Here is a 60,948-nt window from a genome sequence, read left to right as displayed (position 1 = left end):
CTTTTTTGTTTAAATAATTCCCAGGTGTCAAATGAAAGATTTTGAAGGAAATGTATGATTTTAGTCCATAAAATTGTAGTCGTACGATGCTTGCAGCATTTGAGCTTTAAGTCACCCCAGAGTTTAACTATCATTTTGGAACAAACGCGGATGCTGTAAGTTGAAGTACACTGTTGAAATAATTTTCTCACTGCACTTAATGGTTGTGGGAATATAATTATTTTACTAAAAATCTTCAGCTCTAAGGTACAAGACAAAAGGCTAATTGCTTTGCTAGCCATGTGACAAAATTTGAAATTCAATGCTGTACAGATCTTTACTCTTCAATGGTAAAAGTCCACATTTAAAAATATTAAAAACTGTCCTTCGCAATTTAGACTCAAACATGTTGACTTGAATTCAGTTTCAAATGCAACTGAAATAGAAATTGTACAACAAATGCCAACATATTTCTCAAAAATAGCTATACCAAAATTAAGTTGCAAACAGATTCAATCTTGGGAGACAAAAAACAGATTCTGCAACAAAATGTGGTATTTCCCCCCTGAATTTTATTGACCAATGCACAAATCTCAGAGCTGCAATACTGATGCTTGTAGTTTTTTCTTCCACACCAAAATTCTAAGTGGAATTACTGTGAAAGGTCTGACAATTAACCAGACTGCTGCATGCAGGAGCTCCATTCAAGATCTGCTGCTTCATCGATGTGTGAAGAATCCCTGTGGATGATTGTATTTGAAAGGCTTGATTCGATTAGGACCTCTAAAGGGGGAAGAAGGAGTCAAAACATGAGGGTTTCAGAGTGCTTGAAGTAAAATGGATAAATTAAATGTAATTCAACACTTGCACATTTCATTGTTTCTCCCTCTTTCATAGAATCCTTACAGTGCAGGAAGCCATTCAGCCCATTGAGCCCACACCGACAATAATCCCACCCAGGCACTATCGCTGTAACCCCAAGTATTTACAATGCTAATCCCCCTGACACTAAGGAGCAATTTAGCATGGTCAATCAATCTGACCCACACACCTTTGGAGCGGGTTCACTAATGATGAAATGTTTTTGGTATTTCTAAGGGCTTTTCTTCTACCTGCACCCCGCCCCCCCACCTCCCCCCCAATCCACCTCATCAGTCTTTTTTTCTGAAGGTCCATGGCCTACAATTATCTGCTATCTCATTCCGGTGGCCACATTCTTTCTAATGTGATCTTAGAACATGGGTTGGCAGATTATTCAATTGTGGAGAACATCATGTTCCCATGTACTTTGCAGCACAGGTTAATGATTACTGATGAGGAATGGAAACATCCTATACATTTCCCTTCTGAGCTCCGGGTGGGGGCTAAGAATAATGTCTTAAATCCTAAATGTTTCTCCAGCTGAGATTAGCAAAACTTGACTGGAAGTCAAATCTAGGGCTTTCAGCAGGTAACATAGTGGTTACATCACTGGACTAGTGATCCAGAGACAAGTTCAAATCCCACCACATCAGCCAGAGAATTTAAATTCAATTAACTTAAAATTAAATCATCTGGAATGAAAAAGCTAACATCTGCAATGGCGACCACAAAACTACTGGCATGTCATGAAAAACCCATTTGGTTCACTAATGTCATTTAGGGAAGGAAATGTATTTTTCTTACCCAGTGTAGCCTCTATGTAACTCCAGACCTACAGTAATGTGGTTGATTCCTAACTGTCCTCTAAAATGGTCCAGCAAGCCACTCGGCTGTATTCAAGAAAATGATTCACCATGACCTTCTCGAGGACAATTAGGGGTGGACAATAAATCCCGAAATGAATAAAATGTCTAAACTGTTTGGCATCACAGATGAAAGGTTTATCCAATAAGCAAACAGTTTAGTTTTTCCTGAGAGCTCAGGTTTGATACTGCCCATTTTGCAAAAATGCACTGCAGCACATTAATTAGCTATGACATGACTAAAATAAATATGCTACTGCAAAACACACTTACACATTATTCCGCACTAAATCTAACAAATACAATCAAAAATTCTGACCTGCGATTTACTTTGCAAGTCACTACAATGCTAACTTATTTTTGCATCGCAATTAATCAATCTTTAATGGATTTACACAGTGATTTGATAAGCCATACAGACTAGGTAGCACCCAGATTTAATCCTCAGTCTGTGTTGTGTGTGTTAATCGCAGCTTGGGTAACAGTTACGTTACTGTGCACTCAGCGACTCTGGATTAACGAGACAAAAATCAGCTAAGTTTCCTATTATTCAGTGACCATGCTTGGTGCATGTACATGTAGGCACAGGTGAGGACAAGAATGAACTTGGCTGTGTGCATCCAGTTTTTAAACAGACTGTCAATTTGGGCTCACACATATTACCACTTGGGTGTGGTAAACAGGGACTGATGGGCACCTGTGCTATTATTCTTGAAGTGAGAGTCATATCTTTTATAACAGGAGCAGAGAAATTTAATGCAGGTTGTTAAAAATATGATGTCTGATACTGACATGCAAGTAGGATATCTGAGGAGGATTTTTTTTACATAAGGTACTTAAAACAAAAATTACCTAACAAGGCGCAGGCACATCTTCTCTTGTGGGAATTCCTTGGGTCCTTCCACACTGTTATCATGAGTCTCTGTTTCCAGATACACATCCAGACACATGCATAAACGTTGAATCTGATTTGTTAGCAGCTGATGCCCTGGTTTGGGGCCTAGCAATTCCTTGAAACATACGTTAATTTCACTTTCTATAGCCTGGAAGAAACAATCCACACAAGTAGTCAAAATAGATACAATCAGAGCCACCCAGTACAAGTTTTAGAGAGTGGTCATGAATATATGTTAGGAACATTTCACACTGGGCAAGCCACAATTGCTTTAATTCATCGCATTCGGTGAACCTTCTTAGATAAGTAAGTTTGATTATTAGTCACAAGTAAGGCTTACATTAACACTGCAATGAAGTTACTGTGAAATTCTTAGATGTGGTTACGTTACAAGAGGCTAATTCTGATGAAAATCTACACCCAGAATATTTTTTCCCATTCAAGTCCTTTTTGTTTTACTACTGCGACTAGCTGGCCCCACCATCACTGAGATATTCTGTTTACTACGTTTTCTCAGGAAGAAGTCTCACAACACCAGGTTAAAGTCCAACAGGTTTATTTGGTAGCAAAAGCCACTAGCTTTCGTAGCACTGCCCCTTCGTCAGGTGAGTGGGAGTTCTATTCATAAACAGGGCATATAAAGACACTACTACGTTTTCTGCCAGCAATGCTCCTTGAACTGTATTAATGGCTCATTAACAAAAGGCACACCTTAACTGTGGAGGAATCCTCCAATCCTCCCCCCACCCCTCCAATCCCACAGAAAAACAGTGGTGACCTTTTTTTTGCTCTAGTTATTCGACAACAGCAGAGCAGCTTCAGAAATGTGCAGCTGCCGCAAATGTTTAGTGTTGATGCTGAATTTTAGCATCAGGAAAACGTCCTGTCTGCAGAATCCACTCAAAGCTGCAGCAACATTTCTGTATCAAAATTTTAAAACTGCATAGTTTTATGTTTCTTCCTTCTTGACCCCCGCCAATATTTATTGAGATTTCAAACATTTGAATAGAAAGAGTTTGTTTTGAGAACAGCAAGAAGGATAAACAGATACACTCATATGTATAAAACACAATGGGAAATCTGCGGTATTGTTCATCAACAATATTGAAACCATGCTGTTTGCAAACTCAGGGGGTGATCTTACCCAAAAAATTCTAAGTGCCAAGCGAACATGAAAATGGAAGAGAATGGTGCCATTTTCTCCGGCGAGTTAAAAATGGAATCTTACCTCACCACCCCCCCCCCCCCCCGCAACCCCGACTTTGTTAGAATGGTACTAAATTGATTATATAAATACCATATATGTAAAACAGTTAATTCTAATTTAAGTGCACAGCAATAATGGAACAAGTCAAATAATTTCAGGAAAGCTGTGCGGGGGGGAAAAAAGACCAAAAGTAAAGAAAATGTGCATTCCGATTTTTGTATGGTACAGTATTCAGATATCACAGGAACTCCATACAGTGTGCGCTATTAAGATTTTGACAGCCTGCTAATCACAAAATAACAGTTAGCAGTTTAACACTTTACCTTCAGATTATCATCATTACGGCTTGATTTCTCTCCCTTCCAATTTAAACAGATGCTGAAGATAGGGGGTATGGTAGAATAACCAGGATTCAACACAATCGCCACATGGAGCTTAGCTAAGTGTAAACAATGAACGTTTAAATTAAGTAAACACAGAAGATGTTCTAATCAAAGGCAATTTCACTCTCCACTACAACTTGCAGTCTGTTACTCTTGCACTTTACAGTGCTAGTGTCACATTTATCATCTGTTACAATTTACGGTTCTTAATAGAACCATTTTGCTCCCTCAATATTTTAACAGTGGTTCTTGTATTGGCTCATGCTACTTAACAGAAGCTGATATTATAGTCTTAATAAAGGTGAGTAACCCAAGTATTAGTGTGTATGCAGTTTGCAGCAATTTTGCAGCAAGTAGTTTTGCTACATGCTGCCAAATATTTTAAGAGTTGTTAGATATTTAACACAGGGTGTAATTTACCTTGGCTAAACCAGGATAGGTATTTACACTAAATAATGATAGGAAGTACAAACAGTGGCAATATATTTCAAATTGTCACAATAAAAAATATCTGCATTGTCTCATTTTTTGTAAGAAACAGTACTAAAGGAATAAGTTTCCGATGTTGCACTCAGTAAAATCCTGCTTTCAGGGCAAAAGTGAAACGGATTAAATGATAAATTATTTGGGGGTTATGGAGTCACTGAGGGTGCATGTTAGCTTCGATTAGGGTCACACTTTGTAAAGACAACTGAAATTTCATTCGCTCCAAAGTTATTTGTTTGATTAACCTTTTATTTATTTTCTTATGGGATGTGGGGATCACTGGCTAGATCAGCATTTATTACCCATCCCTAATTGCCCTCGAGGTGGTGGTGGGGCGCTGCAGTCCATATGATGCAGTGCTGCTAGGAAGCAAATTACTTTGCTGTGGTTTGATACAACTGAGTGACTGGCTAGGCCAGTTCAGAGGGCATTTAAAAGTCAACCACACTCCTGTGTGGGTCCGTAGTCACGTGTAGGCCAGATCTGGTGAGGATGGCAAATTTCCATCCTTAATGGACATTCATGAATGAGATGGGTTTTTACGACCATCAACAAGGGTTTCATGATTATTATTACTGAGACTTGCTTTTAATTCCAGATTTAACTTTTGAATTTAAGGTCAGCCTTGGTGGGATTTGAATCCATGCCCCCAGATCATTACCTCTGGATTACTAGTCCAGTGACATTACTACTACACCACCGCCTTCCCTTAGACCCGTAAAGTTAAACTTCTCTGATTTATTTTTGACCCAAAAAAGTGTTCATTTGCTTTTATTAAACTAAATTAGATGTAGTGACACAGTTCAATGTACGTCTGGTTTCCTTGATAACCATTAAGCAATTGCGAGGTTATTGCAAAGTGACATGGTCACCAAAATATACCCGTGAACAGATTATTTTGAGATTCCAAAACAGAATTACTGAAAATTACCAAATTAAACCAGATAATTCAAATTGTATCCATAGTTTAAAAGCTTGTATTTTTTGGGCCAGACCCTAACTGAAAGCAATACCAAATCTTGAGGTTTCTAGGAAAACACAAACTTAAAGAAACTAAGGTTGGTTGAAACCAGAGAAAAGGTACAGAGCCATCTGAGTTCAGGTTACTCAGTGGTGCAGGGCAGGCAGAACAAAATGAAGGCTGAACCCTTCATTTGGCAACAAACAAGATCAAAGCAGTTGCAGCTATTTCTGACACAATGTTATTGAATGACCTGACCTGGCATACAGTGCACAGGGTGGACCCACACCATCAAGACTGCCTTGAGCAGAGTCGAGGAGGTTTTAGACAAATGTGCCATTTGGATGACTAACGTGCCTGTGGAACTCAGATTACGTGGGAGCTGCTACTTGATGAGAATTGGTGGCCAAAACCTTGAACAAAAGGAGCTGGAATTCTACCCAAGAAAGTTCAAAGCCTTGAAGACTGTGTGGCTGAAATTAGTGCCGTATATAGTAAGTGGACTGTCTAGTAAATCCAAAACAGAATTACAGATACAACAGATCTTTGTTGTATCTATTAATGTGCAATTTATAGTCTATATTGACTGTAACTCATTCACTAATTCATGCTTAATTTTTGCTGATTCTGGTTGATTGTTAAAGATATAAAATGTGAAATCTTGTCCATTAGTTTTCTTGTTGGGATAGTTAGGTAAATTTGGTTCCTTTGGTTTGTTGATCTCCCTGGGGATCGCAAAATATGTAAAACTTTACTGCAGAAATGCTAATTGTATATTTGGTCAAAAATGTAAAAGGCAGTTGTCACAATACAGGTTCATATCCTCAGTTGCAGGCATTTTAATGGAACTTGGCTCCTACCTGTTCCTCGTTCTATAAAAGCAGAAAAGAAGAGGTCAGTCTCTTGAGCCATGCCTGCTTCTATGACATGTTTGGTGAAAGGCAGAGCCTAAGAGGGAAATCAAGAATTTAATTCTTTAGCTTCTAACCTCAGGAACAGATTCAATGCACAGTACTTAATATGCAACATGACTTTTTTGACTGAACAGTAATAAAATAATTATATAAGGATTACAGCACAGAAACCAACAATTTGGTCTGAGCCGATGTTTATACTCCATTTGAGCCTCCACCCATCTTACTTCATCTCACTCTAGATTCTGAAATCAAAGCAATACTTAACCGATTATGCAAGGAACCCCAGTAAAACCGGGGGGAGAAACGTTTTACTGGCTGAAGTCATATCTAAAACAAAGGAAGATAGGTGTGAGACTACTCATCTCAGCCCCAAGGATTTCACTACAGGAGTTCACCAAGGCTTTGTGCTAGGCCCAATCATCTTCAGCTGCTTCCTTAATGACTTTCCCTCCATCACAAGGTCAAAAGTGGGTATGTTTGCCGATGACTGGACAGTGTTCATTTCCATTCACAATTCCTCAGATAATGACGCAAGCTGTTCCTGGGTGCAGCAAGCTCTGGACAACACCCAAACTTGGGCCAAAAGGTGACAAGTAACCTTCATGCCACACAAGTGCCATGCATAGACCATCTCCAACAAAAGTGTAACCACCTCCCCATGACATTCAACAGCATTACCATTGCTAAATCCTCCACCTGCAACATCCTGGGGATCACCATTGACCAGAAATCTAATTGGACCAGCTAGAAAATACAATTGCTGCAAGGACGGTTATTGTGTAGTGAGCGACTTTCCATCATCTGCAAGGCACAAGTCCAGAGCCTAGATGAATGCAGCATTATTAATATTCAAGAAGCTTGACACCATTCAGGTGAAAACAGCTGAGCAGTTCAATTGACACCTCATCCATTACTTTAAACATTCACTCCCTCCTTCACTGGTGCACTTTGGCTGCAATATGTACCATCTATCTATAAGATGCCCTGCAGCAACACACTAAGGCTTCTTCAGCAGCACCTTCCAAACCTGTGGCCTTCATTGCCCAGAAGGACAAAGGCAACCAGCACATGGGAACACCACCACCTCCAAGATCCTCCCCAGTCACACACTATCCTGACTTGGAAATGCATTCCTGTATCTTTACCTTGGTAGGCTCAAAATCCTACCCCTCCCTACCTAACAACACTGTGGGTGTACCTACACCACATATCGATTCAGGAAGGCGGCTCATCATCACTTTTGCAAGGGCAATAAGGGATGGGCAACAAATACCAGCATTGTCAGTATGCCAAGAATGAATTAATAAAAACACTGGAGCAAAGAAGCTTCTTCTGCATTTCACATTGGATGTAATAATGACTATCGCTTTAAATGGAGAGTTTCCCTCTTTTTGCCTGTCTCTTCTGATTCTCCCAGTGTCCTCTTCTGTTTATTTCTTGGTATTCTTCACTGATTATTTCTCTGATCCAATCTTCCCTCAATAACAAGTAGGTTCCGCCATTTGATTACATCATGACTGATTTGTATCTTAACTCCATCTATTGCCTTAGTTCCATAACATCTAATGTCCTTACCTACAATTAGCCTCTAATTTAGATTGGCACATGCCAAACTTCACACTTTTTTTAAATAAGACGTAGGCCAGGATGAACGGAGTTCTTGCTGAACTACAGAATAATGCACTGTCTGCTACATGTCATACTGATTCAGTCCTTAGGTCATATTTGGGGATTTCTGGCTGTTTCTTGATGGAAGTGCCTTGGCATTCTTTATTAATAATGTAGAACAACATGGATGTGAGAACACAGATGGACTGCAAGTTAAAAATTAATGCTTTGAAGATTACCAGTCTTCTTCATCCATTAAACCAGTCCCTTCCTTGGCCTTCAAACTCTATATTAACCACTAATGAAAATGAAGAATAAGAATTTTGTTCCTCGACCTCTGCATATGTCACCCTTGGGTCAACTGATCGGAGGTACGGTACTCAATTGCCAGCTGTCAAAAATAACATGGAAGGCAATGTGACAGGTCACACTGAAGTATGAACATTGTAACTGTAACTTTGAAGGAACAGCATTGCACTTGATGGTAATACTAATCAGTTAAGTCTCAAGCCAAAGAACACTCATTCTCACAGTTATATCAACAAGGGAAAGCCATCAGAAAAACTGTAAGGTTATCAAGAGGAGGAGATGGCAGAATTACTGTCAGTAAAAAACGTACACATACCACATAGTCTTCATATGAAATGGCACACCATTTGATCAATCTAGATATGATCTTCACTGGGAAAAGATGCTGACATTCACTGGATATTGGAACAATACTGTGTTCTGTAAAATAATAATAATTAATCAGCAGCTGGAAATCCAAAATAGGAAAATCTTGCCTCTGAATCACAATACACTTATCAATGAAATGAAATAAAACCAGGACAGTATTGAGCCATATTAAAAGCTTCCAGCTTTCTTTTAAATCTGCAATTAGCATCAACTTAGTTGACTTTTAGGTATTTGGATTCCAGTAGGAAAACAATATCAATGCTTTTCATATTCATTAATCGTAACATTCAAACTTGAAGCACAAGGGAACAAAAGATTTTCAAATCTTTTACAGCATCTTTATAGCACTGAGCCAGTCAATTTGGAACTGTAGTAAATGATTTGAACATCAGTTCTAGCTGCTTTTTGCTCCTTTGCAATTTGTATTTCCACTAAACCAGTTCATAGCAAAAGTTCTCAAGTGGACAGGGGATGTATAAATGTAACATGATACACATCTATCCAGATTGGTTCTTTACATTCTCAATTTAACAGTAAATCAAAAATATAGTTACTATCCAGGAAAATCAGAGGAAGTCCAGAGAAATCAGCAGTAGGAAACCAAATGTGAACACAGGCTTCCGCTAGCAAAAACATTTGTGATAACAAAAACATGTGTGATAACAAGAAAAAGCATTGTATATTGGTGAAAACCACGTTACTGTGGTGAAGTGCTGAACAGAAGCAACAGACTAATACAAATCAAAAACACAACTAACCAAGAAATAACGGAGAAAAGAATGTCCTGGGGTTCACATGTCTCTTGCAGGTTATCCCAGAATGGCAATGCCAGAGGCCAGTGAGCAGGACACCCTCTCAGAATGCAGGATATGTGCAATCAGAAAACCAGGAAAAAACAGAAATTACTACCCTCACAAAAATCAGGGAGAAAACTGCACAATCACAACTGTTCCCAGTTTCTGTTGTGGCATCACGCTCTCCCAATCAGTACGAAGACCTCATTTTAGTTCTTAATCCCTAGGAGCTTGGAAAAGGAAACAGTTCATTGATGCTCACCAAGTGAAGCAAACTGCTTCTGCAGAGCCAGTCGGGACTGCAACCTCACACGCAGCAGTTTTATTGTAGTTTCCATGTGACTGGCACTCAAAGAATTGTCAGCCATCACAAATTTCTGTTGGAAGGGCAGAGAAAAAAAACACAAAGACTCAATGTAGAATAATCTTGGAACCTCTTCCAAAGACACAATTTTGCAGAATAATTTCCAAAATCCTCTGACAAAGGCGAGTTACAACTGAAGCATAATTTCTTCCCCTCTATATCTAAATCCCCTGGAGATAAATGCCAGGACCATTTTTGATTACTTTTTGTCCTTTCATTTTTGGCACTAGCTTTTAATGCTTTGTATGTGTAGACATCAAAATCTCTTTGCTCCTCCTGTCTCACTCAATTATGAAAATATTATGATTTGCCCATCTCAGATCCAAACCTCACATTTAACTTTAACTGCTGTAGTTTTGCACTTACTTAGTCTGGCCATATCCCTTTCTGACCTCCTGCTCCCACTTGCGCAACGCGCTGTGCCTCCTAACTGGGTGTAATCTGCAAACCTGGAAATACAACTCTCTCTTCCTTCTTGCAATCGATTGATATATATGGTGAAAAACTGAGGTCTCAATTCAGATCCCTGGGGAACACCCACCAGACACATCCCTCTAGTCAGGGTACATTTCTTTTATCCCAACAATATTTCTCACCTCCCTGAGTATACATAAATGAATTACTTTAACAAAATCAAAAGCAAAAACAGAAAATGCTGGAAAATCTCAGCAGCTCTGACAGCATCCATGGAGAGAGAATAGAGCCAACGTTTCAAGTCTGGACGACCCTTTGTCACAGCTGAAGACAAAGAAAATAGGATAAGATTTACTATAAGAGTGAGGGTGGGGGCGGTATGTGTAATTGACCATGACGTCAAATAAATGGTGGTGTTAAAGGCTAGAATGGTGCTATTAGTGTCCATTAAGAGATTGGAATGTGTAAATGGCAGAACAAAGGCGCAGAGTGTCAAGGGACAACCTGAGGAATGTGGCAGACAGCCCTAGAGGAGTGGGGAGGGGGAAACAAGATGGGAAGTGAGATTTGGAAGTTGGACAAATGAAAGGACGGAAGCATTTAAAAATAAAAATATATAATGAGAATATAAAGTAATAAAAATGGATTAATAAGATTCAACAAAATCATTTGCTGGATAAGGAAAGGAAATTTTACTACATACAAAACAATTTCTGTACTGTTGAATTTGCTATTCTTAGTGCCCCAAATCAAATGGTTGTTGCACTGTACCTGGTAGCAGAGATGGTGGCTCAATGTTTGATTGTTACCTAATGCAGCTGTTCAACATCTTATTGGCTATGACTAAAGTTGTCTTAATATAAAATTGCTCGATGGCAGACAGAACACAGGTTGTTTACTGTTTCTTAAATGAATCCACAGAAGGAAATTTTTTCACAATAGTTCCATTGTTCGATATGACATGGTCTTTCTGCTTGGAGTCTCTTTCCTTCCACACTTTAAAACCCTCTACCATGATTCAACCTAACCCGAGTTAAATGTTGGTATGTTGCTCACCATTTTAATGGACACTTCTCTAAACTGCAAGGACTCACCTGTGGCTGATCTTTTGGAAAATGCAGTCCTCCAAGCTTCTGAACCCAAACATAGGGGTGTCCCAGCTCACCAATATAGTCACCGAAAGTTAAGATTCTAGAGAAAATATTTTAAAATTAATACATAGAGTTTTCATATTAGCATGTTTGGACTCTAAATTTCTGTTCTTAGGCCAGATTTGGCTTGCCAAAAATCTAAGTTTCAAGAACTAGAATCAAACAGTCTTTTCACCTCTGGAATCTGACTTTATTCAAGTGCAGACTGGTTCGATGAATGTCTCGCTCTGCTAGCTGAACAATTCACAAACCAGACAGATGAGGAAAGACCATTCAATTTATTTTTTGCTCATGTGCTTAGAAAAATCAGTGAATGAATCCTGCCATCGCATCACAAACGCAATCACCAAGCAAAGTCATTCGTAACAAAAAACTTCAATATTTGTCCGACGAATTTGTGACATGAAATTGTTAAGATCCTGGCCAAGAACCCCAAATTTCTGGTATGGTCCTGTTAGGGACCAGTAACATTTTGTTTAAAGTAGACAAAGTTGGAGATCCCAGGTACTTGCTCAGGTAATAAAGCCACAAGATCCCACAGTTTTTGAACCAACAAAAAATAAACATTATTATACAAAGTCAGAAAGGTAAAATAATTTACATTTATCTTATACTTTAAAATTTAGAATGAATATGAGATACATGCGAATTAACAGGCAAACTGTTGTTAAGCACAATAAATGGCAGATGTGACCAAGACAAATCCCATGGATTTCTCTATAATCCACCAACATGTCAGTGATCACTGTGATTAAACAATTTTGTTAAAACTCTGTCTCCTTATTGAGGGATTGCATGCCTTCATCTTTGAAGATCTAGCCTCCGAACTCCCTCCAGAAGTCGCTCTGACATGGACCACCTCAACGACTGCTCCCTCCCAGGGTTTCAATCTTATCTCCCAAGACTTTGTTCCTCTGGATTCCCGAGTCTGCACTCCAGCACCAACTCAATGACACAACCCTAGTTCTTTAGCCATGCCAAGTAGGACACCACTGCTCCAAAGAGTTACCTTATTCCAAAGGGTTGGTTTTGCCCAATGGGCTGCAGCATGAAGTCATCGACCATCTGCTGCCCTTTCAGATATCCAGGGCTTTGCCCAAGCCCTCTCTACCCGGAGCACGTCAGCCAGGCTCCTCTGAGCTAACAGCAGCACTTCAGCTGCATGGAACTTCTTCCCCTGCTCCTGACTCTCTGACTAAAACCGACTGACCGTTGAACTGAATTGGGTGACTTATTGGGCCCGATTTTACTATTTTCATTCTAAGTTCTGAATCTGGGTGCAATTCAGATCCGACTTGGAAATCTGCTTTCAGGCGCTCCCATATACACTCAGCCTGAATAAAAAAATCGCCAGTCCCATTCGCACTGAGAGTGGGGCTTAGCGTGCCCGAAACGATCGAAGTTCTGAGCTGCGCATACGCAGTTAGAAAAAAGTTTGAAAAAGTTTGCCCGTGTCAAGGCGGCTCGGGAGCGAAAAGCGGGAGCAATGACCCCCACAGACATCACTGTCCCCCTTATCCACCCACCCCCCTGCCACTACCCAGACTGATCGTGACCCCCTTCCCCCCACTGATTGCCCAGAGTGGCAGCGCACCCCCCTTGCCCCCCCACCAGAGATCCATCTGCCCCCCCCCCCCCCCCCCCCCAGCGAGCGATCGAGCCACCCCCCCTTCCCAGAGATACATCTTACCCGCCTCCCTACTCCCCGCACCCCCCTCCCGCCGAAGAGAACAATCTGGCCTCACCCCCTCCCCCACCCTGACAATGATCTGGCCTCACTCCCCCCTCCTCCCACCCACCCCCCAGAGAATGATCTGGCCTCACTCGCCCTCCCCCTGCCAGAGGAACATCTGACCCACCTCCTCCCTCCCCATCCCTTCACCAGAGAATGATCTGGCCCGCCTCTCCCCCCTCCCCCCCCCCAAACTAGACAACGATCGCCCCCCCACCCCCCAACTAGACAACGATCGCGCCCTCCCGCAACTAGACAACGATCGGCCCTCCAACCACCCCAACTAGAGAATGATCAGCCCTGCCCCCCCCAACCAGACAACGATCGGCCCTCCGTCCCCCAACCAGACAACAATCGGCCCTCTCCCCCCCTGCCCCCCCCCAACCAGACAACGATCAGCCCTTCTGCTACCCCCCCCCAACCAGACAACGATCTGGCCCCACCCCTCCCAACTAGAGAATGATCTGGCGCACCCCCCCACCACCGATCTGAGTCAGGGAGCCGTTGGAAGCGCTGAACTCGCCTCTTCAGCAGCTGGAGCGCCCGATTCAGACTTTCATTCAGCAGGTTCATTTTGGCGCAATTCTGGATCGGCGAACGTGATGGTAAAGGGGGAAATGCTGATAAAGTTGGACGGGCAGTTCATTAATTCAATTTAAATGCATGCAAATGCATTTAAATCACCGTTACGCCCGTTTCGGGCGCGAGTTGGATCGTGGCCATTCCCGGGTCTCAGTAAAGTGGCCATCTGCGCGGACGCGGATCGCGTTAATGGCCTCACACCCGACTTTACCACATTTTCGCGCCCATGCAATGGTAAAATAGAGCCCATTAGGTCCCGTCATTGTCACTATGCAGGATAAAATACACCAAGCATTAGAGCATAAAACTAAGCAAAATACTGTGGATGTTCAAATCTGAAACAAGAACAACGAATACTGGAAAAACTCAGCTGGTCTGGCAGCATCTGTAAGGTGAGAAAATAGAATTAACATTTCACGTTTGTTTGACTCTTCATCAGAACTAAAGAGTGGGGGAATGTGTTGGATATTAAACAGTCGCCGGGAGAAATTGCAACAAGATGTAGAAACCTAAAGACCAAAAGAACAAGTGGGAGGGTGGGGAAAGTGAGAGGAGGGAGAGGGAAGGGAGGGTTTTTGCACAGACGATAAACGCATGGGATATTTTAAAAAAAGGGTTTAAGATGAAGGAGAAAGGTCATGGTCTAAAGTTGTTGAACTTAATGTTGATTCCTGAGGGCTGTAATGTGCCTAATCACAAGATCAGATGCTGCTCTTCCAGCTTGCATTGGGCTTCACTGGAGCATAGCAGCAGGCCAAGGATGGACATGTGGGCATGAGAGCAAGTTGCTGAGTTAAAATGGCACGCAACACGAAGGACGGGGTCATGTTTGCAGACTGAGCGAAGTGCTCTGCAAAGTGGTCACCCTGTCAACGCGGAGGAGACCGCGTTGCGAGCAGTGAATTCAGTAAGTAACAGTATTGGAACATCTTGTGCCCCGAATGCTTTTTACAAAGCACACAGGGACAGAATAAAAATCGAGTTCATGACAAGATGCTGTTTAATTGATATACTGAGGCTTATCGGAGTAAAATGTAATGGAAGGAAACTCACCCAACTTTATCAAACTGATAGTGATTAGCAGGATTTGGAGTCTTCTTGCCGTGGTCTCCAGGGTACAGACAACTCAGTAGTGAGGCTGGAGACAATAGATCGCTGCATTTGCAAAAGATTTTTAAAAATAAAAACAATGGAGCTATCACAAAAATGAGAAAAATGAACAGTAATTAATACATTTATCTAATATATATCTATATTATTTCAACTGGGACTTAGATCCAAGGCAAGCTAGGTAGTCCCATTTATTGTAAAAGCCTCTTAAAATTAAAATCAGAGGAATGGTCATTATTGCTTCACATTTTATGAATTGTGCAACCTGTCTTGCAAATGCTGAAACCCAAACTTGTCTAATGATCAATCAGTGACTATCTTCCTCAGGGGGACGGTAATTGGAGTCTCTTCAGGGTTGAGCTAGCTCCAAGGTAACATGCATGACAAAACTGGAGCCGATTTGATCCCGTGTGACAGACTCAGTGATTGGGGTGAAAAGTTTCCCCTTGTTTATGCCTGTAATATTAACGCAATAAGGACAGAATTGACAGAATCAGCACAAAAAGGATCGTGATTTATATACTTATCATTGTGGTTTCCATGATATTTACACTGGTTCAAGATTCAATTCACTCAGGCCAGACCGCACCCACAATACAAAATTGACTGATTCTGTTGGTTAGTGAAGGCTCTTTAAATTACGCTAATTCTCTTCGGATGCATTAATGTCTTTGAAGGTTTTTATCCCCCCAGATAAAAAATATTAAATTTACAAAGGAAATAACAAGCGTACTCCAATTAATGTGGTACAATAATTGACTCAATCTATTTTTAAAAGTAAGGCAATTTCCTATGATATTAAATCAGGTTGATCACAAATTTGGGACTGGATACATATTAAACTGCTTATTTGTCACGATAAATATTCTTTCAACAGCATTAATAAAATTGGGCCAGGTTAACAACCTTGAAAAAATAAATGTATACTTTTTAACGGTAAGAGAAAGAAGTTATGATTTATTATGCTACCCGATTGTGCTGGATCAGAGAATATTTTATGGTTATGCAAATAACTTTTCTTGAAGAAAATGTGAACTGCAACTGAACCAGCAGAATGTCCAGCGCATTTAGGTGCACTTTCCTGATTGCTCACCAAATGGAAACTCTACTGCCTGATGTTAAGGCAGGCTGGATTGTAGAGGATTGCTAATTATAGACCAGCTAAACGTTACTCATGGATGAACTGTAGTCTCTGGGAACAGGGAGAAAGGAAGACCCTCGGGGAAGGATGTACCATCTGTGTCTAACTGAGGGTAAAAAGATTGAATCAATTTGAAAGGAAAAGCACACAATTCCGCAAAGTTGAACGGCAGGTTAGAAGGTTGGACAGAATATTTAAACAAAAAACAAAGAATAGCTAAAGATGTAAGAATGGAAAGAGAAATTAGAATACAAGATGAAGCTAGCTAGAAAGAGAAAAAAAGGGATAAATAGGTGGGGATAGAGCTTGGGTGGGATGCTCTGTTGGAGAGTCGGGACAGACTCAATGGGCTGAATGGCTTCTTTCTGCACTGTAGGGATTCTATGACTGACTGGTGGATCAGGCATGAGGGGCAGAATGGTCAACTCCTGCTCCTAATTCATACATGTGTACGAAGTTCTACCATTTAGCTCCAAATATTTATGACAATGCTGTAACCAGAGGACTTAATGCAACATATGAATAATATTTAGGTTTCACTCCCTTCAGACCTTACCCTGCACTGATAGCTATGGACATTTCAGTCGCTGTGGTCACTTTAGTCTTGACAGTCATTATATTGAGGTTCATCAAATAGTAGAAATAAAGGTGAAGGACACTGCCATCTGCCAAAAGAGAAGGATAACCGTAAATTAGGAACAAACAATAAATCTGATTAATGCTGACTTAAACATACACATGGTGAAAACAGGGATGCTTTAGAAAAACATTTAAGAACACAAGCACAGTTATAATATTCCCATCTGAAAGTGTCCAATATCACAAATTGTTCAGAATAATGGTGTGTTTTCCTGTGGTGGAGGTGGTTTGTCATTGGCGGGATCTTACGTTCTTGCCAAGAACCGTGGCATTTTGTATGGCTTGCCCACTCCACCGCAGGGGAAGCCGCTGCGGGGTATCGCCTTCAGGGGGACAGAAGACCTCGCCAGCGGGAAGTGTCGGAAAATCCTACCCTAGATGTTATATTGAAGATTTTGATTCTTGCAACAGGCATATGTTAAGATGCTAAACTATAAATCATTACAAATTCCACGAATAACGCAAAACGTACAAAGATTTTCTAAAGAATGTTTGATTTGTAATATACTGTACTAATTTCAATATGCCAAAGGAATAAAAAAAAGATGATAGCTAATGCTAGAGTTCTTTTTAAATTTTGCACATGGGTATCGACCCAGTAAAATAAAACTTTAATGCAGTTTTACCCTAACAAACACAGACGACAGTTACACACTGAAACCAACACACACTTCTGTCTGAAGATTGTAGCACACTAGAAAGCTATGGAGATAATATATTAAAGTGAAAACAGCAGTTTTTATTTTACACAACATTTTCCCTTTGGTGCTTGCACAACTGGTTTCCACAACTTTAGATAACATGAAGGGAATGTAGATCCTGCAGTTTGTAATTCTGTATTTGATGATGAGGGTAGGGATGTGGGGTGGGGTTTGGGGGAGCGGGGGGGGGGGGGGGGGGAGGAGGGGGGTCCAATTCTAACCTTTGTATTTCAGGTCTAAAGTTACAGACAGAGGGTGCCGTTTTAACATTTCTCTGCGTTTATCATCTTGCTGTAGGCCAAGAGTTGGACGGCGACGTTTCTGGAAAACAGATCAATAGTTTAGCCAATGTTTGACCACCAGGTCATTTAAGAAATATAACTATTAGCTGCAATTATGGAATTTGTTCACTTGTTGCAGGAACAACTCAAGACTTAAATGTCATAAAACCACAACAAAATGTATAACTAGGCAAACAAAAGTAACAAATCATATTTTAATACATCTCCTGTACATATTTTTGGTTACACCATATGAACCTTTATCCATATTGCTGAGAGTAAGGTGCAGTTTACAGTTCGCTGAGAGAAGGTAGCCAAAGTAAATGATAATTAGATAGGCCTCCAATGTAAACGCAGTGAAACAATAACCTCGTCATTAACTTTGTGGCATCTGGGTGGAACTCTAGTTTGGATTTTGAGGGAATAGAAGCTGGAAGATTGCCTAATTCGAAACTAGTGGGAGAATCTACAGTGGTCCTCCACAGAATTTTGTGCCAAAGAAAGCAACAAGCAGGTTAGCTTGGGAGTGTTTGATGTAAGCAGAACGAGTCAACACTGGGTAAATGAAAGCTTTACCTTTGAGAATAACTGAAGCTGAGGACAATTAAAGAGAGCTTTCAGTGGATGGTGGGATACTTATGGGTGATACCCCTAGAAATAAATATCTTTTAAGATGGATATGCCTTATAAGAGAATTCTTGGGAAAAGTAAGTAGTTTAACCGGAATGCATAAAATATTTAGCAGCAAGCTATAGTGCTAACCATATTTGCTTTTTTAATGTATAAAAGTTTGTTTTGTTTTAAAGAATGAAATTTTGTGGTGTACATTGGTTAAAAGGAAGTATTCAGACTTCTTTTTAAACGTGAATGCTCCATTGTAACAATGATCACATTGCTGTTTGTGCTGTGCACATATTGTCTGCTGCCTTTTCTACTTTACGACAATGACAACACTTCAAAAAGTACTTCATTAACTGTAAAGCACTTTGGCAGTTGAGTAAACTTTCATCTAAAATGTAACTTTCATTGAATTAATTATAAAACCCACACTCAACTATGTGGCTAGAATCTCTGTTTACTTTTAAGAAAGTGTGGCAAAATACATTTGGGTACATGTACTGCATCTTAGCAGAGTATTTCTGATCACATAGCAAATTTGTACCTTTAAAGTTCCAATTCCTAATTAAAAATAAGGTTACCCCTTGAAACACCTCTCTTTTTTCTTCATGATGCTAATCAACTTATTTTATATTTCCAGCAATTTTGGTTTAGTCATTGCTGGTCAGTGCAGCAGGGTTTTAGATTTTGTTTAAGAATGTGACCAGACATCTCCTGAACGGGTCGAATTCAGCTAAAATGGCAGTTACTTACAGTTGTTGCCTGCTCTTCCTCTGCATCGGAGTCACTTTCATCATCTGCAGAAAAAGGCAAAGAAACTAAGAACCAAGGGAAAAGTGGCTTTATGGTTGCATAGTCCCGATTAGCTGAAATGATGTACATAGGGCGGAATGTTACTGGTTCACCCCGCCCATCGATGGGCAGAGTGAGCCGGAAAAATCGCAGGAGAGCCGAGAAATCAGGATCGCGCTCGGTTTCTCGGTTCTCGCCGGAACTGGATTTCCGGTGAGGTCAGCCCCTCGCTCATTTCCGGCAAGAGGCTGAATAAATTATTTAAATTTATTAAAAGGTTGATTTCCATGCCATCAGGAGGCCCGGCGGTCAGTTGTCTGGGCTCACTTGCCTTTATGGCCTCGCCGGGCGAGGTTCTCTCCGGGGAGAGAAACACCTGCTCCCCATAAATGGGGAACAGTCATGTTAGCCTTGCCGGTAGAATCAGAGGCCTTTGAGGCACCCCGGAGACGCCGAGGGCAAAGTAGGGGGGGGGGGGGGATGCCCCTTGGGCAGTGCCAGCCTGGCAGCACAGTGGTTAGCACTGCTGCCATACAGCACCAGGGACCCGGGTTCAATTCTGGCCTTGGGTGACTGTCTATGTGGAGTTTGCATGTTCTCCCTGTGTCCGGTGGGTTTCCTCCGGGTGCCTTCCAAATGCCAAAGGGCTGTGGGTTAGGTTGATTGGCCATGCTAAATTGCGTCTTAGTATCAGGGGGACGAGCAAAGTAATGCACAATAGCTCCCTCTGCTGTTGGAATTGTGCACATGCAGCCACAGAGGTCTGCACATTCGCAATAGCTCACATTCCTGCTGGCTGGCGAATTAAGCCCCACCCACTTACTGCGGTAGTTAGAGACAGTCTAGGCCATTTTTTCGTGCACAAGATTGGGCTTAAAAACTCGCCCAAAAAACGGATCTGCAACGCTCCCATTTACACAGTAGCTGGACACTTAGGATTTTTCTCATAAAATTCTGCCCATAGACTGCTGTACCCACACCCCTGCAATCTGAGCCACTGAAGTCAATTACAGATCAATGCAACAGCCACTGTGACCAGCCTGGGAACTGTACCACAAACATTCCTGGTCTGTACTTCTTAGTTAATAACCGTTTCCAGTATTTTTATGTTTTTAATTACCAGATAACTTTGCTGAGTTATTGGAAAAAAGCGTTTGTTGCTAATTAAAGCAAAAATGAATTTGCAGATAAAATTCCAAATAGCCCCAATTTTCTCCATTATATGATCACCTTGGGAATCCTCTGGCGGTCTTGCAAGTGCCTTAGCTTCTTCCACATCCCCTTCAATAGCTACTGTAAGATTCTTATCTGGCAAAAGAAAAATATGAATTGTACCTATATAATTACACAAGGTCAATGCCAGCAGAAAATAAATATGGTTAAACTGATTTTTACCAGTTTCTCGTAACGGTCACTTTCATTTATGGTACAATAGTTCAAATTGTGACAGTATTTTGCTTTAAGCAGCAAAGAGCTGCTATGTCGGATTTCTACGCAAGATTTAATTTAAGTCTAGCAGAGCACAGGGAGACAGCACCAATTGTCTTCCACAATATAATTCTATCATGTGGAAAGAAATACGTTTTTACAAATATCTAGCTTGTAGTCTGAAGCCATCAACATTATCAATAAGCCATATTAAATTTTGATTGGATGACACTTCCGTAAATCGATCACGTTTAATTCAATAAACACCAGCTTATTACTACATCAACCTCTTGGTAATGGTCAGAACAGTCAGTGTACTTCCAGGGCAGGAAAACATTACAAGTACAGCAATTTAGTATTTACTCACACATGGTGATAAGGTATTACTGTGGTATGCTTTTACTGAAGGCAAAAGATTAAGAATCGGGGGTGGGTGAGGGGATTGATTGGCTGGGAGCGGTAACTGGGGGAGGCAATGTCTGGGCCAGCGATGTCCGGAGCAGTGATCAGCAGGGGCGGGGGGGGGGGGGGGGGGGGGGGGGGGGCCTGTGTGGTGGATGTCTGGGGGTATGGGCAATGTCGGGAGGGGCAAGTCCACGATTAACTGCTCCTCAGTGTCCCATGATATGTAGGTTTGGGGGATTAGCGGGCCAAATGTGTGGGGTTACAGGGATAGGGCAGGGAGTGGGCTTGGATAAGATGCTCTGTCGGAGACCTGAGACCGGTGTAGACCTGATGGGCTGAATGGCCTCCCTCTGCACTGTAGGGATTCTCTGACTGTTCAAAATCAATCGACTCTCTGAATTAAATAGAAACTAAATTTATAAAAAAAACCAAAAAAGACAAATTACTTAACACTGAAAGAATCCATTTTTGACACTGTGATCAGTGTTAATTATTTATTTCAGGAGTAACATGCTACAAAAGGTTAGATTAATATATGCACAGTTAGTTGTGACTGCATTCAAGAATGTGGGGAATTCCACTGGAGAAATAGAAATTTTAGGATGTAAGAAAATATGTAGAACGGGTATTTGCAATGGTGCTTGGGGATAAAATTACTTATTCGTTATAGAAGGTTGTAGCATTTAAAGAAAAAAATTAACATCTGTTAAATTCTTTCTTGACACTGAATTTTGTGGCAATAATGATGAAACTGTCAGCGTTCTTTGTTATTATTCCATTGAAACTGACAGTGACTTTAGCAGTCCTTACATGAGTAGAGTAACAGATATCCAGAAGTTGCCACTAATGATTCAGTGCACCTCTATATGTTAGACCCTGGACTGCAACCCCGTAGCAACCAGCAAATTGATGAAAACTTCCAGTTTTATGCTCCGAATGTCACTGTAAAAACCCTAGGGATAGATTCATTAGGCACACACTATGCTCCCTATTTGTACTAACGGGTAATGGGATAGTGCAATGTACAGCAGTATGAGGAGTTTAAAAGTTATTTATTAGTGTCACAAGTAGGCTTACATTAACACGGCAATGGAGTTACTGTGAAATATTGCAGCCTCTTTCCTACAGAAATATTTCTACATCAGTTATAGCAATTCTTGTGCAATGTGGTCAACATGTTTTCCTAAGTTTGACCAATGTCAAGTCTTTGTAAGAAATTGAACATGTATTACAAATCACAAGCTATGAAAGAGTGAAGACTAACTGCATTAATTCCACAGGATACCATTCTTAATCAAAATTTCTAAATAAGGCTGATCACGGAAGAGATCTTCGTATTTTAAGAATATACTCAAAATTTAAAAACAGATAACTTTTCTAAAATTACCACTTTAGTAAGAATAGGCCAAGTCCAAATCTGTAATTTATATTCTCAAAAATCTGAATCTGGATCTAAAATGTCACAATTTTATGAGTAAATATTTAGGTTGGAAGTTGTAACATACAAGCAGCACAGTACTAAAGGCAAGAGAAATTAAAGCTGAACAAACGGTATTCAAGTCCCAATACTCACCCTGCCCATAGGGCTGGGAGGCCTTGTTCATCTGAGCTAATGGGGCACCCACCACCACAGCCAGAAGAGGGTTACAAAAAAGGATTGTGAAAGAGAGACACGGTGTCAGTAAAAGAAAACAGATCAGCAACAAAGCTGAGCTTAATCCAGTAATTAATCTCACATGCCGAATTAGCAACCAAACAGAAGTTACTATTTGTTAATTGACAGGTTAAGAAATCAACAGTAAAAATATAAAGCTACCGCATTCAACTGTGCATCACTTTTCTGCCACACAAATGACACCCACAGTAAACACTATTAAATTATATAAAAGAGATGTGGTAGGAAAGCACAACAATTAAGCCACATTTGCCAAATTATTTCTTATTCAAAATAGTTTTTTCAAAATATGGCAACAAAAGTGCAGCACAAAAATAAAAAGATAAAAAAAAAATCAATACTGGCAAACAAAACCATGAAGAAACACTGAAGATTAATAGTGCAAACCATTTCAAGAATGAATGCATTTTTAATACATACATTTGTTAATGCATTAAGAGCAAAACAGAAAGTTTAACGTTTTCAGGTCTAGTTTGGATAGATGTTACATGCAGTACTTTTAACAAGTTATAGAAACAATGACGGAAATGAAAACAAGTGCATTGCTATTGTGAACTTTATGCATGCCAAGGCACTCAGTCGTTGTGCATTTGACTTACCACAAGCTTGCCCATAAGAATTTGCCTGCACGTACAGCACATATAATGGAGGAGGCAGATTTCTAGCGATTTCATACTGTTTGTGAGCTTGGTCAAAGGGCATAGAAAGATATTCCTGGACTGGTAAAGATGCCTAAGAAAGCAGTAAAATAAGTAGTCAATGGACATTCAACTGTTGTATAGCATAACACCAAAACACACACTGTTTATTTCATTGCAATAGTTACACGGCCATTTAACATTTATACTCGCTCTGAAGACAGAACATATATTCTAATTATTCCCACCACCCCTCCAATGATTCAGCAGCATAAATACACTTCGGTAATGCACTAAACCACACAGAACAAGGTGGCTCCTTTGTGATCACTGATGTGTGTCAATGTGCACAACAGTCGGCTTCAGTGCCCAGACTCAGAAATTCTATGGACACCAACTGGACTGGGGAGGATCAGCAGCCTCCACTGTCCCCAAGTTTGTTTTTATTTATTAGTGTCACAAGTAGGCTTACATCAACTCTGCTATGAAGTTACTGTGAAAATCCTCTCGTCGCCACACTCGGGGACCTGTTCGGGTACACTGAGGGAGAATTTAGCATGGTCAATGCACCTAACCAGCATGTCTTTCGGACTGTGGGAGGAAACCGGAGCACCCGGAGGAAACTCATGCAGACACAGGGAGAACGGTCTCTCACCCCCAACTGAGAAAAATATTGCTGCCAACTATTTAATTTTACATATGAGGGGGAAGGGAATATCAGGACAGAAGACAGGGCGGGAAAAGGTGTTTGAAGTGGGATGAAGTTCATGTGGAATATAAATACCAGGACAGACCAGCTGGGCCAAATGACCTGTTTCTGTGATGTAGATTCGAAGTAATTCTCTGTTCTTCTAAAATTGGTCAGCACACCTTTTTGTCACATGCCTGGTTGATGCTATTGCACCTTGACTGTAGGTTGTTTAAATATCCTTTCTGATTCTTATTTTCGAGATTATCCAGCAATTCATAAAATAGTTTGTGGATATTCACTGTCTAGACTTAAACTTGAGCATCGGTCAAATGCTGCACACCTCAGCAAACCCGTAACGCTGCGCGAGTCTTCAGAAGAGCGAGAAAATTAAAGAACACAATCTGTTAGAAAGTGTGCATAATAACTGGGATAGCTGCTACATTATGAATAAAATGAGCACAGTCCTCTGCTGGAACGCTGCCTGTATCAGAGTGCACAGATGTCCGATGGAAGTATCAGCACAAAGGTGCAGAATCTATATTCTTGCATTAATATTCAAGGAATATAAACAATCATATAAATAGCGATATACATTTTTGAGTATTCTAGCAGGACTAATATTCAAATTATAACATAATGGCTGAATAATTCAGGAAGTACGTGCATCTAGAATTTACCAAGGCTTGCTTCATTCAATGGGGAGTTTTGTCAACTTTGGTCAGTGCGCAGGATGGAACACTAATGGGAGGTGGAGGTTGGGGTGGTGGGAGGGGAAAGAACCATAGAACCCCTACAGTGCAGAAAGAGGCCATTCGGCCCATCGAGTCTGCACCGACAACAATCCCACCCAGGCCCTAACCCCATATCCCTACATATTTACCCGCTAATCCCTCTAATCTACGCATCCCGGGACACTAAGGGGCAATTTAGCATGGCCAATCAACCTAACCCGCACATCTTTGGAATGTGGGAGGAAACCGGAGCACCCAGAGGAAACCCACACAGACACGGGGAGAATGTGCAAACTCCGCACAGACAGTGACCCGAGCCAGGAATCGAACCCAGGTCCCTGGAGCTGTGAAGCAGCAGTGCTAACCACTATGCTACCGTGCTGCCCCAAGAGATGGGACAAGTAGTTTCTTTCTTAGATGAGGAGAGGGAGAAAGTGGAAGAGGAGACAGGTAGACACAATTAGCTGGACAGATTTGGGTTAATGCCAAATATAGAAAACTCTCAAACTAAGCAAGGTTTTACTTTATTATGAACAAGTTTTTGGGAAACATATTTCAGTTTGGCAAAGATTCTTTATGTAGATGGCTCCAGTCGCCCACACTGGATTTAACGTTCAGTCTGTCTAGAGCTTGTGACATAATCATATCGTGCTGAAATTTCTGAGGGATTTGGCTGATAGATAGATAGCACTGTGTGCTAACAAACCAAGACCTGGATTAAATTCAGCCTTGACTGACAGGACAAACATAGAAAATAGGAGGAGGCCCTACGAGTCTGCTCTGCCATTCACTTAATCATGGCTGATCATCAAAGTCAATATCCTGATCCCACCTTCCCCTCCTTGGGTAGGAATAAAGGTTAAATGTGAAATAACTCTTGCCCTTTTACACCAGGTCTTAGTGGGCATATGTTCCTAGAACAAAACTGCCCACAAAAATACATGATTTACAATCTCACTCAAATTTAGAAGGTGTGATTGCGTTTCTGTGGTTATAATTAAGGGACATTATTGGGAATAGAGGCGCATCTTCCAATTCTGCATCTAATCTAGGATTGTTTCAGGCAGACACTGGGTCACAAAGGTAGGAACGTTCCATTCTCTTCTCATCCTTGACTCTAATGAGCACAAAAATTCCAAAGTCAAATGTTTTGAGCTCTAAAAATTACAAACTTACAAAAACACCATTTTGGTTTTCAGGCTGGATGGTGCTTGCAGTGACGCATGGAGATAGCATCAAGTGACTTTGCCAAATTATTATTAGGTTTTAATAAACTGAACACAAGCACTTTGTCTCATTAGGGGTAAAAACAGTACCTGGAGTGAGCCATGCAAATCTGTATCACCATGATCCAAAAAACTTACTTTGTAATCATTGTCCTAGTCAGAAATATTAAGACGTAAAAGTTGAAATGCATTTTCCCGCATACCTGCATAATTGTGTTGAGCCTTGGCTGAAGACTGCTTAAATATTCCTTTTTTATTTCAATGTCTTTTAGAATTTTCTCTTTGTTTGCTAGTGATTCTTTATATTTTTCGGCCAACCTAAAATTAAAAACGAATAGGTTTCAGAAAGCTTTTAGTACAGAGGCTAGAGACAGAAGACAGAAAACAATACAACCTAAGTTCAGGGAGAATTAAAAACAGAAATAAGAGGGGCAAAAGGGAGTGTATGAGAAGAGCTTGGCAGGTAACCTAAATGGGAACCAAAAGTCATTTTACAACCAATAAAAGGGTGGGATAGATTTGGAACCAAAAAATAGATTGTCTTATGAGAGGTAGAGGGCATGGCTGAAGCACTAAATGAGTATTTTGTCCTGGTCAAAGAAGATTTTGATTTGATTTATTGTCACATGTATTAACATACAGTGAAAAGTATTGTTTCTTGCGCGTTATACAGACAAAACATACCGTTCATAGAGAAGGAAGCAAGAGCGTGCAGAATGTAGTGTTACAATCATAGCTAGGGTGTAGAGAAAGATCAACTTAATGCAAGGCAAGTCCGTTCAAAAGTCTGACAGCAGCAGGGAAGAAGCTGTTCTTGAGTCGGTTGGTGCGTGACCTCAGACTTTTGTATCTTTTTCCCGACGGAAGAAGGTGGAAGAGAGAATGTCTGGGGTGCATGGGGTCCTTGATTATGCCGGCTGCTTTGCTGAGGCAGCGGGAAGCGTAGACAGAGTCAATGGATGGGAGGCTGGTATGCGTGATGGATTGGGCTACATTCACGACCTTTTGTAGTTCCTTGCGGTTTTGGGCAGAGCAGGAGCCCCATACCGAGCTGTGATACAACCAGAAAGAATGCTTTCTATGATGCATTCAATGCTATAGTAAAGGGGGCAGTGGAGAAATTGGATAAGATAAAAAGATAACTTGGTACTTCAAAAGTTAACGGAGTTTGAAATAGAAAAGTCATCTGATTCGGATGGGTTGCATCCTAAGTTGTTGAGGGAAGTAATGATGGAAACTGTGAAGACTGTGGAACTTTTTCCGTCGGGAAAAAGATACAAAAGTCTGAGGTCACGTACCAACCAACTCAAGAACAGCTTCTTCCCTGCTGCTGTCAGACGTTTGAATGGACTTACCTTGCACTAAGTTGATCTTTCTCTACACCCTAGCTGTGATTGTAACACTACATTCTGCACTCTCACGTTTCCTTCTCTATGAACGGTATGCTTTGTCTGTATAGCGCGCAAGAAACGCTACTTTTCACTGTTTGTTAATACATGTGACTATAATAAATCAAATTAAATAGACCCAGGCCAAAATGTTTCAACTTTCCTCAGATTCAGGGATGGTGCCAAAGCACTGGAGGATTTGCAAATATTATCTCCTTGTTCAAAAGTGGAGAGGGGGATGGACCACGCAATTCAGGTCAGTCAAAAGTTGGTGGTGGGGAAACTTTTAAAGACAATAATTCAGGTCATAATTAGTTGACACTTGGAAAATGTGGGTTAATAAATGTAAGCCATGACAGATTTATTAAAGGCCAATTGTGTTTGAATAACTGGATTGAGATCTTTGATAAATTAACTTTTGAGGGTAGTGCGGTTGATGGGCTTTCAAAAGGCATTTGACAAAGTACCACAATAGACACTTGCTAGCAATATTAAAACCCATGGAATTAAAGGAGCAAAGGATCCACTGGTACAAATTTGACTGAGGGATTGAAAGTAGCAGTGAAGTTATTTTCCAGCCTGGAGTGATGTGTGCAGTGGTGTTCCCCCAGGTTGTCCGTTGTTTGATATATATTAATGATCTGGATGACATAAAACTTGGAAATAATGGGAACAGTGAGGAAGTTTATGTGTACAAATCATGGAAGTAGGCAGGACAGTTTAAGTGGTTAAAGAGGGTTTCTAGGCTTTATAAAGAGAGGTATAGAGTACAATAGCAAAGAAGTTATAATGAACCTTCATTAACAAAACTGCTTTGGCCTCAACTGGAGTATTGTGGCCAATTCCGGGCACTGGACTTTAGGAAGATGCGAAGGATTTAGAGAGGATGCAGATTAAACTTTAGAAAATGGTTCATTGAATCAGAGACTTCAGTAATGATGATGGATGAGAGAAGGAGAAGGTGGGGTTGTTGTCATTATAGACGGTTGATTCGTGATTTGATAGATGTGTTTAAAAACCATGAAGGGTCTGGGCAGAGAGAGAGAAAATATGTTCTCACTGGCAGGAACCAGAGGACATGGATTCAAAGTGATTGGCAAGAGCGAAAAGGGAAAACTTTTTACGACAGCTCATGATTGTGATGGAGGCAGATCCGATTGTGAATTTCAAAAGGAATTGGATAAGCAACTGAAGAGAAGAAAAGCTAATCTCTTGGCTTTGGAGAAAGAGCAGGGGAATGGAATTAGCAGAGTTCCATTCTTGCACAGAGCCGGCAGCACATGATGTTCTGAATGGCCTCCACTGCTGTAACCATTCTACATATTATTAACGTTAAAGTTTGCAGATGCCAAGAAACCTGGAAACGTAGTAAACATGGAAGTAGTTAGTAACAGGCTGATGAAATGGGAAGAAATATGACGCAGAGAAATGTGAAGTGATTCATTTTATAGGAAGAATAAAGAGGGGCAATATAAACTATTACATTTTTAAAGAGATGCAAGAACAGAGATCTGGGAATGGCTGCTAAAAAAACACATGGATCCTTGGTTTTAAAAAGTATTGATCGTAAAAGCAAATAAGTTATGCTAAAACTTTACAAAACACCGGTTAGGCCGCAGCTGAAGTACTGCGTTCAATTCTGAGCACCACACTTGAGGAAGCATGCGAAGAATCGGAAGAGAGTGAAGAAGTATTTACTAGCAGGGTACCACGGAATTATGCAGAGACACTAGGGAAACTGGAATTACTTCCCTAAAGCTCAGAAGGTGATGAAGGAATCTGAAAGTGGTGTTCAAAGTCCTGAAAGGTTTTGGTAGAATCAGGAGTATTGCTTCCAATAGCAGATGGGTCAGTAATCTGAGGAAAAACATTTTTACCTAGCGAATTATGATGATCTAGAATGCACTGCATGGATGGATGATGGAACTAGATTCAATAATATCTTTTAAATGGGACTAAATCCTTGAAATGGAAAAAGATTGCTCAGCTATGGGAGAGGGAACAGGGGAGTGGAACTAACTGGATAACTCTTTTAATGGAATCAGGAAAAGCATAAGCATAAGTGAACCGGGTCTTTTTGTGTTGCGTCAGTCTATGAACATATCCGCCGTACCTTTTACGCTGTTCAAGTTCCCAGTCTAAACGAGACAAAGTTTGCTGATGTGGATCGTTCATGGTGAACTTAGGCTTACTAATGTCCATTGGGGCCTCTTTATAGAACTCCTCCACATTCACCAAGTCAATCTCTTCATGCTTAGATCTAAAATTCAGCACAGAAGGAAATAAATTACAACCATCCATCCGATGTTATATCAACACAGAAGATCTGTAAATCTGCAGTTTTACTGAAGTTAAAGAGAGGTGGAATGAATTCAGATATATGAAGAGTCGAGTTCAGTCCAGCATTTCAGTCGAGGGGCCCATTTAGTATGAAATACAAGGTGGCTTGTGCAATTCATCTACACTTTCAGGTCCCTATATATTCAATCCCTCCAACATCAGCGTATTGTGACTGCCGTGTGTATTATCTATAGGCTGCACTGAGGCAAATTGCCAGGTCCTGGTTGGCCGCACCTACTAAACCTGTGATCTTTTCCACCTAAAAGGCCAATTGCAGATGGCACATGGGAACACCATCACCTGCAGGTTCCTCTCCCAACCTGACTTGGATACATATTTTCTTCCTTCACTGTCGCAGTGTCAAAATCCTGGAACTTCACCCACCAACAACACTGTGGGAGTACTTATAGAATCATAGAATCACTACAGTGTAGGCCATTCGGCCCATTGAGCCTGCACTGACAACAATCCCACCCATCCCCTATCCCCGTAACCCCAGAATGTATCCTGCTAATCCCCATAACCTACACATCTTGGGGACACAAAGAGACAATTTAGCATGGCCAATCAACCTAACCTGCACATTTTTGGACTGTGGGAGGAAACTGGAGAACCGGAGCAAACCCACGCAGACACGGGGGACCGTGCAAACTCCACGCAGACGGTAATACACTGCAGTAACACAATCCATAGACGCTGCAATGTTTCAAGTCTGTAATGGGAAGAATGCTCAACATCACCTTCTCAAGGGCAAGTAGATCTGGGTGATAAATGCTGGTCTTGCCAGCGAAACAGGGAATGAATTAAAACATAGTGACATTCTTTTCTGAGTCACTGCTAATGCACAATACCAAGCTGCACAAATATACATCCTGCCCTTTCCAAACTCAAGGAACACTTTAAACTATACAATGCTGGGGTGAAATATTGGTGGAGAAATTTGAAACAATGAATAATATGAAACACTGGATGACCACAACGTTGAAGATATTTGACAAGCATCAATAAAACAGACCATTTGTCTGCGATAAAGCCAAAGATAAGAACGTGAAACTATTTGAAAACATAGAACATAGAACAGTACAGCACAGAACAGGCCCTTCGGCCCACGATGTTGTGCCGACCTTCATCTGAAACCAAGATCAAGCTATCCCACTCCCTACCATCCTGTTGTGCTCCATGTGCCTATCCAATAACCGCTTAAATGTTCCTAAAGTGTCTGACTCCACTATCACTGCAGGCAGTCCATTCCACACCCCAACCACTCTCTGCGTGAAGAACCTACCTCTGATATCCTTCCTATATCTCCCACCATGAACCCTATAGTTATGCCCCCTTGTAATAGCTCCATCCACCCGAGGAAATAGTCTTTGAACGTTCACTCGATCTATCCCCTTCATCATTTTATAAACCTCTATTAAGTCTCCCCTCAATCTCCTCCGCTCCAGAGAGAACAGCCCCAGCTCCCTCAACCTTTCCTCATAAGACCGACACTCCAAACCAGGCAGCATCCTGGTAAATCTCCTCTGCACTCTCTCCAGCGCTTCCACATCCTTCTTATAGTGAGGTGACCAGAACTGCACGCAATATTCCAAATGCGGTCTCACCAAGGTCCTGTACAGTTGCAGCATAACCCCACGGCTCTTAAACTCCAACCCCCTGTTAATAAAAGCTAACACACTATATGCCTTCTTCACAGCTCTATCCACTTGAGTGGCAACCTTTAGAGATCTGTGGATATGGACCCCAAGATCTCTCTGTTCCTCCACAGTCTTCAGAACCCTACCTTTGACCCTGTAATCCACATTTAAATTTGTCCGACCAAAATGAATCACCTCACATTTATCAGGGTTAAACTCCATTTGCCATTTTTCAGCCCAGCTTTGCATCCTATCTATGTCTCTTTGCAGCCTACAACACCCCTCCACCTCATCCACTACTCCACCAATCTTGGTGTCATCAGCAAATTTACTGATCCACCCTTCAGCCCCCTCCTCTAAGTCATTAATAAAAATCACAAAGAGCAGAGGACCAAGCACCGATCCCTGCGGCACTCCGCTAGCAACCTGCCTCCAGTCCGAAAATTTTCCATCCACCACCACCCTCTGTCTTCGATCAGATAGCCAGTTACCTATCCAATCGGCCAACTTTCCCTCTATCCCACACCTCCTTACTTTCATCATAAGCCGACCATGGGGGACCTTATCAAACGCCTTACTAAAATCCATGTATATGACATCAACCGCCCTACCTTCATCAACACACCTAGTTACCTCCTCAAAAAATTCTATCAAATTTGTGAGGCACGAAAACCTTTCCTATTAATAAGGGAAACTTACTTGAATTCTAAGCACTTGGTGATTTCCTTTTGAAGATGCATCACCTCATATAGAAGATTCTGGAGTTGAAGATGAAGAGCATCAACCTTCTGTTTGGCCTGGGAAACAACAGGTAGAGTCTTTACCATCCAAAGACTGCAAATTGGAGCAATGTATTTTCATCACTACTTCAAAAAAATGTCGAATCTGAACAACATGTAAAGTTTTCCAACATTGTCATGGCATTCCAGAACTACTTCATGCCGATGTCATGTGCAGTTTTGGTCATTTCATTATAGGAAGGAGGTGATTGCATTAGAAAGGGAATCACCAGGATGTTGCCTGGGATGGAACATTTGAACCATAAGGAGAGACGGCATAGACTCGGATTGTTCTCTCCAGAGCAGAGAAGGCTGAGGGAGGGACATATTGAGGTGTATAAGATTATGAGGGATATGGACAGGGTGAGTAGGAAGCAGTTCTCCTTGATTGAGGGGGTCAATGGGGGGGGGGGGGGGGGAGATATAACATTAAAGTTTAAAGTTTTGAAGTTTAAAGTTTATTTATTATTGTCACAAGTAGGCTTACATTAACACTGCCATGAAGTTACTGTGAAAATCCTCTAGCCGCCACACTCTGGTGCCTGTTCGCGTACACTGAGGGAGAATTTATCATGGTCAGTGCACCTAACCCGTAAGTCTTTCGGACTGTGGGAGGAAACCAGAGCACCCAGAGGAAACCCAAGCAGACACGGGGAGGACGTGCAAACTCCGCACAGACAGTAACCCAAGCTAGGAATTGAACCTGGGTCTCTGTGAGGCAGCAGTGCTAACCACAGTGCCACCGTGCTGCCCCCATTCAAGGATATGGGACAAGTACTGAAAAATGGGATTAGCGTGACTTTAGTGGTAGTTACGAAGGGCCTTCTCCGCGCTGTACGACTCTTTCACTATTTAGAAACATGCCAGTAATAGCTGACTGCAGTGAAGCAACAATAATTGTAAATACTTTGCTTTGTTAAAGGCCAATATACTGGATTAATATTCCAGAATTACTACTGGAAAATAAAAATAATCATGGTTTCTGTACAATTACACAGCTACCCCACAAAAGACAGAGTAAAACCTCCAAGATCAATAATGCAGTTGAACAAATTTGAGAAAACCAAAGCAACTGGTCTGACTTTTATCCTATCTCTTTTGGAATCAGTGGTGACAGGGATGAGGATTGATGTAAAAGCAAATTTCTCTGAGACAATTATCTTCCAAAATGGAAATGGATGTTGCAAGACCTCCCCACTTTTGATGCAGACAGTATTTACCTCATGAGTTTGATCTCGACCCTTTTTTAACCTGATATGAGCCAAACGATTTAATTTCTTTAGAGTCATGAAGTGAATGCAACTTTGGATCCGTCGTTCATCAATCTCTGCTGACTGTAAGAAGGGAAAGGCAAATTAGAAATGCACAAATGTACCAAACATAAAGCATGTTTTTAGCACCTGGAAATAGTGAGATGTTATACCAAAGCTTCTCCTGCTCCACTGTCATCCTTGGTTCTTAGGCAATACTTTGCTTTTGTGTTAGTCGGTCGTGTATTCAAGAACCAACATCGGAGGATTGAGCACCTAATCTGGGCTGACGCTTCAGTGCAGCACAGAGGGAGTACAGCACTGTCAGAAGTGCTGTTTTTTAGATGAGAAGTTAAACCGAGGCACTATCTGCAATCACATGCATGTAAAATATCTTTCAGAGAACAGCAAGGGAGTTCTCCCTGTAGTTCTGGCCAATCTTTACCTTCCAATGGACATCACTGAGACAGATTACCTGTCCAATATTTAATTGCTGTTTGTGGGATTTTGCTGTGTGCATATTGGCTGCCGTGTTTCTTATTATTACAATGCTGACTACAATTCAAAAATACTTAAATGACTATAAAGCACTTTGGGAGGTCCCACAGTTGCGAAAGTTATAAGTTGTAGTTCTTAACATGTATTCTTAATTTATTTCTTTCACTTGATGTGATGTAATGGAAGAAAGCACCAACATGGATGAACTGCCTTTGTAAAAGAATCTAATATATACATCAACTTTTCCATTGCACAAATGGTATGTTCAATTTATGATGACTTGAGCTTAAAACCTAATGCTCCTCAACACTAAATTCAGCAAACACACACTCTGCACCTTTGTTTAATCTGCTGCTGACATCAGAGACAAGTTTGAAGTGAAGGCTTTCAATTACCTGCTCAGCAAGATCTTAGTTTTCTTTAGCTTCATCTTACAGAGCCTGCTACTGATATCAGGACAAATAAGTACATAATGAGGGCAATTCATTTTCTCAATTTTAATTTCCCCAAACCATCAACAGGCAGCAATAAATCCCCAAAACTTCATCTCTTAAAGACAGAAGCAAAGATGAGGGTGAAATAAAGCCACCTGGCCCACATCAGCCCATTCCTCTCTTAACATGGCATCCAATGACATTGTGAACCAACCCAACTTTTTGGCCCCTACAACCTGCCCAGTTCAAGTTGTGTAATGAAGTTCTTCTTGTTACGTACTTTAAATGATATTTGATAAATTTCATTTATATCCTCAGGTGATAGTTTCTCTCAAGGCCCGAGCTTTGTACACTTAGCTACACTCTTGCCCCCGAGTCAAAGGTTTGTAGGTTACCAACATCCTGGGGGGGGGGGGGGTTACCATTGACTAGAAACTGAACTGGACTAGCCATATAAATGCAGCGGCATGATGGTGCAGTGGTTAGCACTGCTGCCTCACAGCGCCAGGGACCCGGGTTCGATTCTCGGCTTGGGTCGCTGTCTGTGTGGAGTCTGCACGTTCTCCCTGTATCTGCATGAGTTTCCTCCGGGTGCTCCGGTTTCCTCCCACAGTCCGAAAGATGTGCTGGTTAGGTGTATTGGCCATGCTAAATTCTCTCTCAATTTGCCAGAGCAATGACGATTAGGGGATTTTCACAGTAGCTTCATTGCGGTGTTAATGTAAACCTGCTTGTGACACTAATAAATAAACTTAAAAATAGAAACAGAAGTAGGCCGTTTACCCCTTAGAGCCTGCTCTGCCATTTAATAAGATCATGGCTGATCTTAACTCTCAATGAATCTATTTTCCTGCCTTCACTAAATAACCTTTAATTCCCCATCTGATTAAAAATCTCTCGAGCTCAGCCTTGAGAATGTTCAAGGACTCAGACTCCTTGGCTTTCTGGGGTAAAGAATTTCAAAGATTCGCCACTCTTTGAGAGTAGAAATTCTTTATCAAATCCATTTTAATGAGCACCCGCTTATTCTCCAACTATGCCCTCTGGTCCTACACTTTCTCATGAGTGGAAACATCCTCCCAACATTTACCTGTCTAAACCTCTAAGAATCTTGCATGCTTCAATTGTATCACCATTCATTCATCTGAACTCCAAGGAATACAAACCCAACCTGTTTAATCTTTCCACAGAACAAAGTCCCTCCATACCCAGGATCATCCTGGTAAACCTCCTCTGTACTGCCTCCGATGATAATATAGCTTTCCTTAAATAAGGGGAGCAAAAACAGTACACAGTATGCTAAATGTGGCCTCACTAGTCGCTTGTACAGTTGCAGCAACATCTCTTTACTTTTATACTCCAGCCCCTTTGAAATTAAAGTCCACATTCCATTTGTCTTCCCTATTACCGTCCACACCAATCTGCTAACTTTCTGGGTTTCATTAACAAGGAACCCCGCTCCCCCCCAAACAAACCCCCCAGTCCTTTGTGTTACACCTTCCTGCAGCGTATCTCCATTTAAATAATAACCCACTCTCTCTTTCTTTCTTCCAAAATGGACAATCTCACATTTTCCCCACACTGAATTCCAATTTTATGCCCACTCATTTAACCTATCACTATCTCTCTGTAAACTGTTTATTTGTGCCTTTCAACCTGCCTTCCCTCCCACCTTTGTATCATCCACAAATTTGGCCACAGTAACACTCTGTTCAGAATCACAGTGCAGAATGAGGCCATTCGGCCCATCGAGTCTGCACCGACCACAATCCTATCCAGACACTATCCCCATAACCCCTTGCATTTACCCTAGCTAGTCCCCCTGACATTAAGGGGCAATTTAGCATGGCTAATCCACATAACCCGCATATCTTTGGACTGTGGGAGGAAACCTGAGCACCCGGGGGAAACCCATACAGACACGGGGAGAACTGTACACTCCACACAGACAGTGACCCAACCCGGGAATTGAACCCGGGTCCCTGGCGCTGTGAGGCTGCAGTGCTAACCACTGCGCCATCATTCCTTCCTCCAAACCATTGATATATAATTGTGAAGAGCTGCAGTTCCAGCACCTATCCCTGTGGCACTCTATTGGTTAATATCCTCCAGGAACCTGAGAAAGATCCCCACCCACCAAAATCAGGTTGGGTTCAACCTACCGCATCTTTTCCTCCTTTACTCTTCAGTTCGTGAATCTCGGCCATCAATCGCTGAAGATCCTCACAGGTTTTCTTGTACAGATCATAGTCTTTGGCAGGGTCTCGTGTATCCACTTCCACTTCTTCGCTATAGGATTTGGTCTCCTGAAACAAGTGTGTATTTCAATATTCGATGCTACATCAAAAAATTATCAAGCGACCGATAACCACTGCTACGTTCATCTATCTTACAGGCACGGTGGTGGCACAGTGTTTAGCACTGTTGCCTCGCAGCGCCAGGGACCCAGGTTCGATTCTCTTGAGTCACGGTCTGTGTGGAGTCTGCACGTTCTCCCTGTGTCTGTGTGGGTTTCCTCCGGATGCTCTGGTTTCCTCCCACAGTCCGAAAGACTGTGTTGGTTAGGTGCATTGGCCATGCTAAATTCTTACTAAGTGTATCCGAACAAGCGCCGGAGTGCGGAGATTAGGGGATTTTCACAGTAATTTAAAGTTTATTTATTAGTCACAAGTAGACTTACATTAATACTCCAATGAAGTTACTGTGAAAATCCCCTTCATTGCAATGTTAATGTAAGCCTAATTGTGACACTATTAAATAAAAAATTAAAACTTTAAATGTGAAGGAGTTAGATTAACATGGGGGGGGGGGGGGGGGGATTCATCAGCCCAGGTACTGAGCCAACTTCAAACCTGATATCAGCACTCTACATTTCCTAAAGTTAAAAAGTAATGCAGGGATTTATCTGATTTGATCTATTATTGTCACATGTATCAACATACAATGAAAAGTATTGTTTCTTGCGCGCTATACAGACAAAGCATACCGTTCATAGAGAAGGAAAGGAGAGAGTGCAGAATGTAGTGTTACAGTCATAGCTAGGATGTAGAGAAAGATCAACTTAGTGCGAGGCAAGTCCATTCAGAAGTCTGACAGCAGCAGGGAAGAAGCTGTTCTTGAGTCGGTTGGTACGTGACCTCAGACTTTTGTATCTTTTTCCCGATGGAAGAAGGTGGAAGAGAGAATGTCCGATGGGGTCCTTAATTATGCTGGCTGCTTTGCTGAGGCAGCGGGAATTGTAGACAGAGTCAATGGATGGGAGGCTGGTTTGCGTGATGGGACTGGGCTACATTCACGACCTTTTGTAGTTCCTTGCGGTCTTGGGCAGAGCAGGAGCCCCAGACCGAGCTGTGATACAACCAGAAAGAATGCTTTCTATGGTGCATCTGTAAAAGTTGGTGAGAGTCTTCGCAGACATGCCAAATTTCCTCAGTCTCCTGAGAAAGTAGAGTTGGTGGGGCTTCACCTTGTTTCTTAAAAGGGAAACAAAGATGCTGGAATGCTCAGTTTCAACAGCAATTTCCAGATAAAACTCCACTGAATTGAAATGCTGGCTGTCTCTAATATCCTGAGATCCTGGTAAGACTTTAGCACAAGGAGAGGGAGGGAGGGAGGGGGAGGGGGGGGGGGTGGGGGCTCGGCTCAGCTCCTGCTCTGCTGCCTGGACTGTGTTTGCTGGGCCCGGCCCCAGGCCTCGGCGCCCAGCCCAGCGCCTCCCTCCCCTCACCTCCAGCCACCCACCTGGTCGCCGTCCCCCCGGGCCTTCCGGCTCTCCTTCTCCACCGCCGCCCCGCCATCACTGCGGATCACTTTGGTTTTCCTCTTCTTCGCCGAATCCGCGGACATTTCACTTTCCCGGCTCCACACCAACAGTGACCCGGACACTCTTCCCACTCAGGCGGAAAGGGGAGAGTTCCTCCCCGCCTGCGGGTGGCGCTGTCCCCACACAAAGGAGGGGTGTTTGCTCCTCCCGACTGGCAGAGGGCGCTGTCACCACCACAAACCGGCGGAGTTTACTCCTCCCCGCCTGCGGGCGGCGCTGTCACCTCACCGGTGGCGGAGTTTGTTCTGCCGACCGGCAGAGGGCGCTGCCACTACCACAAACCGGCGGCGTTTACTCCTCCCCGCCTGCGGGCGGCGCTGTCACCACACCGGTGGCGGAGTTTGTCCTGCCGAGCGGCAGAGGGCGCTGCCACCACCACAAACAGGCTGCGTTTGCAATTCCCCACCTGCGGGAGGCGCTGTTGCCACACAAACGGGCGGAGTTTGCTCCTCCCCAGCAGCGGGGGGCGCTGTTTGCACACTGGGAAGGAGCCTTTTTGGGGGCGCTTGAGGTGAAGAAATAAGTTAATTTGGAAAAGATACAAAGTATTTTTTGGTTTGTTGTGGACAGTGTCAGCAAGCTTGTCCTTCTTGTCCTGCACTGATAATTTGGGGTTGTATAGTTACTGTCTTTGGATTGTACTGGGAGGAGGAATTACTCTTTAGCTCCAAGTTCAAAAACTCTGGAGAGAGTTGGAAATAACTACTGGAACTAATTTTAATTAAATAACTTAATCTTTTGAATTGGGACATTTTTACAATATTAGTCTGAACTTGAAAAGTTGAATCTACAAACTATTTATTTGCAAACAAGATAATTACATTGGCATCACCCTGCTTATTTGGGGAAAATCTGATGCTAAATGAGTTAAAAGCCCTGCGGTGACATACTTTTAAACTATCCAAATCTTTGCTCTTATTCATACAGGGTATTTGGAAGGAAGAAGGCCACGGATGACAAATGTGTTTTGTGATTATTTATGAAGTACTGTGAAGCAGACAATGTTGATTTTGCTCATTACATAAACAGCTTATATTGATATAGCACCTTTAATTAATAACATATCCCAAGGTCCTTCACAGGAGAATTATAAGATAAAAATAAGACCCTTAACCATGTAAGGCCTCTGTAGGTCAGGTGACCAAAAGCTTGGTCAAAGAGGTAGGTTTTAAGGAATATCTTAATGGAGGGAAGGAACGTATGGAGGTGGGAATTCCAGAGCTTAGGTCCTAGGCAACTGAAGACATGGTTATCAACAGTGGAGCGATTAGAATTGAGGACCTTCAGGACACCAGAATCAGATGAGCGTGAATGTCCTCTGTGGTTGTGGGGCTGAAAGCAATCACATAAGTAGGAAGGGGTGAGGCCATGGAGAGATTTGAAAACAAGGATGAGAATTTTAAAATTAAGCCCTTGGTTTACCAGGAGCCAATGTAGGTCAGCATGTATGGGATGATGGGTGAAGGTGACTTAGTCTGAATTTAACACATGGGCAGCAGGGTTTTGGATGATCTCATGTTTATTGAGTGTAGAATGAGGAAGACCAGCCAAGGATGTGTGGGAATAATCAAGTCTAGATGTAACAAAGCCATGGATGGCACAGTGGTTAGCACTGCTGCCTCACAATGCCAGGGACCCGGGTTCAATTCCGGCCTTGGGTGACTGTCTGTGTGGAATTTGCACGTTCTCCCCGTGTCAGTGTGGGTTTCCTCCGGGTGCTCTGATTTCTTCGCACAGTCCAAAAATGTGCGGGTTAGGTGGATTGGCCATGCTAAATTGCCCCTTAGTGTCAGGGGGATTAGCAGGGTGAATACATGGGGTTATGGGTGGGATTGTTGTCAGTGCAGGCTCAATAGGCTGAATGGCCTCCTTCTGCACTGTCAGGATTCTATGATTCTCATTCTAGGAGAGGGGTGAAGTTGACGGGAAATTCAACAAAAGGCACAAACTATTATGTAATCTGAATGCTTAATCTATGAACCTTTTAACAAAATGACAACTATAAATGAATGTTTTATCTCAGTAACCAGAAATGGTATAAAATATTATGAGGAAATGTGGATAGGCTTTTCTTATGACTGAAAATGGGGTTTGAATAAGTTGAAACTAAAGAAAGAATCATAGCACCTTTCATGATTTCAGGATGACGCTAAACGTTTTACAGTCAATTAAATACTTCTGAAGTATGATCATTGTTGCAATCTGTGCATAATAAAGTCCCACAAACAACAGTGAGAAAATGATCAGGTTTTGCTGTAGCGAGGCCTCTATCTGCATCTGCCGTTGGTTAAGCCTGCTTCTGTCCCCTTCAGCTCAAACACCGTTTGCTCGCTAAGTGGCTGGACGTGCAAGTGGATAACAACAGAATAATTAATCGAAAATCTCTTTGATCAATGAAAGTTAATGACTGGGAAATAAAGAGTAGAAGATTGGTGAAGGAGGGTGAATCAAAGGGGATGAGTTCCATGTCCAACCATGTGCAGAAAGAAATAAACGGAGGCAGAGAATGATTAGATTAAAAGATAGAAAGACAGGAGCAAAAGGTAAGGAAAATAATAAAATTAGAGTTTTAAAAATATATTCCAAAACATTTGACAATCCCTGAAGGAATTCAACTGTTTAATTGTCAAAGAAATTGATTGGCATGCATGAACATTTATTGCACCATTAAATGGCTATTTATGTTTTTAATTACAGGCCCTGGACATCTCTGGCAGGTTCACTGCATATCTACAAACATATGAATTAGGAACAAGAGTCGGCCATTCGGCCCCTGAGCCTGCTCCGCCATTCAATAAGATGGCGGCTGATTTGAGTGGTCTCAACCCCACTTTCCGCCTAGCCCCAATAACCTTTGACTCTCTTATTAGTTAAGAATCTATTTACCTCTGCTTTACAAATATTCAGTGACCCTGCCTCCACTGCTCGCTGGGGAACAGAACTCCGCAGACCCATGACCCTCTGAGAGAAAAAAAAATCTTCTCATCTCTGTCTTAAATGGGAGACCTCTTATTTTTAAACTGTCCCCCAGTTCTGGTCTCTCTCACTCTTTTAAGCCTCCTCAGGATCTGCTATGTTTGAACAATGCCACCTCTCAATCTTTTAAACTTCAATGGATGGAGGCGCAGCCTGTGTAACCTTTCTTTGTAAGATAACTTCCTTATTCCAAGAATCAGTCAAGTGAACCTTCTCTGAACTGTTTCTAATGCAAATATATCCTTAAATAAGGAGACCAAAACTGTTATTTGGTACTCTAGATGTGGTCTCATCAACATTTAAGCAATATGTTGTTTCTCTAACCCTCCCACCAAATTGGACAAATTCATTATACCCACATTATGCTCCAGCTGCCCAACTTTTGCCCACTCACATTGGGGTGGCACAGTGGTTAGCACTGCTGCCTCACAGAACCAGGGAACCGGGTTCAATTCCCGGCTTGGGTCACTGTCTGTGTGGAGTCTGCATGTTCTCCCCGAATCTGCGTGGGTTTCCTCTGGGTGCTCCGGTTTCCTCCCACAGTCTGAAAGACATGCTGGTTAGGTGCATTGACCCGAATACGTGCCAGAGTATGGCGACTGGGGGAATTTCACAGTAGCATAATTGCAGTGTTAATGTAAGACTTACTTGTGACAAATACATTTTTTTTACCTGTATCGCTTTGCTATGTCCTCCTCACGACTTACTTTTCTTGCTATTTTGAGTCTTCAGCGAATTTAACAACTATACATTCAGTCCCTTCATCCAGGACATTGGTATAGATTGTAAATAGTTGAGGCCCCAGCACTGATCCCTGTGGCACTCCACTTGCCAACCCAAAAAAGACCCATTTATGCCTACTCTCTGCTTCCTGTTAACTAACCAATCTACTGTCCGTGCTAACATGCTACACCATAAACTTTTACTTTGTGTAGTAACCTTTGATGATGCACCTTGTCAAATGCCTTCTGGGAATCTAAGTGCAGCACATCCACAGATCCCCCTTTATCCACATCACTCGTCAGTTCCTCAAAGAGCTCCAATAAATTAGTCAAACATGATTTCCCTTTCACAAAACCATGTTAACTCTGCTTGATTGCATTAAGATTTCCTAAGCCCCCTGCTATAACCTCCTTAATAATAGATTCCAGCATGTTCTGTACTGCAGATGTTAAACTAACTGGCCTTTATATATATATATATATACCTCATATAAGTAGCAAATCCATGACATTCAATGCAGGTGAACCATAAAGCCTTCTTCGCAAAGCTAATGGCAGAGTGTTGCACCATAGACAGCAATGTGTGGACATTTGTATTTAACTGCACATCTATATCTTAGCCGAGGTTGCTGTAGTGTTTCCTAATAAATAACACGGAGCAGTATCAGCCTGAGTGTTACTTTTTGACATTAAAATCTAGCCTGTTCTGTTTCTGGTATGTATTGGTTGAGGGATAAAAATAGACCTTTGATGACAAAATGCCCAATTTATTTGGGTAGTGTCAGTGGAGCTTCTAAAAATGACAAGTCCATAGTGAGAAATTGTCCTAATTGGAGAATGCTATTCAAAGAGGCCATGCAAGGACTGCTGAAATGGGAAAATTAAATGTCTTTACTGCTGTATAGGTTAGTCCAATTTAAGGCACGTTGATGCTGGGGAAGAGCGAAGAGGCGTTCAAAATTTATTTGTGCAGCAACCGTTTGACCTGATGCAAGGTGCAAGGGAAATATTTCCATAATATTTTGAGGGTGACTCAATGTGGCTTGAATCAACAAAGACTTTATTGCCAAGTAAAGAAAAATGTACAAGTTCACACTAAAAGCAGCCAGCATAATTAAGGACTCCACGCACCCCGGACATTCTCTCTTCCACCTTCTTCCGTTGGGAAAAAGATATAAAAGTCTGAAGTCACGTACCAACCGACTCAAGAACAGCTTCTTCCCTGCTGCTGTCAGACCTTTGAATGGACCTACCTCGCACTAAGTTGATCTTTCACTACACCCTAGCTCTGACTGTAACACTACATTCTGCACTCACTCCTTTCCTTCTCTGTGAACGGTATGCTTTGTCTGTATAGCATACAAGAAATAATACTTTTCACTGTATATTAACACATATGACAATAATAAATCAAAGCAAATCAAATAAATTACAATGCGACTGCTCTACTTGACTCCCTGGCTCAAACTGTGAGTTCCTCCTCGACCCGTGGTGTGTAGCCACCTGCCGATTGGTTCAGCTTCCTGCCGGGACAATCCACAGGGTCCTTGTCGATTACGTGACCCTTGGGTAATGCCCACCACCCTCAAAGGGCCACGTTACTACACTCCTTCTCCCCTTAAATCCAAAATGGAGGAACAGAGAACAGGATTAGTAAAGCACACAATAGGCTCTAGGTAAAAAGGGTAACAGGAAAAACCACTGGAAAATTCATCAAAAGTTTAATCGGTCCGGGCTCTGGTAGAGCGCCTCAGTTTGGTCGTAGACTCTTCTAAATTTAAAGGGCCAGACGGGGCAGATGAAAAAAGTAGACTCATTAATCCAGGATCTAGTGGCTCTTCAGCAGTTTTTGGTTCCTCGGTCTTCACAACCATCGGTTGTTTCAGTCCCACATTCTCCACCGAAATGCCAGTCACCAACCCTGGCATCCTCAAGCTATCTGCAGGGGCCACCTGTGGATCCCTCGTGTCCATTGCTGCTCTCCTCCTCAGGTGGTCCACGTGTTTACTGAGCCGACAGCCTTGTATCTCCACGATATAGGAGACCGGTCCTGTTCTCTCCACAATTTTACCAGCTACCCATACCGGGCCTGCTGCAAAATTTCTAACCAATATTGCATCCTCCACTTTAAACACTTTTGGTTTTCCTTCCCGAATCGTGATTTTCCTTCTGAGAGGCTTGCCTCGCCTCCACCCTCCCTGCCAAATCTGGGAATATCAGATCAAATGGTGTTCTTAAACAGCGTTCCATCAGTAACTTGACTGGCATGACCCCTGTGGTTACGTTTGGGGTGATGTTAAAATGATGAAAGGAAACCGACAATGTGTAAAGAAAGGGCTCTGTTCACTTGTCTGTTCATTGATGACTTATATATTTGTACCGCCAGCTGATTTGATGCTGGGTGGTAAGGTGCCGGCCTCACACGATGAATGCCATTGGATTTGAGAAATTTTGGAACTCTTTTGCCATGAATGATGTGCCATTGACCGACACAACCACTTCTGGAATGCCACGAACAGCAAAGATCTTCCTTGGCTAGCGGATAGGAAACAGAGGGTGGTGGTTGATAGTAAATATTCATCATGGAGTGCGGTTACAAGTGGTGTACCTCAGGGATCTGTTTTGGGGCCACTGCTGTTTGTAATATTTATTAATGATCTGGATGAGGGTATAGTTGGGTGGATTAGCAAATTTGCTGATGACACCAAAGTCGGTGGTGTGGTAGACAGTGAGGAAGGGTGTCGTAGTTTGCAGGAAGACTTAGACAGGTTGCAAAGTTGGGCCGAGAGGTGGCGGATGGAGTTTAATGCGGAGAAGTGTGAGGTAATTCACTTTGGTAGGAATAACAGATGTGTTGAGTATAGGGCTAACGGGAGGACTTTGAATAGTGTGGAGGAGCAGAGGGATCTAGGTGTATGTGTGCATAGATCCCTGAAAGTTGGGAATCAAGTAGATAAGGTTGTTAAGAAGGCATATGGTGTCTTGGCGTTTATTGGTAGGGGGATTGAATTTAGGAGTCGTAGCGTTATGTTGCAACTGTACACAACTCTGGTGCGGCCGCACTTGGAGTACTGTGTGCAGTTCTGGTCCCCACATTACAGGAAGGATGTGGAGGCTTTGGAGAGGGTGCAGAGGAGGTTTACCAGGATGTTGCCTGGTATGGAGGGGAGATCCTATGAGGAGAGGCTGAGGGATTTGGGATTGTTTTCGCTGGAAAGGCGGCGGCTAAGAGGGGATCTTATTGAAACATATAAGATGATTAGAGGTTTAGATAGGGTGGATAGTGATAGCCTTTTTCCTCTGATGGAGAAATCCAGCACGAGGGGGCATGGCTTTAAATTGAGGGGGGGTAGTTATAGAACCGATGTCAGGGGTAGGTTCTTTACCCAGAGGGTGGTGAGGGATTGGAATGCCCTGCCAGCATCAGTTGTAAATGCGCCTAGTTTGGGGGCGTTTAAGAGATCCGTAGATAGGTTCATGGACGAAAAGAAATTGGTTTAGGTTGGAGGGTCACAGTTTTTTTTTTAACTGGTCGGTGCAACATCGTGGGCCGAAGGGCCTGTTCTGCGCTGTAATGTTCTATGTTCTATTAACTTAATATGGCACAAGGTGGGTCTGAAAAATGTAGGTGTTGTTTCCTGAGCTAGATAGATTTTAACTTTAGCTCCCTGTATTCATCCTAATTCAACTCTGAAGACCTCAAGAGTTTTTATACAGTGGATCTTTATAGAGCGGAGGAGGTTGAGAGGCGACTTAATAGAGGTTTATAAGATGATGAGGGGGATAGAGTGGATGTTCAGAGACTATTTCCTCGGGTGGATGTAGCTGTTACTCGGGGGCATAACGATAAGGTTCGTGGTGGGAGATATAGGAGGGATGTACGATGTACAATGTATGGTCTTGGTATGCTCAAGATCATACCAATCGCTGGGAGTGGGTCTTGTGCCTTCCTCCAGCACTGTGTTGGCGATACTGTATTCAGTCACACATTAACCCTGTATGTGCCAGACCCTTACACTGCAGACAGGAGTGACAGTTGGCGAATTCTGCCCTCAAACCACTTTCAAATCTACTGTATCTTATACTTATGTTGAAAGCGTGTGGAAGGCATTTAGGTTCTTTACGCAGAGAGTGGTTGGGGTGTGGAATGGACTGCCTGCTGTGATAGTGGAGTCGGACACTTTAGGAACTTTCAAGCGGTTATTGGATAGGCACATGGAGCACACTAGAATGATAGGGAGTGGGATAGCTTGATCTTGGTTTCGGAAAAGATTCAGCACAACATCGCGGGCCGAAGGGCCTGTACTGTGCTGTACTGTTCTATGTTCTAAAACCTCCATTCCTCAGGTTTAAAATTTGCAGCCAATTTAGCCGTATTTGCTTTAACCAAACACGGCCCATTAAACAAGATCTGTGACCCTTGATTACTGGCAGCTTTGCTGTCTGGTTCTCATATATTACTGTTACTGTTGCTGCACCTCAATTCTGCAGTGTCTTTCCAGTATAAGTGGTTAAATTGGCACCTGACTCACTTAATGTTATTGATTACAGTCCCTTTAAGATAACAACATGCCTGTTCCCCTGTGACTGTTGCTGCCTTGTTTACTGACCTCCATCCTGAGTGCTTTGCCATTTGCCAGCAAAGTTATCTCTGTGGGGTGGGGGGGGGGGCACTTTGCTTAGCTGGACCTGGGTCAGGGTGAACGACGCAGATCCCTTGCTGGGCTCCTCACCCAATTTGGTTAGTGGAGTTAAGCTGATAGTCGCTGCCTTTTTTTAAACTGCGCTGTACTGGCTGCTTTGCTCTGCAAAATGCTTTTAAGTGACCTTTCTTATTACACTTGAAGCACACATAGTTGCATCGACAAACTTCTTGGGAGTGTTCTCCCCCACATCGAAGACATTCTTCAGTGCTCACTGTTGCACTTCTTCTATCGGGCACGGCTGCACCAGCACTTAGACTGTTTTGCACCACAGCCGCTCCCCGCCACAAATGATTACCTCATTCGGCACGCCTTGGAAACCTTGCAACTCTGTTAAACCCGGCTCCATGCATTCAGTCGCCTGGGCCAGCTCCACAGCTTTTGCTAAGGCAATTTTGGTCTCCACCAGTAACTTTGGAAATTTGGCATGTCAGCTACGACTCTCACCAACTTTTACAGATGCACCGTAGAAAGCATTCTTTCTGGGTGTATCACAGCTTGGTATGGGCTCCTGCTCTGCCCAAGGCCGCAAGAAACTACAAAAGGTCATGAATGTAGCCCAATCCATCACGCAAACCAGCCTCCCATCCATTGACTCTGTCTACACCTCCCGCTGCCTTGGCAAAGCAGCCAGCATAATTAAGGACCCCACGCACCCCGGACATTCTCTCTTCCACCTTCTTCCATCAGGAAAAAGATACAAAAGTCTGAGGTCATGTACAACCGACTCAAGAACATCTTCTTCCCTGCTGCTGTCAGACTTTTGAATGGACTTACCTTGCATTAAGTTGATCTTTCTCTACACCCTAGCTATGACTGTAACACTACATTCTGCACTCTCTCGTTTCCTTCTCGATTAATGGTATGCTTTGTCTGTATAGCGCGCAAGAAACAATACTTTTCACTGTATGCCAATACATGTGACAATAATAAATCAAATCAAAAATCAAATGTATTATTAAGCAGTTTATACCACAGACCAACCTGTCCCTTAACATTTCTGCGAATGCTGGGCTGAATTAGCAATGTTTTGCCAGTCCCCTTAGTCATGCCTTGAAGTCTGAAGCTGTCTCTCCTGGATTGCTGTATGAAAATTGTATCTCAGCATAATGATCGAATGATAGGAGGTTAAAATGATTTTTGAGGAGCTCCACAATCTGTTCAAAACATTTGTGTCTGGAGCGCATGCTAATGTAATGTTCTCACTAAACTGCAGTCCTGTGGGCCTCAGGCTATAAGCAAAATAACCTTTCACTTTTATTCAGCGGTTGTTTCATTTGCCAAGGTCAAACTGAATTACAATGCGAGTGCTCTACTCGACTCCCTGGCTCCAACTGCGAGTCCCTCCTCGACCCCTGGCATGTGCCCTCCAGCCGATTGGCTCAGCTTCCCGCAGTGACGTTGCATAGGGTCCTCACTGATCACATGGCCCTCAGGAAACGCCCCTCCTTAAAGGGCCATGCTAATACAATTTCGTACCAAGTCCATGACTCCATTGCCTTGATGCCCACATAATGCATTGAAAATAACATGAAACTGTTCCTGGAAAATCCCTGACTGACGTAAAAAGATAAGAGCTGATATTAATATGTTTTGTCAGACTCTTTGGAACCGCTGTTTGTGGATTAGCCCGATGCCCAGGAGAACAGGTGCGACTTTGAATCTCAGCTGAAGTTTCCAAATAATAATAGTTTTCTGCAAACCCAATGGAACTCAAGGGACTTAAACAGAGCAAAGATGTGGACTGCTCCATCTTAAAAGATGGCACTGTGTCCTCCCCATCAAAATGGCCCTCGTCAATGGGATTAAGGAGGAAATCTTTGGCCGGAGGCTGAAGTAGACAGGGGAGGTTCACTTGGTCACACTTAGCAGAGTGGGATCCCAGGAATTTTGAAGTGGCACAATGTTTTTGCAACGGGAAATCAATGAGTAGGAGTTCTTATAAAAACATTGGAATTCATTCAAAATAACTTTAAAAGGGAATTGCTGTATATTTTTTGCTGTTTGGCTTTAATACTGAAAAGAGAAGAATAAGGTATAGAAATCTGTCAAATGCAGCAAAACAGCAAAACCCCCTCTTCAAACTCTCGCTGAAAGCAAAAAGATAATCTGAATGTTGACTAGTCAAGGCAAAAAAACATTATTCAACCACTGATGAATACATTTAGCCTGCATGAGCTTTGAGATAGCCTAGTGTCATAAACTGCAAGAACAAGGCATGAATAGTTTATAAAGGCACCAGATGGGTCAGTGGAGACCTGGAGCAAGTTAAAATTGGATACAGTTCTCCAATATGCAAGTGTATTTTTACATCAATTAAATTCATGTTTACATGGGAGAATTAAAATAAACTAGACTTGGGTGTTCTGGGAATGCCTAGTCTGATCCATCATGAGTAAGATTAAATTATTTTTTCATCGAGGTTTAAGGAGTGCAACAACAAGTGATATGCTGCACTCATTGAGAACAGAATAGTTCAACTAGGAACCCAGACAAAATGTTTTGGCCTGGACTTTTCATAGAATCATAGATTCCCTACAGTTCAGAAGGAGGCCATTTGGCCCATCGAGTCTGCACTGACTCTCCGACAGAGCATCTGACCCATGCCCACCTCCTGCTCTATCCCTTTAACCACACACATTTATCCTGCTAATTCCCCTAACCTACACATCTTTGGACATTAAGGGGCAATTTAGCATGGTCAATCCACCTAACCAGCACATCTTTGCATGTCATGTCCCCTGGTTTGGGAATATTTTTGGAAGGATGTTGCTTTGTTGAACCTGGTCACATTTCCAAGCCTGGGACCATACACCTGTAGGCAACAAGCTCTCTGCCCTCCAATGAGATGTTTGGCTGGAGACTTGCCAGCTTGTTGGGGCTTAAATCAGACTCTTGACACTGATGTCAGACTCCTTTTTATTGACTGCAGCTCAGCCTTCAACACCAAGCATAGTGGAGGACATGCCCCTGTCTGCATCAACGGGGATGAAGTGGAAATGGTCAAGAGCTTCAAAGTTCTAGGTGTCCAGATCAACAACCTGTCCTGATCTCTCATGCTTATGCTCTACCTGACCATGTTGTCCATGCAGTCCCTCCTGCAGTGACGCCAGCTATCAGTCAAGTTCCAAAACCTGGAGTTCAGGTTTCTGCACCTGGTGACATGGGCCACAAGGTACACATTCCACATGACTGAGCTTTTCTGCCATACCTTAACTTTACCTTACAGACTATTTATTATAAAATCTGCCACTACACCTACAGCAGGAGTGGAGACAGCCTACTGACTGCTATGTCCTGATGCCTGTGATCACCTTGGCGAATGTCCTCTGGTGGCCCGAAACCTGGAGGGGTCCAGCCTCATAAGGGTCTCCTGCTCAGGGGCAGAAAGCAGCTTTAGGGGTTTTCCCCACTGGAGTTGGTGCGGGCATGGGCAGAGGGGACTTTGAGCGGCTGCACACCCATATCCTGAGTGGAGGTGCCTGGGGTGTCTGGATGACTCTCATCCTCCCTATGAGTGACAGAGGGCCTTCGTATGAACTCTTGCAAGAGATGGGGCACCTTGAGGGAGGTCAAGGTACCTCAGCCCCATGTGGGCTACAGCCTGCTGGTGCACACCGGGGTGCAGGGCTGAGCACAAATCCTGCAGGACCTTCTGGACCAAGGTCTTCATGGTGGTTGCCAACCTTCTCATGATGACCCCTCGCTCGCATGTCAGAACCACAACATCAGACAGAACACAGGAGAACCTGTGCTCACTAGTCTGCTGAGGGACTCTCAAAAAACTCTGCCTGATGTTCCGCTGCCTGCCTCTGCATCTCCGCTATTGAGCTGACAGCTGCTTCCGGAGCCTAATCGTCTGATTGGGACTGGGTGGGTGGCTGTTCTCCAGCAGCCCTCTGAGTGCCGATCCGGGCTGCCACTGCCTCTGACTGCTGCAGGCACATGGCTGTGAGGTGTTCTCCTGAGTCTAGCCTTGGACTAGGCCCCACTGAGGTGTGTCTCTGTGCTGGTGGAGGGTTCGGTGAGTGCTGTGATGGTTCTCCCTGAACCCCCCTCATCTTCAGAGTTATGGAGACGCTAGGTAGGCTAGCTGGCTGGGGTCTGCTGGTACCTGAAAAATATGAAAGGACAGTTTTAGTGAATGAGCTCAAGCTAATTCTGAGTAAATGGCACAGTGTGAATTGCAGGATTTGGTGAAGTAATTTGGGCTGAGATTCGGGCTAGATTGTTGCAAGCCCACCAATGCCTCTACTTTCTCAGAAGACTAAGGAAATTTGGCATGTTAGCTACGACTCTCACCAACCTCTACAGATGCACCACAGAAAGCATTCTTTCTGGTTGTATCATAGCTTGGTATGGCTCCTGCTCTGCCCAAGACCGCAATGAACTACAAAGGGTTGTGAATGTAGCCCAGTCCATCATGCAAACCAGCCTCCCCTCCATTGACTTTGTCCACACTTTCCGATGCCTCGGAAAAGCAGCCAGCATAATTAAGAACCCCACACACCCCGGACATTCTCTCTTCTACCTTCTTTCATTGGGAAAAAGATACAAAAGTCTGAGGTCACATACCAACCAACTCAAGAACAGCTTCTTCCCTGCTGCAGTAGGTTCCTGTTGAATGGACCTACCTCGTATTAAGTTGATCTTTCTCTACATCGTAGCTATGACTGTAACACTACATTCTGCATTCTCTCATTCCCTTCTCTATGAATCAGTATACTTTGTCTGTATAGTGTGCAAGAAACAATACTTTTCACTCTATACTAATACATGTGACAATAATAAATCAAATCAAATCAAAAATCGAATCAAATCAAACGCGGCCAAGCTCTGCATTGCCACAGCAGCGATCCCTGCACTCACCGGTGATCTCTGCAGCAGCCACCTCTCACTTGCTGAGGGCAAGTGTCTCCGCCATTCCACCACCCAGTCTGGATTCACTGTCACTTCTTGTGTGCAAGTTTGACCTGGATGGAGACAAAAAAAAAGAGATGAAGAGATGTGATTGGAGCAGATGGAGCGGAGTTTGGGTGAAATGCACATCGTGTATGGTGCATCCTGCCCAGTTGGGGGAGAGAATGAGTGTGAGAAACAAGACAGATGGGATGATAGTGTTGTGAAAGACTTGTTGAGAGCGTGAGTGTTGATGCTTGTCTCCTCCAACTGAACGTGTGAGATCCATGAAGCAAGTAGCTGTTTGAGCAGAGTCATAGAGTCAAAGAGGTTTACAGCATGGAAACGGGCCCTTCAGCCCAACTTGTCCATGCTGCCCTTTTTTTTACCACTAAGCTAGTCCCAATTGGCCGCATTTGGCCCATATCTCTCTATACCCATCTTACCCATGAAACTGTCTAAATGCTTTTTAAAAGACGAAACTATACCCTCATCTACTACTACCTCAGGCAGCTTGTTCCAGACACTCACCACCCTCACCTTAAACATCTGCCCTCTAGTTTTAGGCTCCCCTACCTTTGGGAAAAGATGTTGACTATCTAGCTGATCTATGCCCCTCATTATTTTATAGACCTCTATAAGATCACCCCGAAGCCTCTTACGCTCTAGGGAAAACAGTACATGACGTCATGCTGAGAGTGGAGGGAGCTGAGAGAGGACTTACCCTGGCAGAGCCATTGAGATCATTCATCCACTTCCCGCACAGTGTGGCGCATTGCAGGCGGGTGGCAGCCATGCTGACCTCCTGGGTAACGGCCTCCCAGGCTGGAGAGATGATGTTGTTGTGCTGCTTCCCTGGGGTAGAGCACATGCTGGTTGGGGCCGGACTTCCGAGTGAGGGCCTCGAGGACCTGCTAGTGAAAGCTGGTACTGCCTTTCTCTTGAAGCTGCTTGTCTTTTGCTGCTGGGTTCCGGATATCCTGCATGGTCCGGTGACGACAGGTGGGCAGGAGACAGTGATATTAGTGTGCTGGACTGGTATTTAGATATGGCGCCGGGACCTTCAACCCCACTGGCCAATAACGGGCACACAAATGAGCTGCCTTGGAGGGGGATTCTCCTGTACACAATTAATGAGGTTCCAAATGCAGAATCTGGTGCAGGATTCCACCATTCTGGTCAGCGGGAAAGGCACAGCCGGAGTCACCTGCCACCATACTTAGCAGAGAATTCCACCCTATGTCTCAGTCTTCATGGAAGAAGGTACAAAACAAACCTCCCAAAAACACTGGAGAAGCAAGGATTAGTAATAGTGAAGTACAGAAAGAAATTAATATTAGTAAAAATGTAGTACAGGAGAAATTAATGAGACTGAAAAATCCTTTGATAACCTACATCCCAGAGTGTTGAAAGAGGTTTCTGTCAAGATAGTGGATGCATTGGTGGCCATCTTCCAAAATTCGATAGATTCTGGACGATTCCCGCAGTTTGGAAGGTAATAAATGTAACCCCATTATTTAAGAAAAGAAGAAGTGAGAAAACAGGAATCTACAGAGCTGTTAGTTTGACATCAATAGTGGAGAAAATGTTAGAATCTATTACAATGGATGTGATAAGTTGACATGCAAAAAATAATGATACGATTGGCCAGTCAACACGGATTTATGAAAGGGAAATAATGTTCGAGTTTTTAAAGTATTGGTATGATAGATCAGGGGGAGCAGGTGAATGTGGTGTATTTGGATTTTTAGAAAGCTTTCGATAAAGTACCACAAAAGAGTTTATTAAATAAAATTAGAGCAAATGGGATCGGGGGTAATATACTGGCATGGATTGAAAATTAATTAAAGGACAGAAAACAGGAAGTAGGAGTAAATAGGTCATTTTCAGATTTGCAGGCTGTGACTGGTGGAGAACTGCAAGGATCATAGAATCCCTACAGTGCATAAGGAGGCTATTCGGCTCATCGAGTCTGCACCAACCTCAATCCCACTCAGGTCCTACTCTTGTAACCCCTCATATTTAACCTGCTAATCTCCCTACCACTAGGGTTAATTTAGCATGGTCAATCAACCTAACCCGCACGTTTTTGGAATGTGGGAGGGAACCAGAGCACACGGAGGAAGTCCATGCAGACACGGGGAGAATGTGCAAACTTCACACAGACAGTGATCCGAGGCCAGAATTGAACCCGGGTCCCTGGAAATGTGAGGCAGCAGTGCTAACCACTGTACTACCATGTCACCCAGTGCTTGGGTCCAGCAGTTTGCAACCTATCCCAATGATATGGGTGTGGGCACCAAATGTAATCTTTCCAAGTTTGCTGATGACAAAAATAATGGTGGCAAAGTAAGCTATGAAGTGGATGCAAAAGGGCTTCAAGGGGATTTAGAATTCTTAAATGAGTGGGTAAGAACATGATAGGTGGAATATAATGCAGAAAATGTGAAGTTATCCACTTTGGTAGGAAAATCAGAAAGGTAGAGTATTTCTTAAATGGTGAGAGATTGGGGAGTGTTGATGACCAAAGGGTGCTGGATGTCCTTGTTCATGAGTCATCGAAAGCTAACATGCAAGTGCAGCAAGCAATTAGAAAGGGAAATATTATTTTGGCCTTCATCGCATGGGGATTTAAGTACTGGAGCAAATATGTCTTGCTGCAATTGTATAGAGCCTTGATGAAACCAGAGTTGTGTACAGTTTTGGTCTCCTTACCTAGGGAAGGATATACTTGCCATAACGGTGTACAGCAGAAATTCATTAGGCTGATCCCTGGGATGGCGGGATTGTCCTATGAGAGATTGGGGAGACTGAGACTGTATTTTGCAGAGTTTAGAAGAATGAGAGGTGATCTCATTGGAACATACAAAATTCTGACAGGGTTTGGCACAGTAGATGTAGGAAGTATGTTTCCCCTGTCTGGGGGGAGAAGGGGGTCTAGGACCAGAATGGAATTTTTCCGTCCTGCCCGCCACGGGAATCTTAGTGGGTGGGGGCAGACCATGCAAACGTCCGTTGACTTCGGGCCAGATTTTCTGGCCTTGGGGCCAGTGCGACCGGAAAATCCCACCCATAATCTCAGAGTAAATTTAGGACTGAGATGAAGAATTTGTTCAGTGGTAAATATTTGGAATTTCCTACCTTAAAGGACTGTGGAGGCTCAGTCGTGGAGTATGTTCAAGACAGAGATGACCTCAGAACATCAAAAGATAAGGAAATGGTGCAGGAAAATGGCGTTGAGGTAGATGATCGGCCATGATCTAGTTGAATGATGGAATATGCACTAGGGATTAAATAGCCTACTCCTGCTCCTATTACCCATGTTCCTATGTTTCTTTTACACATTGCCTCCAACTTCACATGCCCTGTGTTGTCTGTATATTTTTTGGAGAGATTTAACTTCCTTTAAAGCTGCCTGACTCTATTCCAATTGTATGCTCCTCCTCCTCCTTCTTCTTCATGATGATGCTATTCAAGTGTTTGTCTATTGGGAATGCTGGAGAAGACTTGGTTGTGAGTGAGAGCTAAGCTCTCCCAGGGGTGTCACACTTCAAGGATCAGTCAGAAGCAAGTTCAGTTTTGAACTACCCTGGATACAATAGCAAAAATGAAAAATCAAATCCTAGTGCCATTCCCAGCAGAAATTACTTTTGAAATTCTCCAGAATCTTCAGGCTCACAAAACTCCTCACTTGAAGTTTTTTTTATTAGTGTCACAAGTCGGCTTGCATTAACACTGGAATGAAGTTATTGTGAAAATCCCCTAGTCGCCACACTCCAGCGCCTGCTCGGGTACACTGAGGGAGAATTTAGCATGGCCAATGCACCTAACAAACACGTCTTTCAGACTGTGGAAGGAAACCCCCAGAGCACGTGGAGGAAACCCACGCAGACACGGAGAGAACGTGCAGACTCCACACAGACAGTGACCCAAGCCAGGAATCGAACCCGGGTCCCTGGCACTGTGAGGCAGCAGTGCTAACCACTGTGCCACCATGCCACCCCCTTCACTTCTGCCTCCTTCAGCTGATCCTGGCACCAGCTGTGTTGTATTATTTTCATCCAGTTTGCCATGAATACATTGTGAGTGTAAGGCAGAAAACTCAGGTTCCAACATTATGGGCCCCTATTATAAGATATGCAAATAAGCTCTTTTGGAACTTGGCAAGCTAATTGCAAGAAGGGCTGAAACAACCTGAGGGAATTTGGAGGGATTGATTTTGGGATGTAATACTGGCAAAAATGGTTTCCACCTCATTTATCTGACAGAAGAATTACCTTTGTTCCCGATTATACACTAAACCTATGCCAATAACAATGGAGAACTTCAGGGCCATTATGTTCAATTAAAGAACTTTCTCTTATATAATAAGGCTTAGCACAGTTAATGAGTGGACTGAGTGTATAGATTAAATAGAGTCACTGATATCATGAATTATTTAAGAATGAAAATTAAAAGGCAGAAAGGAAATAAAAGTAGAATTGAAATCAAATGTGGCCAGAAGGCTCACTTGTTAAAGAGACCTATGATCGGGATAATAAAGGAAAATCTCTCACACTTAATGAGAAAGCCAGAGCTTCTAGAATCTAATTGGCGCCTTTCAATTTGTTTCCTGCTGAACAGTGCTAGACTGAACATGGCCTAGCAGACCATGAGGATGCTGCTTCACAGGATCATGTGGCATGTGTGTTCTCCTCCTAGGTCCTGCTGAGGTTTGCGCATACAGGTGTAAGAAGCCCTGGTACGTGTGCCCTTCAGCAGTGCAGGATGTGTAACTTTCATCAGCTCCCTTACGGGCCTCTGCTATTCCAAGGTGAGGATTATCTCAGGTACTCGATGAATTCTTCTGATGATATGGGCCACCCACATACTCTTTGGGGGGAGGGAGTTTGCCTGTCCTGCCACACAAATCGTAGTGGGTGGGGTGGGTGGCGGGGGGTGGTGGACCATGCAAATGTCCGTTGACCTTGGGTGGGGCGAGCGCGACCAGAAAATCCTGCCCTCTGAATCACTTGCCACTGAGATCGTTGTGTGGAATAGTTGGAGACTTGATTTAAAGGAATGTACATAAGAACATAAGAAAGGGGAGCAGGTGTAGGCTGTACAGCTCCCCAAGCTTTTCCGCCGTTCAGTAAGATGATGGCTGAGCCTCTTCCCCTTATTCTGATACTTTGCCCTCGACCTGGGGAAACATCCTCTCAGCATCTGTCCTGAAAAGCCTTCTGAAAATGTTATTTCTTTTGATAAAATCGCCCTCCATTCTTCTAAAGTAGGCATCACATTGATAGAAATAAGTACTTCTCTCCACATGATGATGTGCATTAAGCATTCCTTGTCATCAAAGATACTCACACAGATGGATTTGGTGAGAATGGGATGTCGTGGTTATTTACTTTGAAGTTTGGCATTTGGAGGGTTTGGAAGAAATAAGTAGAAGCTGTAATATGAAATCCAGCCCAGACAGTTCATGTTGGCACTTAAACTCCCTATGAGTAGTTCTAATTATATTTACCCACCCTATTCTTACAACCTTTCAAACTCTTTTCCTTCATCCACCTATAAAACCTAATCTTTAATCTTAGTTCTTGCCTCAACACTTTATTGATAGAGACAGTTGTAATCTATGGCACTGAGGGCATGAATAAGGATGCTGTAGACATCAGTCCGATTTAGCTGAAGATGTATGTTTTATGAGTTTGTTCAATGTCTGGCTAGAATCTGGCAATCCTGATTGGGTTCTTTATCTTACAGAACCTCAGACTGCTGTCCTTGCATCCCCATCCCACTCCAGCTGATTAGATTCATTTCTATTCTGGCAGGATGAAATTGAAATGCACCTTCCACTCTGTCAACGCACCTCAATTGAAACGTTAGAATGTGAGTAGCCTGTGTATACAGCATGGCTGTAGTGCCTCATTGTATTGGCTCCCCCTGGGCTAACTGGGATACTCTAATGAGATCATGAGCTCCTGCTACAGAGGGTATTTCTTTTATTCATTCACAGGCTGTGGGTGTCCCTGGCAAGGCCAGCATTTACCATCCCCACAACAAGAACAGAAAGTGCTAGAAAATCTCAGCAGGTCTGACAGCATCTGTGGAGAGAAAATAGAGCCAACGTTTCGAGTCAGGATGACCTTTCGTCAGAGCTCCCATTCCTAATTGCCTTTCAGAAGGAAGTGTGAGAGTCACCTTCTTGACAATCGTGAGGCCATTTCAGAAGGCAGTTAAGAGCCAACCACGTTGTTGTCGTCTGGAATCACATATAGACCAAAGTGAAAGGTGCAAGCAGCCATTTACCCTTACTGTCAGTTCTTGTCTTTAGGATTTTATAAAGGATAAACTTACAGGGTTTTAGGTTCAACCACAAACCTATTTATTAACAAAAAGCACTCCAAATGTCCTAATACAAGAACCCTAAACTAATGGAATGCCATCGCACAACACTCAAAAACCATGACGTATCAATAAAAATCTCCACTGAAAAACCAAAGGCAAAACCTCATGTTTCTGCACAAACATTCAGCGATTCAACTCAAACCTCTTCAGGATTTAATTACTACTCCGAAATTACCTTTAAACCTCAGCCCAATCTCCCTTGGATCTGGCTGATACTCACAACTCCTCACATAGTTGGTCATTCCGACGTGACTTGAACAGGCTGAATGTGTGGGCATCTGCATGGCAGATGCAGTATAATGTGGGTAATGTGAGGTTATCCACTTTGGTAGCAAAAATAGGAAGGCAGATTATTATTTGAATGGGTGTAAATTGAGAGAGGTGGATTCTCAGTGAGACCTTGGTGTCCTTGTGCATCAGTCGCTGAAAGTAAGTGCTCAGGTACAGCGAGCAGTAAAGAAGGCAAATGGTATGTTGGCCTTCATAGCGAGAGGATTTGAGTACAGGAATAGGAATGTTTTACTGTAATTGTACAGGGCATTGTACCCGGAGTATTGTGTGCAGATTTGGTGTCCTTAACTGAGGAAGGACGTTCTTGCTGTAGAGGGAGTGCAACGAAGGATTACCAGATTGATTCCTGGGATGGCAAGTCTGTCATATGAGGAGAGAGAAGTGTGAGAAGGCATCTCATAGAAACTTATAAAATTCTAACAGGATTAGACAGGGTAGATTCAGAAAGACTGTTCCCAATGGTGGGAAAGTCCAAAATTAGGGGTCACAGTTTGTGGATAAGGGAGGACTGAGGTGAGGAGAAATTTCTTCACCCAGGGGATTTTGAATGTGTGGAATTCACTACCACAGAATGTAACTAAGGCCAAAACATTGTCTGATTTCAAGAAGAAATTAGATATAGCTCTTGGAGCTAAAGGGATCGAGGGATATTGAGGGTGGGGAGGTGGGGGCGGGGGGGCGAGGGGGGATCAGGATATTGAATTTGATGATCAGCCATGTTCAATATGAAGTGCGGAGCAGGCTCGAAGGGCCGAATGGCCTACTCCTGCTTCTATGTTTCTAACATACTGAAATATATCACCTTTCCTTCACTGTTGCTGGGTCAGAATCCTGGAACTCTCTCCGTGACAGCACCGTGGCTGTAACTTTACCATATGGACTTTCTTTTACAACAATTCAGTAGTTACATGGTTAGCATTACTAATATCTGCTTTTAAATTCCTGATTTGTTTAATTCCTTGTATTTTAATTCCCCAACTGCTGGCAGCAATTGGAACTAATTTCTATCGATCATTAGTCCAGGCCTTTGGGATCAGTAATTCAGTAATGATCGCACTATGTTAGCATAGCCCATTGTCCCTGGCATAAACCAGATCTCTGTCTTAAATCTATGCAGAGTCTTGGGATTCTTTACTGTCTTAATATGAAAGATTCAGCACAGCTCCCTAGATGTTCAGTGCTGTCATGCATAATGATGTGCTTGGCATTGGAAATCAGCTGCAGTGACTCAGCTTGATGCAGTTTTCAGGTCCAGGGCAAACAGCTGACAAAACTCAGTTATGGTCTCTTGCAGAAGTTAAGCCTCCAATGACTTATTATGGTCAGGTCATAGAAATGCAACAAAAATATACTGACATTCTTTAGGAGTGTACAACCATTACACGAGAACCAGAAGATTGGTGTATTTTGTATTTCACATTTCGTATGGCGTATTTCCCCGTCTAAAGCATATTTTAGCAACCCCACCCTTTCATGTGATTTCAAGAAGAAATTAGATATCGCTCTTGGGGCTAAAAGGATCAAGGGATATGGGGAGGGGGGGGAGCGGGGCGCGGTAAAGGCAGGGTCAGGATATTGAATTTGATGATCAGCCATGATCAAAATGAATGGCAGAGCAGCTCGAAGGGCCGAATGGCCTCCTCCTGCTTCTAGTTTCTATTCTTCTATTTTTCAACTTAGCCTCCCAGAGCATTAACTAATTTTTCTCTTAGTTTCTCGGAACTGAGTTAAGACCTCAGCTCACTTCTTTGGAGCTCTGGTCCTTCTCTGCCTTTGGCCTCTTTGATCTTCACCTTTCGAGTCTGAACACCTCATCCCTTGCCCCCCCATCCCTAAAAACTCAGATTGTTAGATATTTGTTTACCTTTTCCCCGTGGTTCTTGTGTTTACAGTTTTCCATTTCCTCTCCTGATCCCATTCTCTTCATTCCATCAGTCCCTCCAGTCCCTGGTTTTTCCTTTTCCTTATACTCTCAGACCTCATAGATTCATTATAGAATCCCTACAGTGCAGAAGAGGCCATTCAGCCCATTGAGTCTGCACTGACTTATCACCTTACCCAGGCCCACTATCTACCCTATCCCTCTGACCCCATACATTTCCCATGGCTAATCCATCTATCCTACATATCATGCGACACTCAGGGGCAATTTAGCATGGCCAATCCACCTAACCTACACATCTTTGGCCTGTGGGAGGAAACTGGAGCATCCTGAGAAAGCCCAAACACGGGGAGAATGTACAAACTTCACACCCAAGGTCGGAACTGAACCCGGGTCCCTGGCACTGTGAGGCAGCAGTGCTAAGCACTGTGCCATCTTGTTGCTCCGCTCTCTAATGGACAACATGCTATTGGCCAGGCCTACTCAGTGCTGTGTTTGTTAGTGACGGATAGTTAGGACAAATAAATTTACTTTCTACAATTACAATTTCTGTACTGGTATGAGGTTGGGTAAGTTGATCACCAGGGGGTGATGGCATCATGAGCTTCCAGATAAGCTGCTCAGAATTTGAAACTTCTGGAATGGGGAGGAATGTTTTAGCACGTGATTGTGGAGAAGGTTAAAATCAGAAAGGTCTGGATTGGAGTGGCTCCTAAGGTTGAGTGTTGTGCAGGCTTAAAGCCCAGAATTTCCTGCACCATGAAAATCAGCAATTTGCAGTAGACTTCACCATTCTGCTCACTGATCCGCTGTTGCTTACAAAAAAAAAGGCAGCAGTGAGTCTGGGGGCGAATCGGAAGTGAAGCAGCCAGTGCTCCATCTTTTCAATGAGATGTTCGCCCTGACCATCGTTCTGTCGATATTTTATCCGACTGAACTCAGTATTCAAGGGAGCGTGCCTCGACTGATTTATGTT

General features: G+C 42.8%; 1 protein-coding gene across 2 annotated transcripts; it reads right to left on the bottom strand.

The window, feature by feature from the left end:
* Window positions 1-200: 200 nt before the first annotated feature.
* On the bottom strand, window positions 201-38,208 carry thoc5 (THO complex 5). Of its 2 annotated transcripts, XM_078227391.1 has the most exons (20): window positions 38,022-38,186; window positions 36,443-36,586; window positions 33,319-33,432; window positions 32,019-32,116; window positions 29,453-29,599; window positions 26,155-26,269; window positions 23,265-23,397; window positions 22,564-22,599; window positions 20,388-20,465; window positions 19,119-19,162; window positions 17,688-17,787; window positions 16,683-16,791; window positions 14,929-15,030; window positions 11,505-11,601; window positions 9,895-10,009; window positions 8,786-8,889; window positions 6,496-6,583; window positions 4,129-4,244; window positions 2,556-2,746; window positions 201-762 (listed from the first exon to the last, which is right to left on the bottom strand). In XM_078227391.1, the coding sequence occupies exons 1-20, from the start codon at window positions 38,124-38,126 to the stop codon at window positions 699-701; spliced, it is 2,100 nt and encodes a 699-aa protein (XP_078083517.1). In that variant the 5' UTR covers window positions 38,127-38,186; the 3' UTR covers window positions 201-698. The 2 variants fall into 2 exon arrangements, with proteins under 2 accessions (XP_078083517.1, XP_078083518.1); XM_078227392.1 differs by lacking the exon at window positions 22,564-22,599 and having other exon boundaries at window positions 38,022-38,208.
* Between the last annotated feature and the right edge of the window lie 22,740 nt (window positions 38,209-60,948).

This window comes from Mustelus asterias, chromosome 13, assembly GCF_964213995.1.
Source record: "Mustelus asterias chromosome 13, sMusAst1.hap1.1, whole genome shotgun sequence".
Lineage (NCBI taxonomy): Eukaryota > Metazoa > Chordata > Chondrichthyes > Carcharhiniformes > Triakidae > Mustelus > Mustelus asterias.
Note: the sequence above shows the minus strand (reverse complement) of the source record. Positions and strands in the feature narration are given on the sequence as shown.

Bases quoted from the DNA above. Each gene is read 5' to 3' on its own strand.
- thoc5 (XM_078227391.1), bottom strand. From the start codon at position 38,126: ATGTCCGCGGATTCGGCGAAGAAGAGGAAAACCAAAGTGATCCGCAGT. The intron at 11,602-14,928 runs GTGAGTTTCCTT...TATTTTCTCTAG, and splicing joins TATCAGTTTGATAAAGTTGG to AATCTTAACTTTCGGTGACT. The intron at 2,747-4,128 runs GTAAAGTGTTAA...TGTTTCTTCCAG, and splicing joins GTAATGATGATAATCTGAAG to GCTATAGAAAGTGAAATTAA.